Source organism: Tasmannia lanceolata, unplaced genomic scaffold (assembly GCF_043159265.1).
Source record: "Tasmannia lanceolata isolate RefF3 unplaced genomic scaffold, GAP_Taslan_0.1 ptg000020l, whole genome shotgun sequence".
Classification (NCBI taxonomy): Eukaryota; Viridiplantae; Streptophyta; class Magnoliopsida; order Canellales; family Winteraceae; genus Tasmannia; species Tasmannia lanceolata.
The window spans coordinates 16,405,441-16,477,529 of NW_027518697.1; the positions used below are offsets into that span (position 1 = coordinate 16,405,441).

The following is a 72,089-nucleotide window of genomic DNA, read 5'->3' on the forward strand; positions in this document are numbered from 1 at the left end:
ATTATTTTAAATTTCGACCGACGTAACGAAACTGAAATTCCCGAAATTCACCAAATTTTGGTTGAAATTTCGGGAATTTCGGCCTAAATTTCAAAAAAAAAAAATGCACGTTTTTATTTCTTTACAGAATTTCGGCCAAAATTATCAAAACATGGGGACTTTCTACCAAATTTCGGTTTCGCCCGGGACCGAAATTTTACCGAAATCAAAATTTAAAACCATGCTGGTAAGTGGGAAAATGAATGGCTGCTGTGTAAAGCTTCCCGGAAAGTGCTTAAGAGAGAGTCATTCCTCTTGATTTGAACCTCTAGGAGGTCAAGGCAATCAACTTCTGTCTCCAGTCTCTCCTTTTCTTTCGTGGCCAAAAAAATTAGGCAGGTAACACCTAAATTAATGGCAACATGGTTACCAAACAAGTGCCTGCCCTAACATAGAAACTCCAAAAACATTAACAAAATCCGACTGTCCGGATCGTTTCTCTAAATTTCATCAAAAAAATGCAGGGCTCTTATAGTAATTTCAAGTTAATGTGCCCAACAGCAACTGCCGGCTGCGTCAAGGTCGTACCAGTTGATAGAAAAAGGTAAAAAGAGATGATAAATTCGCACTCCGTATAGGATAATTCGCACCCTTGCAACGTAAAGGGTGATGATAAAATAAGAAAAACAACACCCTCTCTCATTTTAATTTCTTCCATCATTTCTCTCACAAAGGCCATAGCAGATCCAATCTTCTTCTTCTTCTTAGATCGATCTCTAGGGTTTCAGTTTTTCCTCTTCAGAGCTTCTAACATGGCGAAAGGCGCTCGGCATTCTAGAATCCTCCCAAACAGGAGATCCTCTTCTCTAACCCTAGTTCTTACAATGCTCCTCATTTTCTCACTCGTTCTCCTCATTCTCCTCACACTCGGAATCCTCTCCCTCCCGATCATCTCTCACAACGATTCTCCAAAGGCGATCGATCTCAACTCTGTCCTGAAATCGACTACAGAAAGGCACGTGGATTCGAATCTGCTGTTTTTTTTCTCCTTTTTTTGAATCTAGTTTGCGTAATTTTTTTGGATCTGGCATGTATTAGCGGTTCTTTTGTAATCGGTTCGGATTTAGAGATTGATCTGTTATTCTGCTTGTTGGAATTGAGAATTTTGTGTTGGAAGAGTTGATGGATTCGAATCTTTTTTTCTTTTCTTTTTCTATTTTGAATCTGGATTGTGTGATTTTTTTTGGATTTGGTGTGGTGTTGGAGGTTTTTTTTTTTTAAATCGGATGTGATTTTCAGATTGATCTGTTATTCTGCGCATAGGAATTGAGAATTTTGTGTTTGCAGAGTTGATGGATTAGGGCACAGAAGGGAGCAGTGGACGGAAATTATTTCGTGGGATCCGAGAGTGTTCGTCTATCACAATTTCCTGGTGTGCTTCTCCTTGTATTCTCTTTATGTTATGGCTGGATGGATTTTCTGTAGCAGTGATGCAATCTAGGTTCTTGATTTTGTGTTGATCTTCTTTATTTGGTAGCTGATTGATCTGCTGCTATGTGCGACTTTTTCCCCAATTGTATGCAATAGTTTTAGGAAACTCGATGTTGATTTATCTGTCTTTATCATAGTGTTTGCCTCGATCGCCATCGTGATTGCCCTAGTCGGTCGGTGCAAGTGGTGTATGTAGTCAGTGATGAATGTGCGGATGTGCCAATTTTTGTGAACAGTCAAAAATTCAATTCTAGGTGTAGTTGGCCGATTTTTTGTCCAACGGGATTGGATTTCAGGTGATTGAGAAGAAGAGGGAGCCCTACTTCTTCCTTGGGCTCGAATACCTTTCTAAACAAAAGGACTTTTCTAGAACGATGCGATGCGATGCGATAGTGGAATGCCGACACACATAGAATGCGAATGCAAGTCAACACACGCAGACTATGAACGAATCGAGTTACATGTCGATCCGCAGATCAGCCCAGAATGCAAACGACTTAGGGTAGACAAGCATTTGACCAACTCTTTAACAAAACAACACAAACAAACGCTGGCGTAAGGGTAGGGAATTAAAGAGATGCTCGCCGGAGAAGATGAATCCATTCCGTCGTGTATTTAATTTAGGAGATAAGCTACAACTATTGAAAAGTAAAGATACTGCGCGGAAAAATGAAGATAAACGTAAAGATAAATGCTAAGACATGTTTGATGTTTGGTTTTGGGGCCCCTTCTCCTGAGGCACTCGTTCATTTTTATAGCCTTCGTTTGTAACTGCTTACTACCGTTCCACGTTCGTTCGAGAGGGAACTTACAATTACCATGATTGATTTCAAATTCAAAAATGGGTGTAAACATTGTCCACAACCCCCCCTCCCCCCCACACATTCCTTCCATTGACGAAGGAAATCGATGGAATGTCCCTTGGATCGAATATCTGTCGTACAAATGAATAGATGCTAATTTCCGCCTAGCCTCCTAGACGTCTATCCATATAGACCGAATTAATTTTGTCCTAGTATTCGCGTCGGTCTTTCACATTTTAAAATTTTCAGAATGCGGGGAGACCTCAAGTAATGTACTATTTCATTCCCCAGATTTCGGCACCATCCTTGACACGTGTTAATACCTGATTCAACATGTCTTTCCAAAGCAAATTGAAGATGCTGCCTTGGCGGTGAATCATCATTGCATCCATTTCCGGGCTTTTGCTCCTTTGTCTTTGGCTCTTCTGCTTCTGTATCTTCACCGGTATCATTCTCAAAGTGCTCAGTTAACAAGTCGTCGTCTTCGATTAAGCTTTGATTTATTCCTTATCTTTTCAATGTTTTAATGGCGATGAGTTCTTCTTCAAAATATCCCGTGGATACCTCCATTTCTGACCCCAGTGGATCCCTCAAACAGTTTAAACAGTTTCAATGACCTCAAACTTGCAGATACTATCTCCGCTTTCCTATTATTCCTCTTCAATCTTTGTTTTGGGTCCCTGGTGTCACTTAGATTTTCCCCAAAAGCTCAAGAGAATTTTTTGCCAAAAATCAAAGTAAGCAGCTTCCCCTCGAACAAGCTAAATCTGATATCCCTCTTTTGACAAATGTTAAATCGATTCGGTCGTGGCCTACTTGTGATCTTAAGTGGAATCAGTGGTTCAACCGAATTGTTGTATCCAAATCAAAGATTTGGAAAGAGATGGGGATCTACGAGGCCATTCAGTTTTCAAAATTATCTGTACCTTGTAATATGTTGCTACTGCCCTCCACCCTATGCTTTTGGTCCTATTCGCCGAACTATTTTCATTTCAAAGTCGGGCCCATGGGGCCAACCGTCTTTGACTTTGCTGGGCTTGTAGGTCTTCCTCCTCACAATGAGGAATTTTCAGCGTCTTTTGGTATTCCTGAAAGCACTCATGGTCTCGAATTCGACAAGAAAGCTTTATATTCAAAATATATTTCCACATATATGAATCGGTTGGGATTTATAACCTATCAAGAATATGTAGCTTTTCTTTTAACTTGGATATATATGCATCTTCTTTGTACCAGATCTTACAAGATTGTGAAAGCCAACCTTAAATTGGCATTGGCTTTCACACAAGACCGAAAATTAGCTCTTGGCCCGCTCATTATTTCCTCTTTAGTATACCGTGGTTGTTATGATTCCGTCTCTTATGAATTCAAATCTGCTGGGGTCCGCTTTGGATTCTTGAGCTCTGACTACATTTGTATTTCCCAGTCATTAGCCCTAGCTTTCCTCCAAAATCGGTCCTGATCTTCGGACTCCAATTCGCGTCTTATGACAATTTAGAAGCACATCAATTCTTCTTTCGGCACTGTTTATCCTATTTTTACAACATGCCCTATGAGATGAATTTTCCCCCTGTATTTTCCACCCAAATTGGCACTTTGTGGTTACAAAAATCTCTCTGATTATCCCCATATATGGATCATAATCTATTGACCGAGATCTGGTCTTCATATCTAATTCTGCGTGATTTGAATTTGATTCTAGTGTGGTCTTAGAATTGTCTGTAACCAACAATCGTGCAGTATAAGTTTATTTTCCGCAAGTGCTCTCCCATCAACGATCTAATTCCGCGGGATTTGAATTTTATTTTAGTGTGGTCTTAGAATCCTCTGTAAACAACAAGTATGTAGTAGAAATTTATTCTCCGCAATTGCTCGGCCGTCAATTTGGTCTCGTCTAGGCAATTCCTTACCTAACTATGTATACCTCCAACAGAGGTTTTTAAAAGACACCTCTCTTTCACGAAATCTCTGAAGTTTAGTATTGTTTTGACCATCTATTCAGAACTGAAGGAAGCGTTTCATTTGGAAACATTTGAGATTAGTCCGGGTACAACTTGGTGTTTTGAGGGCAACGTATTTCAAAGGGTTACAGTTCTTACCACCACCAGAAATCCTGGAACTCTTTACCGTAGAAGAAAGTTATGCTGATTCCTCTAGCTCCAACACTCTTGACCATATTCCTTCTGTACAGGCCCCATCTCAGAAGCACGAAAGGCCATAGCTAAATTTCTGTAGACTGAATATGAATCAATTATTGTATTTGAGAAATTTTACGGCTTCAAATTCATCCCAACAACACCGACCCAGATGCTGATTGAAGTACAAAGAAAGCGAAGAAACTTGAATAAGAGAAAATTGAGGAGTTTCGAATGGGCCAACACGAGGAAAAAAAAATCCTAATTGGGAAGTTTTCAAAAGGGTTATTGCGAAGTTGGCTTGAGAGAAAACTTCTTGTGATCTCAGTGGCCGATTTTGCGATAGTTGATTCTGTGACCGCTTAAAGTAATTCGATCAATATATGCTGAAGTGTCGTTACACCGAACACAATTACTTTCACCGTCGATATGCCACTTCATGTGCTATCATTAATAAAACCTGGGTATTAGAAGGTATCGCTTTTGATTCTTCTCTATCCTCACAAAGTTCGGCTAACCTCTGTTGCTCTTTTTTTGCAGAAAATGAGCATCCAAAGAAAAAAACTTTACCGAAGGAAACCAAACCTCACTGATTTGATAAGTGCTTTCTCAAAGTGCCGAGGAAGAATGCCACAACACCAAACGGAAGGAAAAAGGGATAGTAGTAATTGAAACCAGGAAGAATGAGTCCCTCATTCCCCTAGGAAAAGGAATAGGCATACCAGTAGATGAAACAAGTACTTCCCATTTCCTGACAAACATGACGCTGGCCTATTCTTATTAAATTCTTTTAAATATGAACAATCCGAAGGCTAATATTCGGCCAGGTTGGAAGTCGAAGACCAAGGTGCTGAAGAAGGCGACCGAGGCAGTATTCTCTGGTTTTTCCAAAATGTCTCAATCCGCCATCGATCCCCCCCGGCGCGCGTCGCCAAGTTCAATAGATCAGCCTCCTGTATTCACCCCCTCTTTCTCGCCAACATCCACTAGATCTCCTGACCACAATGTCGAAAATCAGCCTCAAGATCATGTTCTAACTTCTCAGTCAATACCAACAAAACTTCGAGCAGACCAAATTCTAGATGAAACAGGAGAGGTTTCATTTGGACAAGGACTAGTGACCAAAGCTGAATGTATTCGGACAGAATCTAGAGACCATTCTCCGTCTCCCCAACCATATTATATTAGTGTTTTTGCATATTTTATTGTTTATTTAATAATTTATGTAGTTTTATTTTTTATCAATAATAATTTATGTAGTTAAAACAATTGTTTCTATACATTTTCTTGAAGTAGTTACAAAAAAACTTGACATGAAATAGACATACGACCAACACACTCCTCGACACAGTATAAATTTAATAAGTCACGTTGAAGATGTCAAATTATAGTTTTTATTTGAAGTAAATATACCAAAAATGAAAATTCATTAAGAATAATTGTAAACATAAATATATGTTTGAAAGTTTGTATATTGCTTTGTTTATGTGACCATGGGAATCTATATTTGTATCACCCAGGAGCTTTGACAGTCTTTCTTTTTTTCCTCCTTCGATGGATAAGCTTGGATTGGACTGACGAACTCAAGGTTGTAGTGTTGAGCTCCTTCTAGTTGAGCTATGAGCTCAAGCCTTTCATCAACATGAGCTCTTATCATCTTATGAAATGATTTCTAATCAGATGCCCTCTTCCTCAGAACACGTAAGATGGAGATAGGAAGTTATATTTGATCAGACATTTTTTTGCTTCAAAACGTTTCCCGTTTCTATAGCCAATACCTCCAATAAATATGATGACTGCTTGTGATCACATTAAAAAATTGTTGCAGTTCTTTTGCTCAGTTCATTTTACTTTTTTTAGTTTAATTTGCAGAAAGTTTATTTCCATCATATTGCTTCCAGTAGTTACTTAGTTCAATGTCAGAATTCAACAGAACAATACACTATTTCTTAATTTGTAGATTGTTAATACGTGTGCTCCATTTCAATCCATTCAAAGACTATCTTTTCTCCTTCTGAAGTTGCTGATTGTTTGTTTGTGGAGAAGGGATATTGGTTTTTTAATATCTTAAAGAGTCACAGATACTGATATTGGATTTTTCTTGGGCAGTCAAAGGATGAATGCAATTATTTAATTGAACTTGCCAAGCCTCACATGGAAAAGTCAACTGTTGTTGATAGTGCAACAGGTCGGAGTAAAGACAGCAGGTTTGCATTTCCCACATCTCTATTTTTTCAGTTCAAGTCAAGCATAGAAAATGTATTGTTTTTCATTGAATGTATATTGACATATACTTATGGTACGAAGGGTACGTACAAGCTCGGGAATGTTTCTCAATAGAGGACGCGATAAGATCATCAGGGACATTGAGAAAAGGATATCAGATTTCACCTTCATACCTGTAGGTATGCAGCTGGGGTGGTATACCCATATTGAATCTTCATTTTATTTTCTTCTCCTTTTATATGAAGGCTACAGGCAAAAATAGTTTGGTGGAACCACTGAACTTTCAGATATTGGTAGTGGTAGCCAACACATTTCGTTTCGGGATTTGCTAGGCAATTTCGCAGAAAGACATTTCCCGGCTCGCTTTTGCATGTAAGAACAGCCACCTAAGATGAATTTAATGAATACGACAAAAGCTGCCAAAAAGTCAACCTGTGTGGCTGTTTTCACATGCAGAAGCCAGACACAAAATGGCTTTCTGCAAAATTGGCTAGCAAATCCCTTTCGTTTCTTCTTAGTTTTTAGCTGTAGCATAAAGTTGGCATTATTTTATGGTTTTGAAGATAATGAAAGCCACGTACATTTGGAGAATGAATTCTGGTGTGTATATACAAGGAGAAGCTTTATGGATAAACTTTTGATTTTTTGCTTGTGACAAACTGTTGTGAATTGTGAATGATGCCAAGTCATGACGCTGGCAACCATTGCACGTTAAGTCCGAAAATGTTACGGCTTTCGACCAAATTGAGAAGTGAGTGTTATGGCTGGGAGATTTCTAGGTTTGCAAATGCCAGAAATTTGTCAGATAGACTCTATCTCGCTAGAACAATCTTGCGACTTTTTTGTGAAGCCTACCACAAGGATTGTTGAGTGGCAGAGGCATGCCGGAACTTCTGAACTGTCAGGGCACAGAGATATTTTATGAAAATTGATTACTTGATACCACAAATATAACCAAGGTTGCCATTTCAAAAGCTTTTTAAACACGACGGTTTCAGAATCATTTCAAAAGCATTTTTAAACACGTTGGTTTCAGAATCATTGATTTTGTTGAATTGAGTTTCATGATATGTGCACTATGGCTCAAAGATACATCAACATGCAATTAAGAACAAAACACATAACAGTTCTCTCTTGGATGCTTTATACTTAGGTCCATTACATCAGAATGTAAGCCTTTGCAATATACTTGGGGTTTTACCTCATTGTCTGTCACTTTTCCCTGGGGAGGAAAGGCTTGGCAAACCAAACCATATACTGCTTAAATGGTGACCTCACTGCTGTAACTCTCTAAGCCAAAACTGAATTTCCAGATCTATATTCTCAAATTTCTGTTTTGAATGAAAAGATCTGGCGGTATTTATACTACCCCCACTGAAATGAAATGGCAAAAATGGCCTTCTAATGGAAATGACTAAAATATCCCTCTTACCGAACATACTGTTGAAGTAGAATGTACAACAGTTTTTCAGTCTAAGGCGAGTGTGTTATGGAACAAGTGTACTTCAATCTACAGGTTTCTATTTCTGCTTACTCTGCTCAATGGATGCTTATTTGTTTTATTGGTTGAAACATTTGCTGGCGTTCCATTTACTATGATCTTGTAGGAAACCGACCTAATGCTCTTGATCTTTACAATGTTCCTTATTTTGACATGCATCGATCTAGGGCTAGGCCATATACTCCCACATTCTTACACATGCTTTAATTCACACTCCCACCTTAATGATGATAGTCACGGTTTCTTCCAAGATAACCCTTACAGGATCCACTGTTGAAAGAATTTTTGTTCTGCAAGGTTTTCACTGAGGATCGGTATAACAGTGCCAACGACATCCAAACTTAGCGTAATATCTGTTTGTGTGACAGTGTGAGCATGCTGTGATTTCTCTGAATAAAAAAAGAAAGAAACTATCTGGTAGATTCTGTAGTTTATCTTATTCGGAGGGACTTTGGTAGAGGGAAATATTTGTTGTACAACTACTGTGGATGGTGTTAGATTTTATGTTCATAGATGATTGATGATACTTAAGAGTTTGCTTTTGTTACTTGAGTCTCAGACTCCTTTTACATTCAACTTTCATGCATAATTTTCAATTGGGTTGCTCCATTAATTCGTATTTCTACTTATATTGCTTTTAAAGCCAATGCTGCAATTTGCAGAGCACGGGGAGGGGCTTCAGATTCTCCACTATGAAGTTGGACAGAAATATGAGCCTCACTTCGATTATTTCAATGATGAATTTAATACTAAGAATGGGGGTCAGCGGATAGCTACTGTTCTCATGTACTTGTATGAATTATATTCCTTCCTCATATTTCTTTGAAACACTTAGTTCCGTGATCCTCAATTTACGTCCCGCTACATCATACAGAGCAAGGTTTTAAATTTCGGCCAAAATACCGAAATTTCGGCTAAAATTTTGGATGTCAGTTGGGACTGAAACCGGAATCACAAGAACCCGAAATTTCAGTGGCCGATATTTCCAAATTTTTTGGGAAATGAAGTTTTTTTCACAAATTTACTATTTTTTCGAAATTTCAGCAGAATCTCGCCAGAAATTTCTATAATTTCACCCGAGATTTTGGCATAATAATGTAATGCCTTTTTTTCCTGAATATCGGCCGAAATTTTAGTTTCGGCCTTCGTCGAAACCGAAACCAAAATTTAAAACCTTGATAGAGTCCTCTCTGATTCTTCCTTTAACTTTGATACAGAGTCCTCTCTGATTCTTCCTTTCCTTCTGTCTTTGTTTTTGCTATTGATGCAGATCTGATGTGGAAGAAGGTGGTGAGACAGTGTTTCCCTCTACCAAAGTAAATAGCAGTTCTGTTCCAGGTTGGAATGAGTTATCTGAATGTGCAAAAAGTGGCATTTCTGTCAAACCAAGGATGGGGGATGCATTGCTTTTCTGGAGCATGAGGCCCGATGCCTCTTTAGATCTTTTGAGTTTGCATGGTCAGTTATTCCTTAATTATCTAGTCAATGGTAGCTCCAAATTCAGGTCTTTGGTCACTACTCATTTCTGATTTTATGAGTTAATTTCTCTTTTCTGAATTTCTTCCAGGTGGTTGCCCAGTGATTAGAGGTAATAAGTGGTCATCTACGAAGTGGCTGCGTGTCAATGAGTACAAGGTTTAATCTTATAGCTCTCAAGGTATTTCCTTTAACCTAACACCTCTCAAGGTTTAATCTAATACCTCTCATGTTGCATTGGATCATGCAACATGGTTGATGCGCCAGCGTAGAATTTCTCCACTGATACATATATATTTTTGTTTTCCCCCTTTTTCCTTTTGAACAATAAAAAAAAATGTTAGCCGTCTTCGAGAAATATTATTCTCTGCCATTTCTTCTGGGCTTCTGAAGTTCTATTTGTAATCTTTGTTCCTGGTCATTCCTTCCAGCTCTTAATTTCATCTATCAAACATCACTCCCGTCTAAGAAATTTCATCAGAGATTGAAATTTTGATATTTTTTCCTTCTCAGGATATTATCTGGAAAGTCTCGCAGAAAATAAACTAACCAAAAATTGCAAGAGAGAGAGAGAGAGAGAGAGTAAAATAAACAAATAAACAAAGAGAATTTAAGAGAATTTAAGAGATAACTGATAACATTAGTGATGGGGGAATCTCATGAAATTATTGGGATAATATCATGATATTGTTGCAAAACATATCATTTTTTTAAAAATACCTTGTAGATATGGGGAACATCCTCATGATGTATATAATGTCATATTGACATTTTGTCTTTTCTTCTTTAGGATTTTAAAACTTTTTGACATATTTCTGTGTGGCAGCTTTTTCTTTTTCCATATCTCGCGTCACACATATCTACCGGAATTGTAAAGCAGTGTTTTGGCATTAAGCAGAGAGATATTGGATCCAGTAATAACCAAGAGGTATTACCTCTACGTTAAGGACATAGATTCATGACCTCTTCAAGCTTGGAAAACATGTTATGTAGCTCTTGTAGGACCTCCTTGGTCCATGCTCTGTGTCTTCTTTTCCTTTCTCTTTGGAATATATATTCCATTACTCAAAAAAAAATGTAGCTGATAGTCTTAGTAAATAAGGTGTCGCCTAGCTGGTCACCTCTTCACGAAGTTTTTCCTAAGCTCAGCTTTGATGCTAGCGGATAGCCTTACTAAATAAGGTAATCCAGGGCTGGTTGGTTTGGGGTATGTTATCAGTAAATATAATCATATGGGGGATGCCTTTTGGCCTATTCAAGAGATCTTGGTATTTGTGGCTCTTATGAGCAGATAGAAGGGATATTCTTGAAGATCTGAGAACTTTTCATAAGTAACCTCATGGGAGGCTTGTAGTGAAGGAGGTTCTTGTAATTTAAATTCTTGGGCTTCCAAAGCCAACTTGGATCCTTGGAGCAAAATTCCTTGCTTAAATTTGTGATTTGTCTTCCGGAGGTCCCCAACTAGTTTGGGACAAAGGCTTAGTTGAGTTGAGTTGAGTCTTCCGGAGGTCCCGTTGGAGCATGTTTTGAGGGAAGCCATTTTGGCAGTGGATTCTTTAGCTCGGAATGGATTGCTCTGTACTGATCTTGGTATTTGTTGGTCCCATGAGGCATAGAGACAAGGGCTATTCTTTAAAGTCCAAAACTTCACGGGTGGCTTATGGTTAAATGGGATTCTTGTAGAGCGAATGCTTGGGCTTCCAAGGCCAGCATGGATCCTTGGAGTGAAATTCCTTGATTTGTCTTCCGGTCTGGTGGTCCTGTTGGACCATGCTTTAAGGGAAGCCAATTTGGTGGCAGAATATAGCTAGGAATGGATTGCTCTGGACTGATGTACATTTGTCCTTATCTTTCTATGTAGATTATATTGCACAATATATACTTAGTATTTGAATGCTTATTATACATTTGGACACTCCTGGTCTATATGTACATTTGGTATAAATATTTCTATCTATATTATATGCACAATATATATTGGGAGATGATATTTTCACCCCCTCTGCAGTACACATTCGCCCCCCTTATAACGTGAACAGTGGGCAACTTTAACACTTTTTGACGTCAAATCACGTTAAAAGGGGAGTGAATGCGTACTGCAGGGGGAGTGAAAATACCGCCGCCCTATATATTTAGTATTTGAGTGCTTTTTATGCATTTAGAGGAGGAGAGAAAGCGAAGCTGGATTTTGTTAAAAATCAAGGTGGAGTTAATTTCCTGGGTCAAAGAAAGGCTAAGCATTCGATATAGCATGGGGGAGATGCGAAGGAATTGGAGTACAATTATATGGGAAAGAAAGCTGAAGATTAAGATGACACCAAAATGGAATCCACCTTTGGATGAATGTCACAAATTGAATTTTGACGGGAGTTCAATTGGCAATCCTGGTAAGGCTGGGATTGGTGGTGTGATATGTGACTCCAGTGAGGGGATACGGATGTCCTATTCCGGGCCGGGGGAGTGTATGTGATGCAAACGAGGCCGAAGTAAGAGCATTGTTTTTTGGACTCAAGTGGTATTCAGAGCACAACTTGGGACCCCTCTTTGTTGAAGGCAATTCAGCAAACACAATCTCATGGGCGTCTACTGACACTAAAGGACCATGGCGCATCCAAAACCTCATCTCGGAGATCAGGGATTTGATGAGCGTTATCAAGCCCACTATCGAGCACAGAAGGACGTCGGCTAACGAGATGGAAGATCGATTGGCGAAAGACGACGTTATGCTGGATTCTATGGTTGTCTATATCGCATCAGACTAGACCGTCTTTTTGGTGCACATTACTCAAGGGTTTATATTTTTCAATGATGTACACCGTATGGTTTTTCTATAGGATTCATTTCATACAAGAGTGGCAAAGTTTACGGCCGGCTGCCAACCTGAAGCCAACCCTCCTCCTTTATCTTGGCTTGGGACAGGCCGTGAAAAACATAGGCGGAGAGAATGGTAGAAAATGATCCATGTAGACAAACTCAACTAGTGTCAGGATAAGACTTAGTCAATTTGAGCCGGATAGAGTCTTTCAACTTCTTCATGAAAATTTTCTAAAGGATTCATTAGCAGACCCCAACTAGCTTGGGACAAAGGCTTAGTTGAGTTGAGTTGAGTTGAGTTGTACAGCGTATGGTTTTTGTAATCACAGGGGTTGGGAACGTGTTGTTCCCCTCCCTGTCTTTCATTGCTGGGTAATTAAAGTCATCTTTTTTATAAAAAACAAACATTTAGAGACTCCATTTTTGTACCTCTCCACATTTATATTGTAAGTAAAGTTTTTAATGGTATAGTATGTGTCAGATCACATGTTGGAGAATAGAGAAGAAGAACAGGTCACACAATCGTGTGACATTATCGGCACCAGAATACAAGGTGGCAGCATACTCCCAAACTTCCTTGGAGGAGTCAAGAAACATCATATTAGCGGCCACAAGAGAATCCATACAACTCCAAAGAAAAGACCTGACCACAGCATCTTCCTGTTCCCATTTCTCAAAGGTGGGATCCTTGGGAGCCGGAGGTGCATGCTCAAGAAATCAGACTTTACCACGACCAAGTAGGTAAGTACGAACGGCTCTCCTCCAAGGAGGATAATTCTTCACATCCAGTCGAATCGAGGTCATCTGTAGAGGGACCTCCGCATGAGAATAGCCAAGAGTCAAATAAGACGAAGCCCCAACAATTTTCACGGAAGCCATTGGGGGCAAAGATGTATCAGTGGGTTCCATAAACAAGTACTAAATGGAAATCAACCAACTCACCAACAACCACCTAACAGGCCACCACAAATATAGCCGAATCACAAGACCAATAAACTACAACGAACAACATGGAGGAACTGCCACCACCGAGCAGGAAAAACAAACCCAATCCACCATGAAACTACCACAATCAAGAAGCACTCCAACCATTGAAGCGACAATACCACCACTAGGCACCCCACGAACTATCAATCATAAATACGACCAATCAACCAAAGCTTCGTTCATAGAAACCAGCAAGATCGTCAAAACAACAACAGCACCAATCACCACCCCACGAACTATCAATCATAAATACGACCAATCAATTCGTGCGAACAATCAACCAAAGCTTCGTTCATAGAAACCAGCAAGATCGTCGAAACAACAACAGCACCAATCACCACTCCGATCACCAACCATTAATGCGACCAACACAACCAACAATCAACCATCAACGCTTCAATAGAAGTCAAGCATGAAAAATACCTTATGTAGAGCAAGCCCCGACACGCGTAGGGATGAATAGAAGGTCCTCGACAACAAAGAAGGATGCGGGGTGTGGTTGGGTGGCTGGTGGGGATCGCGGCCACCAAAAAGAGAGGAGAAGGGGGGTCACGGCAAGCAACACAGAGAAGAGGTTTGTCGGCAACACTGGGAAGGAGGGGGGCTGTTGTCTCACAGCAACACAGGGAGGGGGCTGGGGCTCACGGCAACACAGGGGATGGCTAGGGTTAGGTTAGGGTTAAATCAGATTAGGGTGAGGTTTAGGGTTAGGACTATTATGAAAGGGGAAAAAAAGAGAAAAACATGTGTTAATCTGACATTGCTCTGATACCATGTCAGATCACATGTTGGAGAATAGAGAAGAAGAAAATATTCTGAAGGAGAGAAGAGAGTCGTACAATACTCTCACCCCCACGAATATATATATATATATATATATATGAGGAAATGGTTTGTGTGTAGCTGCACAGATAGCTTATCTGTGCATGGCTGCCACAAACCATGGGGGGCCCACATTTTTGGAGGGATCCAAAGCATTCATTTGGAAGGCCCTTCCATGGATAGGGTGTGTACCAAAAATCAGCCCTATAGGATCATCCTAACCCAATCAAAGTTGGAGGGGAAAATGGACAGACATAACATTTCCTACATGGTTTTTTGGTCCCCCCCACATCTTTTATGACGACAGAACCAATCTTTAGAGATCTAAACCTCATTTTTTAGTGACACAGAAAATATATACCAGGAAAAAAATGAAATAACCGAAAAAAAAGAAGAAAAGTCGATCGTGAATGATCGAGGGAAACATCTTTCTTGTAGTTCTAGACACTTCTTTTCCGCCTTACTGTGGAAAGTACATTAAAAAATAGAAAAAAATGAACGTAATGCGCGCACTGAAAAGTAGTTACAGAAACTACATGAATATAGAGTTGTCGAATTTACAACATTGGGAATAAGCAAAGGGATGAGCATAAAAAGTGATTCTCTGTTTCTTTGGTAGGTAACCTGGGATTGAACCTCCAAAGCGAGAATTTAAAGTGATTCTCTGGTTTTCTTATTCTCTCATCAGAAAAACAACTCATTTGTTGAAATCTGATATTTATTTCTCGTTACAACATTTTCTTTGCCTTCATGGTTTATAACATTTCATATTTTTCTTCACACTGTCCAGGTTACAAAGATGACTTCTCACGCGGGTTATTATAGTGTGTACTACTGTGTACAACCTTCTTATTATTGCATTTCAACCTGAGCTTATACATTCGATGCTGTCCAAATCAAATGCACGGTGTATTTTTTACGACTTCCAGGTTCCTTCATACCTTCAATTTTGGTAAAATTACATCTGCAAACTACCATCAAGTACGGACGTTCGCTCCTCTGCTAAAAGAATAAAAAATCAGGGTTTTCTTGCCCTGATTATTCTCCACTGGAAATATCGATGGAAGAAAAAACACTTGGTGGTGTCAAAAGTGGTTCTCAGATACACACTGTACAACAGAGAATTGATGTGTAGAGAAAGAAACATAAGATGAAATGTAATCCAGACATTCCTTTCAATAGGACTCTCTTCTCTCTCACTCTCTCTCTCTCTTTTAGTATAATTACTGTTGTGTTCATAACGGAAATTGCATTTTTTATTTCCGTCCCTTTTTTCTTTTTTTTTTCTTAGATTTATACTCTCCTTATTCTGGAAATGCCTCTGTATTCACATAGATATAGATAGATCTATGTGCTGTGGTCTCATCTAAAGGCAATCCGGACCGTTCATTTGATGACCCAGTGGGGTCCAGCCCCAAGACGAGCAGAGATCTCATTCAAGAGATTGAGATGTGCAAAAAACAAACAGTGATTTCTTTTTTCATCATGCTTCATCAAAGCTCTATAATTATCTCTTCAGAGTAGAACCCAAGGGGCAATAGGCCGAATTTGTGATGAGACACGTAGCAGCAGAATGTGCTAATTTTCATTGATTCTTTTGCAGTTTTCAAGTTTTAGATTGAAAAGTTTTTAATTGTCACTCATATTTTCAAATTTTAGTATGGGTTTTAAATTTAGCTCAGATCTTGAATATTAGATAGAATTTAATTTTTCCATAATGAGTAATATGATTTCAAAGTTGAATAATCAGATAATGAACTGAAAATCATAATTCGATTATTTGTTCGAGAGAGATGGGAGAGGCATCGTCGATTTTCTGCTCACAGGAAGATGGAAACTGAAGGAGAGGTTTTGAGATTTTGGCTACCACTCCAGCTTAAGCCCCATTTGGTTGCAGGTATTTTACCTTGTAGATTAGAGGTGTAAGCATCAACAGGGAGGAGAAGAGCATTAGATTTGCTTGGAACTTAGCTCGTAGAATAGTGGTAAATAGAGTTCGGTTGTCGACCTCGTAGTTGTAGATCAACATACACAAAAACACAGAGAGAGTCGTTGCCAAGAAATCAAAGCAAAATTCCACCTTATTTGTGGGTTCTGCCTTGGATATAATAGGGACGGGTCAAGGGTGACGCATTCACAGATATGCAATGATTAGCCAAGAGACATTCAATGTAATCTCGGGAATTTCAATGCTATATTGGCAACCAAACAACGTTTAGCTGGCACCCAAAAGCCAAGCAAAACCCCTAACCCATCCTGGCTTTTATGCAACCAAACTAGGAAAATCAGTTGGATTCCACTGGATGACAGCTGAATGCTCAGTCAAGGGAGGCTTTGTTATTTTCAGGGTGGGGTCAAAAGGTGGAACAACCGAATAGGGCCTAAGAGTTTCAGAATCCACTTTATAAATTGTAAGGATCAAGGTGGCGTCAACAACAACAACAATCAATCAATCGCAACCGCAATTAGTTTGCGGGCCAGATCACAGTCCAAATGTGGCTGTTAAAAAAAGAGCCCAAGAGCCACCTTCACTTTGGCATTTTGTGTAGTTCACTTGTGTAAATAAGGCTGTGTTCTCCAACCATTCTCTGCTCTTTTCTCTCTCAATGAATATATACATATATATCGAAAAGCAGGGAATCCCAACCTAACAAGAAGTCTCTTCTCAATTTCACCAATCAAAAGCTATTTAAACGAATAGAGAATACATTTTAATCCTTGATCTGAAATTTTTAAAAAAAATGAACATAACAATTTAAAGGAAACTGGATTGGTTTACTGTTGCCGCAGCATCATGCCACAAAAAATCATCATCACATACACACAAATACCGATCTTCATATGCCAAAATCTACTCTCCATCCCCTATCTTATTCATGCACTTATATTTTGTGGGATGTTTTAAACCAGCGCCAAGGCCGAAAAAAAATACAAGCTATATGTTCACAGACACCGCCCATGAATCCAATTATTTGGACAGGAAAATATGTCATACAAAAAGCTACGACAGAACTCACCTCGCCGGAACCAGAATCCAGTTGATCTAGTGCTCGGCATTGATGAGATTTCTGATGACATACGGTAATATGCCGCCATGGTCGAAATATGCCAACTCCACCTGCAGTGAGAGCAATATGTTATAAATCTATATTGCATGATTACAAATATGTCATATGGATTCTTCTAAATGGGCAAAGTATTCATGTTGGAAGCGTATAGGATTCTAATACTTAGGATTCTCTGCGACATTTCTATATATCTATTTTTTTCTGAATAATACTAACACAACTTTACATTTACTCCATGTTTTGAGTTTTATCTATCCCAGTGGTGGTTTTTTTTTTTTATATGCAAATAAAATAGTATATTTTCTTAACCAAATTTCAATATGTTACTTGCTATGACCATATTATTATGTAAAAAAATTAAAATTTGAGAATTATTAAAATATTTTGGCAAATCCACCAATCTTTCTTTTTTGAGGTTTGATGAATCTGACACTCTATATCCATGTCGGATTCCGACATTCATACCTGGACTGATGCAACATAGGGATACAGATGAACTATCCGAATCCTACCAATGTCAAATTCGGGAAACCATCAAAAAATGGGAAAAAGGAAGGGTTTGTGGATTCAGCAATATGTTAAATCAATTTTAAAATTTTAATACTTTTACACAACAACAACAACAACAATAGGGAGATGATCCTCCTCCCCCCCCCCCGCAGTAGGACTATGCGCCCCCTTTTTAACGTGAACTGTGGGCAGACCTTAATGTTTTTTGACGTCAAATCATGCTAAAAGGGGGGCACATAATCCTTAGGGGGGGAGTGGCGGGGTGGCAGCGGCGAAAAAATCATCGCTGGTATGTCGCCCGTTCAGAAGAATCCAAGTAACAAAGTTATAAATAAGCTCAAATGTGTACAGAAATAACCAAAATGTGTATTTCATTTCTTTTACCTCAGTGTCGAAGCGAGCAGTACATGTAAATGATTTGCCGCTGTCAGTCACAACAGTGACATCCTGACCTGGTCTGATTTCACTCACACTTGTTGGGAGATCAATAGTATAACGTTCGTGGCCAGTCAACCCAAGAGTCTCCGCATCTTCCCCGGGCTTGAAGCACAGTGGAATAATGCCCATGCCCACTAGATTACTCCGGTGAATCCGCTCAAAGCTCTTAGAAATCACTGCCTTAACACCCTGAACTCAACCATTGCAAAATAGGCATAAAAAAGAAGGCAAAATGAATACAAGAAGAGAACCAAATCAGATAGAAGTTTGAAATTATGATTTATATTTCAAAAAAAATAAATCCAAATCAGATAGAAAGATAGGGCATACCTGCAACATTGGCCCCTTGGCAGCCCAGTCGCGAGAGCTTCCACTTCCATACTCAGCACCAGCCAAGATAATGGTATCATGCCCCTCACTCTTGTACCTCTGTTTTGAGAAATAAAATAAAAGCAAAAGATCTTATAGCAACAACAAATGAGAATCTATTCCCGGCAATTCGACTACTTTCATCAAAGTGGGGTCGTAATATTTTTAAAAAAATAAACAGTATCCAAACTGAAGGGTAGTCATTGAAAACCTCGAGGTCAGCTATCATTGTAATACCCGGCCCTACCTTAGGTCGGTGATGTAGGCACATCTTAGATGATCAATGGCTAGATGTTCCAACCGAAATAGAGGGCTGGGTATTAAAATCATTTCCTTGTTTTATGAAAAGAGAAGAGAAGGTTTGACCAAGTGTTTTGACCGGAATAGAGGGCTGGGTATTAAAATCATTTCCTTGTTTTATGAAAAGAGAAGAGAAGGTTTGACCAAGTGTTTTGACCGGAACTGCAATGGAAGGACCACCTTGGAGTTTTCAGCAGGGGAGAAAGGTAAATCCTAAGGGTAAAAGAGTCGATTGGATTTGTTCCAAATGCAGCTATTTCAACTTTAGGTGGCGAAGACTCTGTCGGTGTTGCAAGAATGGAAGGTTCATGGACAGATTGTGGAGGTCCTCGCCGTTAGGTAACCTCGATACTGCTCCACCAGATAACCGATGCGAGGGAGCGTGGCCTGACTCAGGGGATATTCTAGAGGGGTTGGAAGATGGAATTCCAACTCTAATCATCTCTGGGAAGGAGGTAGAGGTTCGAAGTCATCTTCTGACGTCTTGCCTGGTCGGTAGACTTAAATGGAGAAACTGGAATCTCATTGAGATATGGAACCGTGCCAAGATCTTATGGAACATTCCGTCTCGATCTAAGCCTGGCATTTATGGCCCTAACGAGATTTTATTCATGTCTGACAGTGAGGAAATAGCATCCAGAATTCTGAGCTTGAAACAAAAGGCCTGCGGTAATTTCCTCCATTCCCTACTTGCGTGGAAGCCGGTAAAACCACAAGAGGAAAAGGCAATCTGGGCTAATTTCATTGGGATCCCTCTACATGTTTGGGCAACATCAACAGTGGAGGCTTTGCGAAGGCTCTTCGGGAAAGTCTTGGATATTATAATGGAAGAAAAAAATGGCCACTGCATGACGTATGCGTCGGCCCTTATTCTCATTTCAGATTGGTGTAAACTTAGACCCTTCGTTCAGATCCGAGTACAGGACAATTGTTTCAAAATAGATATAGAAATTTGTAAGTAATCGTTCAAAGCACCATTTGACTGGGTCGATCCCAGAGATCTACGTCCTTTGCACCATCCTCCGGTAAGGCCGGAGGAGTTTCAGGTTGCTCCTCAAGCTCTAGAAGATAGGTACCTGGGAGTGAGGATTCAGAAAATTGTCAAGCCAGGAGAAAAGGAAAGCTCTCTCTCAGGGCCGGCCATGGCTACTCTGGATGGTCCTGGTGGTTTAGGCCTGAGTGCCTCAAATGGTTCGTTTTTGAAATTCAAATCCAAATCCAACAAATCAAAAGCGGGAAAAACTTTAGGCGACCCAAGATCAACTGCTGAGCCTTCTGGACATGTGGCCCCATGTATGCAGAACCGATTTGACAAACCTAAGGTTTGGCGCCGAACCTCAACTATTCCGAACCTCGATAAAGCAAATAAAAAGGACAAGTTGATTTTAGATATCTTAATGTCTAGTTTTTCGGGTCGCTCAAGGAAAGATATGCGCTGCCTGGCCTCTCTCTTTAAAAATGGAGGGCCTAGATTGAGAAATTCTCTACAGCAAATGATGGGATGTAAAATTGCGAGGAGAGGGTTTTGACTCTCATCTATTATACTCTTTTTGATAAAGAAGGGTTGTCGTATTGGGAGGAGAGGGCCTCCGATCGACTTGTGTGTCAAAATCCTTTTGGAACTGACCATCGATTCTTCTACGTGGCAGATAGTAGTAATAGTGTGCCTTAAGATCTAAAGAAATCCTAGCTAATCTTTCTGGGGAATCGAGCCTAGGTTGACTCCCTAGTATGACAAAGGCTAGTTACTTGGTATATGTCTGTCAATCCCTACTTAAAAAAGAGGGGAGGTGGCGACCTCCTCGTTCCCAATGTCATCATGAACAGATTTGCTGGGGAATAAAGAAAGTATCTATCTTCGTCTCTTACGAAGCATTTTCACTGTGGAAGCCAGTCTATAGGAAGCAAGGGGCGTTTATATTATTCATATAAATAAATAGAAAAAGGGGTAAGCAACAGAAAAAGGAGAGTGTTGTATCTAGAAAAGGTCTTCTTCCTCCTCCTTTTTGGTGGTTCGTACGTTCAAATGGAAGAAATTGGAATTTCCGGATGTATCAAGCTGGATCGAAACCCTAACCTGGGCTAGAAGTTTGAAGCATATTGAAGAGAAAGCCTCCGTCTTTGCAGGATCCAATGGATGAGATTCCATACCGGAGTTCCCCCTGTTCCAAAGAAGAGGAGCTGGAGTATTAGATTGGCTTTCTTACGAGGGATCTGAAGAAATGCTCTTGATTCTACTACGAGTTTTTGTTTGAGTCCCTAGACTGTGTAGTTTTCTTGACAATTTGGTTTTTGGATGATTTGCTGAAGTAGGGTGGATTGAAGAAGTTGGAGGTTTCAAGATCCTTGATGAAGATTGCAAAGATGTCTAGTAGTTTTTATTAAAAGTCTTGTTAAATTTGAACATTTAGATAGTTAGTCACATGAAGGTATAGGAGTTGTTATAGGATGATTAGTTTTTGGATGTGTTCTGCCGCCCTGGAGTTCATCTCCAGGGTATTCATACGATGTAACTTATGGGGGACCCCTGGTCCTTTCCACATGTAATCTTCGTATGACTTATCAATATATTACTGTCAATTTTCAAAAAGAAAAAAGAAAAAAAGAGAAGAGAAGGTCAGCAGATGTATGCATATTACCAAGGCAGCATCAAACACAGATAGTTTCTCTCCAGTTGGAATGTGAATTGTTTTAGGCCCAACTTCTCCCTTCAACAGCTTGTTGACGATACGAATATTGGCGAAAGTGCCCCTACCCATCACTTCATCATTACCACGACGGCTCCCGTAAGTGTTGAAGTCTTTCCTATCAACATCATGTTCCATGAGGAATTTGGCCGCAGGACTGTCCTTGTGGATGCTACCAGCAGGGGAGATGTGATCAGTTGTAATACTATCCCCAAAGTTGAGAAGGCAGTATGCATCCTTCACTCCATGTGGACCAGGAGGGGTCATTGTCATGTCCTTAAAATAGGGAGGCTCATGTATGTAAGTCGAAGTTGGGTCCCATGTGTAGAGAGTGCCAGATGGCACAGGTAATTGATTCCACATCGGATTTCCTTTTGTAATAGCTTGGTATGTAGCCTTAAACATATCTGGCAGAACACTAGACTGCACGACCTGAGAAAAATCCAAGAGAAAAGATGTGAAGGTTCAATAAATATATTCAGAACAATAATAAACTTGGATGAAAATTAGTGTTGGAATGACTCACATCGGCTATTTCTTCATTCGTTGGCCAGATATCCCTGAAAAATATCTTTTTTCCATCCTTTCCAGTGCCTATTGGTTCTGTGTTAAAATCAATGTCAACCTGCAGGATGCCTACCCATGTGAGCTTATACCTAAGAGAAGCCTCACAAAGAGCAAACTCAAAGAGCTATATTCAAAACTCTTGTATTTTGAGTTTTCATGAAATAAGAATTAGGATGATTCAAAAGTATACTAATTTGTTTAACACAACTCACGATAATGGAAATAAAATTAGGGAAATGATCCCCCCCCAACGCACCCCTCAAGTGAGAATGGTTCACTGCTTGACGATAAATTCACCCCCTTTAACGTCTTTCTTTGCCTTTAAAGCTTAACGAATAAAGTCAAAGGGGGAAGATGGGTGGATTTTACCCGTCAGAGAGGGGGGGGGGGGATATCATTTCCCTAAAATTAAAGTAGGGAGTGGTAAGTGGCAACTAGTAAGAGTAGTTAGGAGTTGCATTTGCAAAGGAGGATTGCATGCTAATGTTCATAATCTATTCCTATCACCTTGCTGAATTTGAGAAGAATGGGGCGCTTTCCTTTGAGAAGTATATTGTTTGCACATATTCTATTCTTGTTCTTTTAAAAATGAAGGGATTCTCACTGGGTCAACAAGGGTAAACTAGCTGGACTATGGTTATCGGATATTTTCCTGGAGATTTTCATAGCCCTAATGGTTGTTTTTCTCAGCAGCTCATGTTCATAGAAAGGCTAACACAGTTGCTGAAGAATTTTCCAATATTGGCACATCTACAGTGATTTTTGAACTTGGGGTCACATCCCTCTGGCTATAGTACCTCAGGAAACATTACTCTTTATCAATCAAAGGGTAGTAAAAATTGTTCTCTGAGAATTCAAATAGTTCTTATTTACATCTGTTTCTACTAAATTTATCAAGATCTGCCAAACACAACAATGCCAAATCGTAATTCCAATAAAAATAGGTTCCTTTTGTATCAGATCTGATTCCAAATCAAATAACCAGCACACAAAATATAATAAATACTACGTACCGTGCCAGCAAGAGCATATGCAACCACAAGGGGAGGGGATGCAAGATAATTTGCTCTTGTTAAGGGATGAACACGTCCTTCAAAATTCCGATTACCAGACAACACAGCCGCAGCAACTATATCTGAAAAATAAATTTTTTTTTTTCAGAATTACTTACACGAGAGAATATGTAAAGTGCGCGGACCATCAAGAAAAAAAGATTAAATTGGAAAATTACCATTATCAGAAATTGCTGAAGCTACTGATTCATCAAGATCTCCAGAATTTCCAATGCATGTGGTGCACCCATATCCAACAATATTAAAGCCAAGCTGATTCAAATACTTCTGCATGCCACTGCAATGGAAACACCCAAGTCAGACATTAGAACTACATTATAAAAAAAAATACTTAAAAGTCCAACTACATGTCTAGTGTGTCATAGGCCTCTCGAAAGTACCTCTTCTCCAAATATTTGGTAACGACTCCGGAACCTGGAGCGAGACTTGTCTTAATCCATGGCTTTACCTGATAAAAGATGAGCTAAAACTATAAATAGAAGGGCATAGAGACAATCGCTTTGCTCCGTTTTTTTTTCACTACCATACTCATGTTACTTTGTGAAACAGTCTGCAAGCTTACCAAAGGATTTTTCCCTAGTTCACAATCTAAGCTATGAAGCTTCCTAGCCATTTAAAAGAAAATTTTGACACTATACAACCAACTAGAAGAAAATAGGGTGATATTTCCTACAGATGGACGCTTACCATTATCAACGGGTCCACGTTTGTATAGATGAGTTTGTGCATTTCAGTACAAATGAAGTGTGAAATGGAAAAGCAGGTGGGACTGATTTTGAATAGTGAGTCCAAAAGAAAAAAGCCCCATGCATTCTGGTTCTTGGGGCTAAAAGAAATAAGTCTAGGGCCCCCTATGCGTCCAAAACCCCATTGATCACAAGTTAGTTTAGTATAAATCTAGTTTAAGAAAACATTATCAATTCACAAACCCAGAAAAATAAAGGATGCACTTTTCCCACGGGTGTGCACTTAGCGATTCCAGTATTTCAGACTTCAGACATATGATGAAACGCCTGCCATTGTTTTTAACCAGAGCTGCAAAATGTATACATGGCGGTGCATTTCCAGATTTGGAACCGGAAAATACCAAGGATTCATCCCATCTAGAGAAAGTTTACGGAGACAAATATTTGGATCTTCAACTAGGTCAGCTGAATTCGAGGTGTTTGCGCAACTAAAGAAAAATATTTTCTTACCTCCAGACCCAGTTCACAGGCCTTCTTTGCAACCAGAGCAGCTCCAAGCATCACACTAGGATTCGAGGTGTTTGTGCAACTAGTGATTGCTGCTATGACGATGTCACCATGTTTGATTTGTGCTGATTTCCCATGGAATGAGAACTCCGCAACTTTACTTTGAGATTCTTTTGGTACAGCAAATCCCTGTAATATCAAGGAGGAAGCACACACACACATATCATCAATGTGTAACACAACAACAATATTTGCTTTGCCACATATTTATTTACATTAATCAGCGGTTTAATTCAGGGTTAGGGTTGTAATATCATGATGGAAGCATACAAACATACCATCAATGTGCTACATAACAACAATATTTGCAATGCAGCATATTTACTAACATAAAATCAACTGGTTTAATTCGGGGCCAGGGCTGTAAATCAGTTTGTAACGCAACAGAGTTGAAGTTGATAATGAGTACAAAGGGCAACTGAAGCCAAATAAAATGCACTCTTGTGAAAATGTATCCTTTCTCTATCCCTATAAAGCCATAAAGTAAACTCATTTTCTATGGACATTTTTTTTTTCAATATAAAAGATTTCCCTTGTTTTTCAAGGAAGATCGCAAATCTACTAGACCCTGGAATTTTATTTTCAATGGAAAATATTATTTTCCCTAATTTTCTTGTCCTGAGATGTGAACACCCCCTTAGTGGTTTCCAGTTTCCACTACCCACTTTTTCTATTCCTTAGAGCCCTTACTTCCTACATCGCTTCTTGCATTCGCTTCCCACTCTGGCAACTGATGAAACTACATATAATCTTAAACATCTGGTGCAAGAACCTGTAGCATTGACCTAATGGTGAAAGCTAAGAAGGTTAGGATAAACTATCTATCTATGCATAAAAATAAATCAGACTAGCATGCCAGTTAGCAGTTATGAAATAATTAAAACTGCTAACTGGCTAACTAAGCAAGAATGGAGATATTTGATACTAACCTCATCTTATCTCATAGGTACTACTACAACATCCAATGACAATATGGAGATATTTGATACTAACCCCGCCAAAATATAACAAAACTGGACATATGCAGCTCACCTTGAATCCAACTTTGTTATCTAAGCAAGAATGCCAGTCCACTTTCATTTCTTTCAAGGTAACACGATCATGTGGCCTGCAGGACATAGGATTCTCAAAGAGTGCAACAGATATGGAAAAGCTAGACAGGGACCAGGTACATAAAATGAACTCTCACAGTCACACCTGAAGGAACCGAATGCAAACTCAAACATATTGTGAGAACTATTTACCTCTTAGGCCCGGAGACACAAGGGTCCACATCTACAAGATTCAATTGTAGATAAGATGAGTACGCTCGCTCTATCTGGGGCTGAGTTCAAGCATCAAAGTCTCAGTCAGAAACTCACACCATGAATGCATTCATTGAAAACATATGAAGTGTTGATTGAACATGACAAAATAGTGTAATTTTACCTCACTGTAGTCCACAAACATCTTATTGGCTCGAAGATATGACTCTATCATAGCCACCTATATATTGATAAAATAATTAGTGAATATGAAAAATATAATTGCATTAAACAGAATATATTTTGAATCAATGATTCACCGTGTCATCACTTCTGCCAGTCAGTTTCAAGTATTGGAGAGTAACATGATCCACGGGAAAGAAACCCATGGTTGCTCCATATTCGGGAGACATGTTTGCAATAGTCGCACGGTCAGCCAATGAAAGTTCACTCATCCCTTCACCTGTATCCAAAGATAAACCATAAGTCTGACTCTTGGTAGAAGAGCAGAATAACAGCAGTAAATACAAAAAATGAAAAAAACAAATGTTTCCATTAGCCTCAAGTAGGATACAGATTTGAGCACAAAGAGAACAGATATATCTTCAACTAAGGTCATACCATAGAACTCCACAAATTTTCCAACGACCCCATGCTTCCGAAGCATTTGGGTTACTGTCAAAACCAGATCCGTAGCTGTCACCCCATTCTTCAGTTTTCCCAACAATTTGAACCCAACCACTCCAGGCAGCACCATACTCATTGGCTGTATACAAATTACAGAAGAATAACTCCATTTCCAAAAAAAAGAAAAAGAAATCATAACTCTAGTATCTTGACAAGTGAAAGAAAAGCATACAGAAACAAACAAACATGAAGCATTCTCCAGACTCCAGAGCACTCGAAAATAATTATATCCAACTTGCTGCATAATTCATAGTTAGCAGCATGCACTTATGAAGCTGAAATTTGCAAAATAATAATAATAAAATAAAATAAAATAGAAAAAACAGAAAATAAGTTCAAATGTTTGCACTGACAAGGAATGCATCTTTTTGTGGTTAGACAAGGAATGCATCTTGCCACACAAAAACAACAGGAAGCATGTGCACAGACTGTCACATTATCAAGACAATAGTTAGAAAATGTCGGTCAATAAAAAATTTTGGTTTTTTTTTAATAATCAAAACTGCTTGGTTATTAACCTTTTTTTAATATCAACATATAGTAATTATATAAAATGACTATAGGTTACAAACCGTCACATTCTCAGACAAGCATTTTAACCAGAATTCAGCCTAAATTAAAAGGAAGGATTTAAACGGTGATGAATTGTTAAAGTTTCACATGCAAACCTATTTACCTGTCCAAGCATTGCAGCTTCTGCTTCTATTCCACCAACTCCCCACCCAGCAACACCCAATCCGTCTATCATAGTTGTGTGTGAATCAGTGCCGACCACACTATCAGGGTACAGCAAGCCCTCAGTGTTAAAAACAACACGGCCAAGGTATTCTAGGTTCACCTGGAAATTAAAAGATTTCATAATCACTTTCCCACACTATCAATTACAAAAAAAGAAAAGAACAGCAGATTGAGGCTATGCAATCGATTCAAAAATTACTAACCACAATCTAGCCAAATAAAGAACTCAAAGTATCATAGATCCATTCTTCTCGAAAGTAAAGAATCATATTACCTGGTGGACAATCCCAGAGCCAGGAGGAACAACAAGCATGTTACGGAATGCATTGGAACCCCACTTCAGAAAGCCAAATCTTTCCTTGTTCCTATGGAACTCAATTTCCATATTTGCCTGCACCGCATTTTCTGATCTTGCCACATCAACCTGCACTGAATGATCAATGACAAGATCCACGGGGACCTGCATCCACAACAGTTGTAGCCTCAATTTTTAACTAAAAGAAAGAAAAGTCTTAAAAAAAAAAAGGAGAGAGAAATTGTTCACAAAATATATTATTTTTCACAAAAAAAAGAAGAGAGAACCCCAAAAATTAGGTCGTAGATGAAATTATATTGAACACAATGTCAGCTTCCAGTTTATGGACGTAAGCACACACTGCATTTTTTATTGCCTTCTAGGCTTCTACAGATGCAGGTTAGAAGCTAGAGCACACACAAAAAAACGGATTCCAATTCCCAGAAGGTGCAATCAGATCACAATTGTTTAAATCGGACCACAACAGTTGCTAAAAACTTTACAACTGGCATTTGGAGTTAAAAGTCCTTTCAATAGCTAACCATCTGTTGTGTTTTTTATAGGATATGAAAGATCTTACTTGCATATTGTTCAAGACAAGATGAGACATCTAGCATCCGTTGAGATTCTGTGCATAGTGCGAATGACAGCATATCTTTGCTTAGAGGAGTATTCCTTCCTTCTCACTTAATCAAACAGGAATCACATTCCAGAGACTACTTCCCCATATAGGCCTCCTAATAGGTGAAACCTCCGTCTAAGCACTAAAGTGAATTTTGATGGGGACAATAAAGATATCCAAAGGCAGCTGATTGTAATTATCAAACCATGTGTGTGTTTGATAGTTGGACATCAAAGTGGTAACATCCGTGCTTTTTTTAAAAAAAAATCCCCACCCAAAGCTGGAGGTGTGAATGTGTTCAGATGTGATCTTCAACAAGGAATTTTACCGGCTGAAGGTTGTTACTGAATAAAAAGCAGAACAGATGATGCAGCAGACGTCTACTTTTGTATTCTTTTATACACAGGTTAAGTAGTGGGAAATGAGACTGTTTCTCAGATACTTAGGCTTGGGGAGGAAGCTGGACATTCAAGGTAGAAACCAACAAAGGTAGGGGATTTGAGAGGCTTTGTCATACAACATTTGAGGGCCCACAGAACCCCCAGCATCCACATCCAAAATTCTAATCCCCATGAAAGTTTACGGCAGAAAGGAGAAGAAAAACAGTCACCTGCATTAATGATGCATGCTGACATTTAAGACCTACTCGGTAAAACTGTTCAAAAAAATTATGTATGCTGGCATCAGGATGGGCCTTAAGAAGAGACTACTGGCAACCAAAATGGGTACCTTGTCATTTTATTTATCATGATTTGAAGAAAAGTTTAACATAAATTTGAGCATGTGTTAGCTTCAAGTTTTTCCAACTTCTTTTATGCGGCGCAAAACCTAAGTCCTTCAAGCATGAAATTGAAGACAATAAGGGTCTAGAAACTTCTTCTGATCTAAAGTTTCAGGGTTTTGATCATTCTTATTTATGGGGATTTATTGTAAAATCTTAATTGATTTTTGTTATCAGTTTATGTGGGGCTCATTTGAAAAGCCTGAATAATTTTTTTTTCTAAATTTACTTGGTAGACATCATTCGGTCTTTGTCGAGGGTGAAACTTTTCAGTGGATATTATGATAATTTTAGGGAAAATTTTCTATTTCTTAATTGAAATTAGGAGAGAGAAAAAGTTGATTTTGCCTAAGATGATAGAGAGGGCATCTGTTTGGAACTAGATGAAATAAGGATGAGAGCATTCAGTGAATTAACTTGAGAACAAGTTCTCCCCAAACCAGAGAGATTGATACAAGTTGAATGGGCACACAAGTTCCTACAAGCATCCAATTGAAGAGAAAATTCATAAGTGGGATGGATTGGTTTGTGTTGCAGTCAAAATCCGGTTGATGTTGAGCTGGAGGCAAAGAGAGAGCCATTGAGCTTAAATTTGGCCTGCGTACACCGACAAACGGTTAGCAGACCAGCCTAGAGATGATTCTCCAGGAAGGCCCTCCGATGCTTAAGTTAGTGACAGCAACAGATAAGGAAAACTCAATGAGAATAGTAAATTTAGGGATTTGTGTCATGTACCTTTGGTTCTTTACCTGCTATTGATGGTGGAAGCGTAGGCAGGAAGCTAATGGTAACTTACATGTAGTGATATTAGCATACTACCCCTTACTTGTGGCAGTGTCTGATTAGATGTGGCCCTTCTTTAGGTCCTTCTTTCTTTTAGGAAAATTACTTGGGTATCCCTACGCCACGTGGCAGCTACGCATTGGGCTGTTATTTGCACCCATATGATTTGCCCCCCACTCCCTCACACCGTTTTAGGGGTGAGGAAGTATAGTAAGTCTCTTCGTCACTGATAGGCTTGCGGCGATCTCCCTTTGCTATGGGCGAGAGTATGCTCCCACCAGGTGTGCGGTTGTGCTTTGCCTTGGTCGGCCGGACTTTAAGATAGCGTAGGCTTTGGCCGAGCTGCCAACTGTGTTCTTCAAGCAGATGTTTTTTGGATCCCAGGTCGGTTGATCTTGGACGATCTGGGATTTTGGCCAGACTACCAATTGTGCTCTTTAGGCAGATGTGTGTTGGATCCCTGGTCGGCTGATCTTGGACGACCTGGGTTTTTTGCCCAATTGCCAATTGTGCTCTTTAGGCAAATGTGTGCTGGATCTCATGTCGGCTGATCTTAGACGACCTGGGATTTTGGTGCTGGATCCAGGTCGGCTGATCTTGGACGACCTGGGTGATTTTGGCGGAACTGCCAATTGTGCTCTTCTTGAAGTCCAAACTTTGCATTATATCCAGGTCGGCTGCTTTTTGGACGACCTCGATTTCTCACCGAGCCACTACTTGGGCTTTTCTTAAAGGCTCCAAACTTTGCATTATATCCAGGTCGGCTAATTTTTGGACGACCTAGATTTCTCATTGAGCTACTACTTGGGCTTTTCTTGAAGGCTCCAAACTTTGCGTTATATATCCAGGTCGACTGATTTTTGGATGACCTGGACTTCTAGCCGAGCTACTACTTGAGCTTTCCTTGAAGGCCCCTAACTTTGTGTTACATCCAGGTCGGCTGATTTTTGGGCGACCAGGACTTCTCGCGTAGCTACTATGGCTTTCTTGAAGGCCCCAAACTTTGTGTTATATCCAGGTCAGCTGATTTTTGGACGACATGGACTTCTTGACGAGCTACTACTTGAGCTTTTCTAGAAGGCCCCAAAACTATGCGTTATATCCAGGTCGGCTGATTTTTGGATGATTTGGACTTCTCGCCGAGCTACTACTTAGGACTTTTCTTGAAGGCCCCAAACTTTGCGTTATATCCAGGTTGGCTGATTTTTAGACGACCTGGACTTCTCGTCGAACTACTACTTGGACTTTTCTTGAAGGCCCCAAACTTTGCGTTATATCCAGGTCGACTAATTTTTAGACGGCCTGGACTTCTCACCGAGCTACTACTTGGATTTTCTTGAAGCTTCCAAACTTTGCGTTATATCCAGGTCAGCTGATTTTTGGATGGCTGGACTTCTCGTCGAGCTACTACTTGGGCTTTTCTTGAAGGCCCCAAACTTTGTGCTATATCTAAGTTGGTTGATTTTTGGACGACCTAGACTTCTCACCGAGTTAACGGGGCTGCGCTTTCGAGGGCCTTAATGCAGGAGTCGAAACGACGTGACTGTTGCCCCCTCTTTTTATGAGTGCTGCGCCTTTTTTTGTGACTATTGCGCCTTTGAAGGCCTTAATGTGGGAGCTGAAGCGACGTGACCGCTGCCAGTTAGGCATCCCAATCCCTTTGTGACACGTGGTGTGACCGCGGGGGTTGGAGCTGAACGGTCACGATCTTGGCCCTTCGTTGCTTTCCTAGAGGTTATAAAGGGTCCCTCTCCCTTCTATTTTTTTATTTTTCACTTTTATCTTTACTGAGAGAGCCTCTGTTGGGAATTCAGCTACCATTCCGAGTTCGGTTTTGAAAACTTCCGTTTCCTATTCTAAGTAGGTATTTTTTCTGGTTTGGTTCGTCCGTTTTTGTTTTCCCCACGCATATTTCTTTTTTTCTTGAGTAATGTCTTCCGACCCTAGAGAGGCAACGCCCTCTAATGAAGTGGAGGCAACCTTGGGGGGACCTCTGGGGTCCGCCCATTTGGGGGAGAGAGAGAGAGAGAGAGAGAGAGAGAGAGAGAGATGGACGATGTGCGGACCTCTGGGGTCCGCACATCAGATATCTGGTTGAGTGGTTTTGGGTTCCTAGTTTGTAGGCAATGATTTATGCTGGCGCGATGATGGACCAATCCTTCTTGGTCTGCGACACCATCACCGACCTGAATTCTAACATAGCGGCCTTAGAGCGTACTAAAGGTCGCTTGGATAGCAAGGTTCAGCAGCTTGCCGAGGAGAACAGGAAGCTTAAAACGGACTTGGAAGGCGTAAAGGCGCCATGTAGGAAGCTAATGAGAGGATAGCTGAGCTCCTCCAGCGCTGAGGCTGCCGAGAAAAAGCTCAGAGATCGCGAGGCCCAGGTCGGGCTCATCGTAGTGGAGTACAAGAAGTCCAAGTCATTCAAGGAGGCAATGTACGAATCCGGGTCAACCTCTTACGAGGAGGGATTCGTTGACGGGAAGAGGAAGGTCAAGGAGAAATACCACGACCTGAACCTAGATGTCGGGGATGTTGATGTGTCTGGAGCTGACGAAGGTGAGGGCAACGATGACCAAAGGGATGGCGTTGATCCCGCCTACGCCACTTCACAGCTTGTGGATATCGACCCGTGAGCCGTGTTGCTAGGCCTTTTGATTATGTGTCTTTTGGTTTAAGTTCCTTTTTGTACTTCCGCCATAAGGCCCACCGATGTACTCTTCCGACGTTTAATGAAATGCAAACTTTTTGAACATTTTTGCAAGCATCAGCTAGTCCTTTATTCTTTGTAGCTCCTTTGCATTTCACTAGTTCGCTTGTCATCTGAGAGGTTCTTCCAGGCCATATTTGGGTTGGCCTTAGGTCGAGTAACGTGCACCGGACGAGCTACTTTAAGTTGAACCCGAAGTGTACCCATGTTGTTGTAACCGAGCATGTCAGTCTTATGTCCAACCCGAGGTGGTCCCCAAGTCTTAAGCACGTCCAATTCGAGGAGCTCAAATTTTTTGACTCAAGTTACTTAAACCGAGCAGGTCGGTCTTATGCCCAACCCGAGGTGATCCTCAGGCATTAGGCAGGTCCAACCCAAGTTAGGACTTGGGTTTTTGGACTCAAGTTATTTTAAAAGTTAGTTATACATAGTCAAATGGAATACCACAAAGGGTTTGAGAATCTTAATTTCATTCATAAGCAAGTGGTGAAGCTGAATACAATAGAGTTGCTACATCTACGTTTTCCCTCTGCGTGGGATGGCGACACTACTAATTTTACTGATAAAACTTCCTGAGGTTCCGAGAGTTCCACGTGTGAGGCAATGGGTGGCTTTCCATAGTCTCCAGCCAGTATGTTCCGGGCCTCACACAGTACGTGGTACAACTCATCAGCCCACCGTCCTTCGTGGTCATCTAGCCTTTTTCTGATACCTTGCAGCAATATTCGGTTGGTCACCTCAATTTGCCCGTTAGTTTGGGGATGGGACACTGAGGTGAAGCGCTACGGGCATTATCGAATTGCCTCCCATTATCTGTGACGACGACCCTGGGAAAGCCGAATCAGTAGAAAACGGATTTTCAGAAGAAAGCCATAATGTTATGTTAGGTGATTTTGGCGAGGAGTTCTGCCACCACCTATTTCGTGGAGTAATCGATTGCCACGATCACAAACTTTCTCTGTCTGCTGGCCGGCGAGAAAGGCCCCAGAATGTCCATCCCCTTTACTGTGGAGAATCGGGCTTAGGATCGGAACGAGCGCAATTGCAAGTGTGTGGTCTACCAAGGTGAATCTTTGACATTTCTCACATCTTTTTACATGTTCCAGATCGCCCTTCAATGTCGTCTAGTAGTAACCTCGGCGGAGCACTTTGTGGGCCGTTTCCTCCAGGTGATCTCTGCATATTCCTTCGTGTACCTCTCTGAGTGAACACTCCGCTTCTGTAGGTTGAAGGCACTTCAAATAAGGCCAGCCAGGTGTACGATTCTTGCACAGGTTGTCGCCATGCACAATGAAACGGGCATAGAGCTAGACAATTTTGCGGCCTTCCTTTCTATCATCAGGGAGCGTCCCATGCCTCAAGTATTTTTCAAAGTCATCCATCCAGCTCGGTTCTAGATCCACCTACAGGACCACGACTCCTTTGGAGTCGATGCTTGGTTGTTTGAGTACTTCCGTATAAATAGTCCCCAGGTTCGTGAACCCTGATGCGGCTAGTAGAGATAGAGCATCAGCCTTCGTGTTCTCGGTCCGAGATATCCTAACGATCTCGAACTTTACAAACTTCTCGGCCAGTGCCAATGCCTTGTCGAGATACTTCTTCATTATGGGTTCTTTGGCCTCATATTCGCCTTTAATCTGATTCACAATCAACTGTGAGTCACTGTGGGCTCTAAGGTTTTCTGCCCGTACCTCGAGCCCCAGGCTCATCCCCGCAATAAGGGCTTCGTACTCTGCTTCATTGTTGGAGGCTCTGAATCAAAAGCACAATGCGTATTCTACTGTGAATCCATCCGGGCCGGTCAGTATTAGGCCAACATCGCTTCCATGGGTGCTGGAGGAGCCATCGACAAAGAGGTCCCATCTGGGCTTGCCCGGCTAGTCACCCGGTTCCTGCCTCCAGCTATGTGGCGTATCTCATCCACCGATCCCATTTCGGGGCCTAGTTCTAGTGCTTCAGTCTCCATCTCTTGGTTGTCAGATGTGACCAATTCTGAGTTTGGTTCCTCCCCCCAGTCAGTTCTTCAGAAATGATGCATTATGCTAAGAAGTCCGCTAATGTTTGAGCCTTGATCGCGGGTCGTGGTTTATAACGGATGTCAAACTCTCCCAAGTTAACCCGTCTGCCCGAACTATCTAGCTTGTGCAATATCTGTCTCAAGGGTTGATCTATCAAAACGTTGATGGTGTGGGCCTGAAAGTATGAGTTCAGCTTCCGAGTTGCTATCACGAGGGCGTAGGCCAGCTTCCCTACCTTCTGATACCTGGTTTCCGCATCGTGCAACACGAGGCTGACGTAATAGATTGGTTTTTGTTGTCCGCTTTTTTCTCGAACGAGCACTGCTGCCAAGGCCGCGAGGCTAACTGCTAAGTAGAGAATGAGTTCCTCCCCCAGCTCTGGAATCGTAAGGAGGGGAGGTGAGATGAGGTACTCCTTTAATTTGTCAAACGCGGTCTAGAATTCCTCCGTCCACGGAGAGCTCTTAATCCCTTTTAATGCTCTAAAAAGGGGGAGACATTTTTTGCAGATTTGGAGACAAATCTTCCCAATGCGGCGATCCGTCCTGTCAGTAGTTGAATTTCTTGAATGGTGGTTGGAGCGATATCTAGCACGGCTTTGATCTTCTCAGGATTCGCCTCTATCCTCCTTTGGCTGACCATGAATCCCAAAAATTTACCCGTTGCCACTCTGAAGGTGCACTTGGACGGATTCAGTTTCATATTGTTTTTCCTCCGGGCATCATATGTCTCTTCCAGGTCAGCTATGTGCTGGTTGGTTTTCAAGCTCTTTACCAGCATATAATCCACATAGACTTCCATGTTGTGCCCGATCTGATTCTGGAAGAGCTTGTTGACGAGCCTCTGGTAAGTCGCCCCAGCATTCTTCAGACCGAAGGGCATGACTCTGTAATAGGACAAGCCTTGGTCCATTATAAACGCCGTTTTGGGCACGTCGTCCTTATACATTCAAATCTGGTTATATCCTTAAAAGGTGTCTATAAAGCTCAGTATTTCATGTCCTGACGTCACGTCGATGAGCTGATCAACCTTCGGGAGGGGATAGCATTGGCTTTTTTCACCATTACTACATTAGTGAGCCATTCACGATAACGTATTTCTTTGATGAACCCTGCTTGAAGAAGTTTCTCGACCTCCTCCCTTATCGCCTGCTGTCTTTCAGGTGCGAAACTCCTCCTTTTCTGCTTGACAAGTTTGTGTGAGGGGTCGACGTTGAGTTTATGAACGCCAAGCTCTGGATCTAATCCTGGCATATCTGCTTGACAGGTTTGTGTGAGGGGTCGATGTTGAGTTTATGAACGCTAAGCTCTGGATCTATTCCTGGCATATCTAATGACGACCATGCAAACACGTCCGAATTCTGTCAGAGGAACTGGGTTAGATCTACCAGAATGTCATCCGAGAGGAGGGCCCCAATCTGGACGACCTTATTTGAGTCTTCTTCTGAAAGTGGGATGTGGTTTAGATCTTCGGCTGATTCGTTCCTCGTGATGTGGGTTTCATCCCTCAGGTCAAACATTTCAATTGGGAGTGTTTCTACTCCCGATTTTCCTTTGAGTAGTGACACATAATAGTCCCCGGAGTCTGTCTGATCTCCTCGAACTTCGCCAATACCGTTTGGAGTAATGAATTTCATTTTTTGATGGTAAGCTGAGGTGACGGCTCTCATGAGATTTTGCCCGGGTCTACCAAGTATGGCATGGTAGGCCGAGGGTGCCTTGACCACAAGAAAATTTACCATAGCAGAGGCTTGGTGAGGTGGAGATCTCACCAGCACAGGTAACTCTATGGACCCTTCTACTCAAACGGCGTTCCCAAAGAACCCATACATGTCTGAGTTAACTGGCTGGAGACGACCTTCCGGTATGGACATTTGCTTGAAGGCGTGGTAGTACAGCATGTCAACAGAACTGCCGTTGTCCACTGTGTACTTTGAAATTAGCGATGAGCATGGTGATTACCATGGCATCGTCATGGGGGAGACGTACTCCCTCCAAATCTTGTCGGAGAAGGAGATGACTTCATTTGTCTTCCGCTTCTTAACCGAGCTAACCTGTCTTGCGTAAGCTTATCGCGCAAAGGACGATGTTCCGCCCCCCGTTAGGCCACCAGCTTTGGTTTTAATGACCCTACTAGGTTGTTGGTGGCGTTCGTCTCTCCTCGAGTTGTCCTGTCCCTGTGGTCTTCAGGGGCTTCTTGGGCTTGGAGATCGGTTTGGGCTTTTGCGTTCCAGCGTCCTGCAAGGACGGGCTCCTCTTTCTACGAAGTCTCGGAGATGCCCTCTCCTGATCAAATTCTCTATCTCCTCTTTCAAGTGTCAGTACTCGTCAGTGTCGTGCCCGTGATCTTTATGGTATTGACAGTACTTTGACTTATCTCTTTTACTTCCTTTTGTCAGCGACTTCGGTGGCCATTTGAGGTACTGCTCGTCCCAGATGGTCATGAGTATCTGACTTCTAGGAACATTGAGCGGAGTATAGTCCCCTTCTCTTCTTCGTGGGCTACTATCTCGCCTCTAAGCTCCGCCTTCGCGGCATTGTTTTTGGCTTGAGCCGAATACGCCCCTCTCGTCCTCCCAAACCTTGCGTTTAAGATGGTTTCCGGTTTGCAGAGCGAGATTGAGCGCAACCAAAGTTTCTTCGGCCATTATGTACTTCTTAGCTCGGGCTATAAGATCGGGAAGGGAGGAGTATGTATTTTTGGCAACGGAGAGTCTGAAGTCAGCAGATCTAACCCTGTCAAAAGAGCGTTCATGGCCGCCAATGGATCCAGATTTGGTACTTATAGTGCTTCCCAATTGAACCGGCTAATGTAGTCCTTAAGGGATTCGTCTTTGTGATGTTTTACAGTCATCAACGTTGCCGCTGTTCTACGGGCCCTTCGACTGCTCAAGAAGTGTTTAACCAGCTAGTCTATGAATCCCTCGAAGGACTTGACTGACCCGGGCTGGAGGCTCAAATACTAGTCACGAGCTGCACCTCCAAACAAGGGTGGCTGGGAATGCGGGACACAAGAACCCGTCGGATGCAAGAACCCGTCGGATGCCCCATGCAGCAACATCATCATTTTGAATGTCTCCAAGTGGTCAATCGAGTCGGTTGTGCTGTCGTATTGAGGGAATTGAGGCATCTTGAATCCTTGTGGTAGCTGTGCGCAGAGGACTTCTTTGCTGAAAGGCGGTTTACTATTGAATGGATGTGGATCTGCAGGGTTGTTTCCTTTGGCGAGCTCGTGCAGACAGTGGTCCATTTCTTCCAGCTTTTGTTGTACATGAGTGGCTCGATGGTCAATTTTGTTGGCTCTTCCTGGCGAGTCTGTCTGGGGCGGACTGGAGGCAGAGTCTGACTGGCTACTAGGGCTCCGCTCACAACCTTGTCGGCGGTGGTGTTCTGTCTGATCTTAGGAGCTCCTCCGCCCTACTACGTCGATCTGTAGATCTGGATCGCTCTCTTCGATGTCGAGGCTAGTGATCTGCTGATATAGAGTGGTGCCTTGGTCTGCGAATGTGCCCGTCTGGAGAGACCGATCGGAGATTGTGACGAGGTGATTCATCTGCCGGTTCGGCAGTGATTTCTCCTCTTCGCGCCGACTGGCTTTGAGGTCATGCCCAAGCCGTCAGATGTTTTGTCAGATTTATGCAAATGTTTGCCAGTGCCTCGACTTGTTGAACACGGGTGTTGAACTGTTCGCCTGTTGGAGGTGGCAGGTGTGGTGGTAGCTGCTGGTTCTCATGTCAGTTTTCACCAGGTAGTACGACGATCTGAGATGCGAGCTGTTGTCTGGTAGTTCTGCTTCTAAGGGTAGATCATGCCCCCCGAGCCGAACTTGCGTGAGCGCCTCTCTTTGCTCCTCTAGACCGGTATAGGCTTTTTGTCGGGTGCCACAGATGGCACTAATCTGTTGCGGTCAAACAATGGTTGATGCTGAGCTGGAGGCAAAGAGAGGGCGACTGAGCTTAACTTTGGGTTGTGTACACAGACAAAGGGTTAGAAGACCGACCTGGAGATGGTTCTCCAGGAAGGCCCTCCAATGCTTAAGTCAGTGGCAGCAACAGATGAGGAAAACTCAATTCCTGTACCTCTGGGCCTTTACCTACTATTTATAAAGGAAGGTTAGGCAGGGAGCTAACGGTAATTTACATGTAGTGATATTACCATATTACCCATTACTTGTGGCAGTGTCTGGGTGTCTGATTAGATGTGGCTTTCTTTAGGTCCTTCTTTCTTTTAGGGAAATTACTTGGGTATCCTATGCCACGTGGTAGCTACCCATTTGGGATGTTATTTTCACCCCTATCAGTTTGCATTAATTTGGATTTTTTTATAATTTTCAGAAAATTTAAGAGTAATAGAAAATTCAAGTTTAAACAAGTTTGTGTTTCTTAAATAGCAAGTTAATGTAATTAGCCTATGTTAGTTGAATGTGGGTGCATATATTAGATAGTGCAAGGATCTGGTGATCCTCCAAGTTATAAAATCTTAGGATACAGATACATCAAGGATTTGATATGTGAGTGGGAGATATGGGTAAGGAACCTTTAAGAAAATATTAAAATAGTTTAAACCAAATGCAGTTTGAATTTTGAGAAGCACACGCATCTCTCGTACAACAAATCAGCACCTCCTTTCCTAAAGAGTGCTCTCTCTCTCTCTCTCTCTCTCTCTCTCTCTCTCTCTATATATATATATATATATATATATATATATATATATAGCTTAGGATTTTCATTTCCTTTATGATGAGGATTATGAAACGAATAAAGAATCATTCACAACTTGGGATTCCCATTTTCTTTGCAATGAGGAATGTACTCAAGTCAACTCAACTAAGCCTTTGTCCCAAACTAGTTGGGGTCGGCTAATGAATCCTTTAGAAAAAAATTCATGAAGAAGGTGAAAGGATCTACCCGGCTCAAATACCCTTTTTCTTTGCAATGAGGAATATAAAAGGAATAAATAAGATTTATGCTCAAAAGTTCATCTCTATCTTTTGTCCATAGATGAATAATCAAGCACCTAAGCAATAGCAAAAATGAGGATACATATCAGCCATATCCAACACGTATTCCTCATCCTTATCCTTATAGTATCCTGTTGAGTTGGGTACTCCACCCATTTTGAAGGATCCTAGTTTTCATAGATTACTCTTCTTTAGTTGCTGGGATTTAAAGCGTTATTGGGATGGGAATTTGGCCTAAAGTTAATATGAGTTTATAATTATTAGTCCTATCATTATGAACTTAGTATATACAAAGTTTTATGCTTGGAAAGGGGGAGGTTAGTATTCAAATTACTATTCATTGAGGGACCTTTTTTTAATGATAAAGAATTAAATTAATAAAATGAAAGAGGGGGTCCACCCAGTGACCGAGATGGTCAATACAAGAAATAAAAAGAAAGGAAAAGATAAAGCAATGAAATCCTCAAGAGGGAAGGAAGTCAATAGTCTCTAAAGCATCCGTCACAAACTCACAACTCCTTCCCTAATTAGCCTATCAGCATCATTGTTTGCTGATCTTTTTACATGATGGAACTAGCCTATCGGCTTCATTGTTTGCCGATCTTTTTACATGGTGGAAGGAGATGGACGATCCCATGACTCAGTCCACGATTTCGTCAATCCACTGGGCGAACCGCCAAGGTTGAGAAAGGCATCCCTCTAACCATTTTATAACATTGAGGGAATTGCCCTCCACTATCACTCAATCAAGGATGTTGCACTCAATTAACCTAATTCCTTGGACAGCCAGTCTAATCTCCATCTCATTGGAATTTGAAATCCCAATGGGGACCTAAGAAAGCCCATTTTGTAGCTCCACCATCATCTCTACGAAGGTTGCCTGCTCCAGCAGGCTCAGGATTCCCCAGGCTTGAGCCGTCAAAATTTAGCTTTAAATAACTTTGACTAGGAGGGTCCAAACGTTGAAACCTAAGCTCTCTCTGCTCGTCACTTGTGCAAACCTCATCGTGCCAAAGATCATAGGCTAAACGAACTTTAAGCTGAGAAGGGCCCTAACCGAAGAAATGGTTAGCGCAGTCACCTTTGTGAAGATGAATTGAGGACTTTTAACTAAGCCCCTAAAGACCCTTGCGTTTCTCTCTTTGCACAATACCCAAATGGTGGTTAACAATATCGCGTTCCGGAGATTTTTTCCTTCCTTGCACCATCGAACAAAGGACGAACTGTCCAGAATATCGGACAGCGTAGATGGGAGGTACCCATATCATACCAAATCTGCTGAAAATTCTGCTCCACACAAACCAGGCTATTTTGCAAAGTAGGAACATGTGATCTACTACCTCTTCCTCTTCCAAGCAATCCTTCTCTTTTATTGTCTTTTTTGAATGAAGAGATATTTTACTACGCACAAAAAATGAGAGTTATAATAACAAGACCGAGCTGGTCTCGAGAACCAAACAAAGAAAGCAAATATAGAATTGAATAACTAAAAGGAAAGGGGGAGCACGCAAGCAAAAAAGGAGCATGGGAGCAAAAAGATAGAAGAACATCAAAAAGCAACTTCTATGATATGTTTATGTTTACAACTTTTTTTTTGTTTGGAATGTTATGTTTAGGTAGACAATATGCCATGCTTAAGAGATTTGGAATTGCTTATTTCCTACTATGATACAAAAATCTCCAAAATATATATATATATATATATATATATATATATATATATGAGGAAAATGATTGTGAGCTTGAAGCTCATATAGCTTATATGAGCTTGAGGGCCCAAACACATGGGTCCCACATTTTTTGTGGTGATCCAAACCATTCATTTACAAGGCCCCATCATAGATAGGGTGTGTACCAAAAATCAGCTCCATTGGATCATCCTAACAACTCCAAAAGCGAAGGGCAAAAATGGGCAGATTTGTGGCAAACGGTGTCTGTCCATTTTGCCCTCCACTTTTGGATGGGTTAGGATGATCCTATGAAGCTGATTTTTTGTACACACCCTATCTATGTAAGGGCCTTTCAAATGAATGTTTTGGATCATCCTAACAATGTGGGCTCACATGTGTTTGGGCCCTCAAGCTCATATAAGCTATATGAGCTTCAAGCTCACAATCATTTTCCTCTCTCTCTCTCTCTCTCTCTCTCTCTCTCTATATATATATATATATATATATATATATATATATATATATATATATATATCATGTGAAAAAGATTGCATATTTGCATTACAGGGAGCAAGAATATTGATATCAAACCAGAAAACTCGAGATAAAAAGAACAACATGAGTTCATGTTAAGCCCTGATGCAGCAAGCATACAGTGCTCGACATACAATGTTGGTTGTGTTTGTTAGATCCTTCAACTGACAATGAGAAGCAATTTACTCTAAAAGCTTGAGCAGAACGAACACTTGGTTCCCATTAATTTCACCTTGATAAACCCTAGGACATTGAGAGTTAATGAAATCCTTCAATTATGATTCTTAAATTGATCTTTTAAATTCCTGAGTGTGGATTATATAATTCTTTTTGCAGTTGCAGGAAATGGAAAAACACCAACTAAACTAACACAGGGAACACATGTAGAGCTCATGAAATATCTGTTAAGAAAAGGCATTCTTTGCAGGTATTACGGTACCCCTAGACGATTTCAAGGTCGTCTTAGGGATAGAGTTCTTGGAACCAACCAAAGCCGTCCCTGTGCCATACTTTTGCACCTTCGGCATCATGGATGAAGGAACACTATGCATGATCCCAACTGTTAATTTGAAGACTAGTGTGCAGATATCTACATAGAATTGTAGCTGTAGATCATAAAGGATGCTCTAGGCATAGCAAGGAATGCAATGTAGAACAAATGAAAGCATGATTATATAGATGAGAAAACGGTTCCCACACACTTGTGTAGATAAGTTATCTACACACTAGCTTAAAATACAGTGGGGGCCCACATTGTTTGGGTGATCCAAACCATTCATTTGAGAGGCCCTACTTATCTACACACTAGCTTAAAATACAGTGGGGGCCCACATTGTTTGGGTGATCCAAACCATTCATTTGAGAGGCCCTCACATAGATAGGGTGTCGACAAAAAATCAGATCCAAAGGATCATCCCAACCCTACGATTTGTGGAGGTAAAATGGACGTGTATAAACCTTCACAAATCAGTCCATTTTTTGCCTCCACAGTTCGAATGGTTAGGATGATCCTATGGATCTGATTTTTTGTGGATACCCTATCTATGTGAGGGCCTTTCAAATGAATGGTTTGGATCACCCAAACAATGTGGACCCCCAATGTATTTTAAGCTAGTGTGTAGATAACTTATCTACACAAATGTGTAGGAACCCTCTCCTCTCTCTCTCTCTCTCTCTCTCTCTCTCTCTCTACATATATATATATATAGCAGAAGAGAAGGAAACATTTATTTGAATTTCTACCAAAATTCTATAAGGTTTACACATCACTTTTTTTTGCTTTTGTTAACAAAGGCCCCCATTAAAGCCCCATATTTTCAATCCTACCCCCTTTGCAATACCTATTTTACCCTTCTTTATGAATTTTTTATTATACATTTTGTCCACAAAGTCAACATGGTGCCGTTTTTTCTTTGCAAAATTACGGATTGGGTGCATATGTTACATAATAGTACGGATTTTTGTGAACATATTACATAATACTACGGGTTCAGGACACCTGTAAAAATATTGACGAATTCCGGGCACCTGAGAGGAACAACAATTATGAGGACCTCTATAGATTGGAGGGCTAGCATCAGCCTATGGAAATGATTTTATGGGCACAACCTATTTATGTTGTGTTCCATCACATGGACGGTTTGGATCAACCTATGATGTGGTCCGTACAATTCTTTGTCTTCCTGGCATCGCACGGGGTTTTTACTTGTGTGTGTGTGTGTGTGTCTATATACTATATAGCATAAGAGAAAAGGAGAGAATTATTTGAATTTCTCCCAAAATTCTATGAGAATTACACATCACTTTTTTTGACTTTTTTTAACAAAGGCACCCATTCAACCCACATATTTTCAATCCTACCCCCTCCTTTATGCTTTTTAACAAAGGCACCCATTAAAGCCACATAATTTCAATCCTACCCCCTTCCTTTATGCTTTTTTAAATTATGGAAACCTCTATAGATTGGAGGGCTAGGATCAGCCTATGGAAATGATTTTACGGGCACAACCTATTGATGTTGTGTTCCATCACATGGACGGTTTGGATCAACCTATGATGTGGTCCGTACAGTTCTTCGTCGGCCCGTGCATCGCACGGGGTTTTTTTACTAGTGTGTGTGTGTGTGTGTGTGTGTGTGTGTGTCTATATATATATATATATATATATATATATATATATATATATATATATATATATATATATATATATATATCTGCGCCAAGGTGTTTCGATAAACAAGCGCTCCACTTATTTGTCATGTAGTATTTAAAGGGATTTCAGAGGATATTACGGTTCTCAAAAAGCTCTTTAAACCCTTTAAATACTACACGACAAACAAGTGGAACGCTTGTTTATTGAAACACCTTGGCACAGATATCATTTCCCTATATGTGTGTGTGTGTGTGTGGGTGTGCGCGCGTGTGTGTGCGCGCAATATATATGTGAATAACTGTAATTATACATATCTATCTATATCTACAAAGCTGAATGTGGTAAGGTGGGGTGTCGCCATGTGGCACCCCCACTGCATCCCGAAATTTAAAAAACACTAGATAATTATAATAACTAAAATTGGAATTACAAAAGAGATTTGCAACGCTATTATTCTAAACACTGTTTTATCTGTTTGGCTTCCCCATTTACCTCCTTAAATAACGTATCTCACTCCAAACAACGTTTTAGCCATTTCATTTCCACAATAACCTTCGTTAAAATCTCTAAAAATTAGGAATATAGCATGTTGTTGTCTATATCACCTACCGTTTTTATATGAATCGAATTTAATAGAGACTCCTGATTGCGGCTAAAATTTTGGCAACCCCTCTGTTCTGCCGTTTAGTATGTTAGTTTCACCATACGATTCATAAATTGGATTCGAAAAAACTCCTAAAATCACGGAATGAAAGAAACGCCTAAAATCAAGGATTGATAAAAACTCTCTCTATAAAACAAGTAATTTATATTTAATGGAAAAACGCCTAAAATCAAGGATTGATTAAAATAATCTCTCTCTACATATTAATCACGGAATGAAAAAAAACGCCTAAAATCAAGAATTGATTAAAATGTGGTACATGAAAGAAACGCCTAAAATCAAGGATTGATTAAAACTCGCTCTCTATAAAACAAGTAATTTCTATTTAATGGAAAAAAGCCTAAAATCAACGATTGATTAAAATAATCTCTCTCTACAGATTAATCACGAAATGAAAAGAACGCCAAAAATCAAGAATTGATTAAAATGTGCTACATGGCACACTCTCTGTATCCACAGAATTCCAAAAGATTTTTACTTTCATATGTATCTATCTTACAAAGTATGGGGTCCACTAACTTTTCACATTCTTATCATCCTTATCTCAGCACGTCTAATACCACGTCAACCTTCCCTATACCGTTTTCTTTGCAAAAAACTCTCCGACCTTTATGTATTCCATAATTTATCGCCAACCTTTCACTTTCAGCCACCTCCAGGAATTAAAAAAAGGCCCAAAATCCAATTGTTTTTCCTAACTTTTCACGTTCCCGTCCTAGCTTCCCTCAAACATCAACTCTCCATGACATTCTTCACCTAACCGATCTCTGAATTGCTTTCTGAGTACACGATTGTAATCCTCTTTTCCTTCTTTTTTTCTCTCAATTAATATTTTGCTTTGCAAGAAAATAGATAAAATGGTTTGTCATGTTTGTCTTTTTTTACCACAGAAGTGCAAATATAATAAATTGGAAATTGGTTATTCATAGTTGTGATGTGCAAGAATTAATTTCTAGCTTTTGATTTCATAGTACTAAAAACATAGACCTTAGCCAAGCCACTTCTTTCTTTTTATTCCTATGTCTATTTTTTATTGTACTTCTTTCAATTTTATAGTGACTGAACAAATTTGGTTGTAGCTTCCTCTTACATTTTTCCTTGCATTCCACTGATGGGATCATTATGTTAGGGTGAGGGTTTTCTGTTATTGGAATATTTAGCATTTTAGGGTTTAAAATTAGCCTTTTTTGGCTATTTGAATATCTTAGGATTAGTTCTTTGATTTCCAAATTGCATCTTTTAAAATAAAATTTAAACCATAATATTTGCCGTCCCCCATGCATCGCACGGGTCTGCAACTAGTATGTAATATATATGTGAATAACTGTAATTATACTGTAGAAAAGAACAAGTGTATATCGATGTACCAAAGTCTCTGAAATATCTATATACATGTGTAGGTATTCCTTATGAATGAATAAGTGAATGGAATAGACATGTACAAGTGAAAATTTTAAATGAAATGAAACAAACACAAGCCTAGAATTCTGCTTACCAATGGATTAATCTTGTTTGAATCGCTACCAAGTCTGTTCATAGCATCTCGCATACATGCGAGATCGACAACAGCCGGAACACCAGTGAAATCCTGATAAGAGAAAACACCAGCGCAAAGTTACAACATAATTAATAATAATAATAATAATAGTAATAATAATAATAGTAATAATAATAACAACAATAATAGTGAAATCATCTAAGAATATAAAAACAACAAACTGTCCATAATAAAAATACCATCTAAGAATTAAAAAACAACAAATTGTCCATTAGTTCATTACCTGGAGGAGCACGCGAGCTGGCTTGAACGGGATCTCGACTTGATTCGGAGAAGTATTCTCCCAATCGATGATCTTCTCCACGTCTTTTGCCGTGACTTGGAACTCATCACAGTTACGGATTGCAGATTCAAGCAGAATCTTAATCGAGTAAGGAAGCTTGTCTACGAATAATCACACATAAAAAATTTAAAAAAAAAAAAAAAAACAGAGCTTCCAAATTCCAGAAATTCGTCAAACTACTCCAAATCAACAACAAAAATCCCCTACCGATCCTTGGATCGTTGAGAGCGGGCAAGCTGTAGTACTTTCCGAATTCGCCACCGCCAGGCTTCGAAAGAGGCGTCAAGATACTCTCGTAAGCATTACGAGTAGCTAAAATCCAGCAAAAATGAAGAAAAAAGATCAGATCTATGATCAGATAAATCAATGAAAGAACACAGAGAGAGATACTCTCGTAAGCATTCCGAGTCGCTAGAATCAAGCAAAAAATGAAGAAAAAAAGATCATATCTATGATCAGATAAATCAATGAAAGAGCACAGAGAGAGATACTCTCGTAAGCATTCCAAGTAGCTAGAATCCAGTAAAAATGAAGAAAAAGGATCAGATCTATGATCAGATAAATCAATGAAAGAACACACACGGAGAGAGAGAGAGAGAGAGAGAGAGAGAGAGAGAGAGAGAATCCAGTAAACATGAAGAAAAAGGGATCAGATCTATTATCAGATGAATAAAACAAAGATCAGAGAGAAAGAGAACAGATTCTTACCCATGGTGGCCATCCGCCTTTCAAAACGTTCGATCACGGCAGCAGATGATCTAATAAGAGCACGGTGGCTGAGAGGCGATCTCCAGTCAGAGAAATGGCGAGAAGACGATGGAGGAGAAAGAGGTGAAGATCTAGGGTTAGGGTTAGAAGGAGGAGGAGAAGAAGAAGAAGAAGAAGAGAGTGGGTAGGGTTTAGGAGAAGCAGAAACAGATAAAAGAGAAAGATGAGAAGAGAGACGTGAGGCTCTAGTAATCCCCCCAAATGCCATAAACATCCTCCCTCTTTTTGCTTATTTTTTGTATTTTGTCAGATTTTCAGGGTTTGTTTTTTGGCAAAAAATAAATGCAGGTTAGATATGAGAGGGCCGTGCTCTGTCTTTTCTCTTTTTTTTTTGAGAGAGAGGGAGGAGGGCGCGTGGCAGAGGCGCGACTCCGTAGCGTTTTGTAATGGAAATGATATGTTCTCACCCCTTTTATTCCCTGGTACACCCCCTTCTAGTGTCGCACCCCCTTTATTCTCTGGTACACCCTCTTCTAGTGTAAAAAGGTAATCATGAATACACTAAAACGGGGTCGTCTCGGGAGGAAAAGGGGGGTGATATATAACGCCCCTTTTGTAGCTATTCTTCGAATAAAGTCAGCGCCGCCGGGGTTCGCGTGGCGTTTTTGGCCTTCGATTCTGGGGAAAAATCTAAAATGCGACGGTAAGGTGTGACCTCATTTTAATATATAGTACGGTCCGGTCGGTGTTTCTTTTGTTCAATCTGGACCGTTCAATTGATGGGCCCTACGTATAGGATTCTCAATGAGTACAGAGGATGCTAATCGGATGATCGAAATTACTCACATTCAAATTAAAAGGTAAAAAGTACATGAGCAAAGAAAAATAATTGCAAATAAAAATAGAGGTGGGGACCACTTTTTAAATGGTCCGTGGCACAAAAATCTTCTGAGGATCTTTGGCCGTTAAATCTTCTCCCCCAGTACGTGCTCTCCCCGGTTATCACCTTCTCAAATCCCTCTCTCACCACCCTTCTCTACCTTGGTTAAAGAAATATTCCATTAATATTTTTTTTCATTGTTGCCAAACATGGTGTCAGTCGAAAGTTCTATTAGCTTTCAGGAAAAGTGAGAGCTTTTGTTGGTGGTCATGGGCCTCATGACCCTTGGAAAGTTAACAAGTTTTACTTTTAATGGTAAGCAATGCACCAACCTAAAGCCTGGACAGGCCATTCTAGATTGCGGTTTTACGCGCAAATTGGAATCTAGAATAGCCAAACTGCAATTGCATTCTTGAACTGCCTTTTTTGCACGATGGGAGCTCTCGATTGGAGGGATCGAGCCTCTTGCTCAATGGTCAAGGCTTTGTTTCAATCCCAGCTTATCTACCCAAAAAAACAATGCTTCAATTGGGCGTGGATCCAATGGGGCGCCTAAAGGGGTGTCAATTTTGGCTCGGGCTCGGAAGCTCGCTCGAGTTCGGCTCGAAAAAAGCTCGGCTCGAGCTCGGCTCGAATCCTTAACGAGCCGAGCCGAGCCGGCTCGTTAAGCTTAAAAAGCCGAGCCCGAGTTAGGCCAGGGCTCGGCTCGGCTCGTCTCGTTAAGGCTCGTATGAAAAAATAAATACTGAAATACGTAATGATATGGTATGATGGTACGTATGTAATGTCAACGCAAAAATGAACCGCCGTGAAAAATCGAAAACCGTAATTGTCATAACTTTGAAAATTGTTTGGTAATTTTTTATTAATTGTCATAACTTAGTACATTTTATTCGTAATTTTCCATTTCAAATTTTATAAAACCAGCTGTTTACTTGTTGACTGTAATCATTACGGTTTTTTTCTTTTATTTGGTTTTGCCAGTGAGGAGAGGTGCGAAACTTTATAAAATCAGTTAATTTTACTTTTTATTTGTAATCATTACTTTTTTTTGAAATTTGCTTTTGCTAGTGACAGAGGCGAAACTTTATAACCGGCTCGTTAAAGCTCACGAGCGGCTCACGAGCCTTGCCGAGCCTGACCGAGCCGAGCCGAGCCCGAGCCTGGTCCGAGCCCGAGCCAAGCTTTTGAACTTAACGAGCCGAGCCGAGCCTGGGCAAGCTCGGCTCGGCTCGGCTGTGCTCGGCTCGTTTACACCCTGCGCCTTTGTGGATGGGTTTTTCGAGGCGCCATTCTGCTTAGCATTCCACTTATTAGTTATTCCAAGATTATGGGTGTCCAGAGAGGATAATACATAAATATGAAAGCCAACAAGATATCCCATACATTAATAGTACCTTAGAAAGGGAGCTTGTGCATAAATTAGGATGTTAACCTGTTGAATCAAAAACCTGAAAGGGCTATTTAGGCAAAAATTAGGGCAAATAGTCTGCCAGATTGAAAACATAGAAAGGTAATCTGATCAATTGGCAATGACTTTCCACAAGGGCACCTCAAGTGAAGGCTTTCAAAAATATGGGAGGGACTCTCGATCAGGGCGATATTCTACAGTCCGATTAGGTCAAGAAAGCTTGCTTTGATACTCTCGATCAGGGTGAAATTCTATTGTCCGAGTAGGTCAAGAAACCTTACTTCGATACTCTCGTAAGGCTGGCAATTTCACCCGTGAAAACGGGGATCCGCCTAGCCCCTCGCCACGCTGGGCGCGGATTTCCTGATTTGGGCAGGGACGGGGATTTAAAAAATTCCCCGATGAGGGGATGGGGATGGAACTGGGCTTGCCCTGCCTTGGTCACCCCATTTCAATACGCAAGCCATTATTAGAATGTGGACCCCGATCCGAGGAGCGGTGAGGGAACGAGTCCTTAACACCCTCTGGATCATCCACGTGAATGAGAGTTCTGCCAAGGAACTCTCGAAACGGATGCCAACCTCATAGCATAGCACGAGTGGCGATATAAAAAAAAGAGATACATCCTGATCGGGAGCCAAGGCTCGAAACCGAGATGTACCTAAAAATAACTCAGAGTCACCATCCATGGATATGCCATGGAACCCCAAAATCAAATCCTCTGTGCAATGGATAACCAGAAATATATATGGGTCCGTGCCTGGTTACGAATGGAGAAGGTCTGAGAGCACCCCCAATTCGTCCGAGTGCAAGTACTTGGTCTCTTATGCCATTTATTATTAACTCCAAAAAAGTTTGGGTAAAAATCATGTGAAATGGGAACAATCCTCATGAGTCGTCTACCTAAACATGCATTTCCTGAGGATAAAGTAATAAGCATACACAAAATAAAGTAAAAGATGTGTCACCTAATCTCAAATATGTTATGAGTGACATGCCTAACTGGTGTCTAAGTTCTGGTGGACATACACATGCAAGCTATAGCTAAAGGTATAGGATCAGTACAAGAAAATAAGAAAACACAACAAAACATACAATAACAACACAACAAATCCTAAGACTCTAAACGATTAGCCAGAGTCCTCGGATGGTCTGATATTCATCCAAAGAAGCATACGTATCCCCGCCTCCACGAGAATCAAGACAACGTTGTTCTTCGCGCCTATTCTAAGTTATGATGCCTAAGACACCTAGCCCCCTATCCTAGACTCGATCTAAAAGACCGGACCAATTATTAAAGTTCATTGTACGATTATTTAAATTCTAGTGAATTGTGGATTTTAGGACACCCTATATGTCCTAACTAAATGCAGATTAGTCCTAAGCTAATGCAGGTGGTTCCTACAACCTGTGTGTAACTGGGCTGTGCTTCCTAAGGAAAACAAAGGGTGGACTAACGCATCCTACTCTAGTCATCATTCGGCGATGTGGATCGCCAACTAACCGGACGGAGGCGCTCCTATAACTCTAGGACAGACCCCTAACTCTAAAACAAGCACACGACAAACAAACAAACAAACAACCTATCAAAATAAACTCCTAACTCTAAAACTCTCTATCTAGGAGAAACTCATAACTGTAGAGGAAGATCTTTTGAAAACAGGATTTTAAAGGTTGCTTATTCAAAAAGATTTAAAATGTTATTTATAAAAGTTTGGCTGGACTTGGGATATAAATCACAAGCTGCACTACGTACCTTGTGGAAGAGGATCAAGCCAACGTAGTTCAAATGGCGAACTCTCCTAATTACTACTTCTAAAACACTTCACACCTTAGGCTTTCTTAGGGTTTTTCAAATATTTTTGATGTTTTGAATTTCTAATATTTTTGAGTTGTAAAATATTCAATGTTTTTTGGATTTTAAAACTTTTCCAATGTTTTTTAAGTTTTTAAAGAGTTTTCACCATTTTGGTCAAAGACCTAAGAGAATATACAAAGCAAAATCCTAGGACCAAACCCTAGGGCAAATAGGGGAAACCCCTAAACAAGGCAAACTAACGTCAAAGACGAGGGAATGATCTAAGATCACAAATAAGAAAAGCTCTAATGAGACTGTGTTAGCCTCTAACAAAGAAAAATGACAACAACTCTAAAGGAGAAACTCCTAAAAACAACTAAAGAAATGGGAAAAATAAGTCAAAGACTCTCTAATACCGCTATCAAAAGACGAGTGAGTCGAAGACTCTCTAATGATACCAACGATGAATGAGTCAAAGACTCTCTAATAAAGACCAAATGAGTCAAAGACTCTCTAACAAGAACGAACGAATCAAAGACTATAATAAAACTACTAAAAATGATAAATTAGTCAAAGACTCTCTAACACTCTATAAAGGGGGACAAATAAGACATAGCATGTCTTTTAGCTCAAAAGAGAGATAAACCAGTGAGGCTCTATAAATGAGGCAGTGTATGCCTCCAATGGGAAAAGTCGGGCTCTAAACAACGAAGCTTGCTCCCAGAGGAGAGCTGCCTAACAAGACAAAGCGTGTCTCCTAGAATGGAACTCGCTAATAAGATCACATGGTCTCCTAAATAAGGAAGAGAAATTACCATCTAATGGTTTCTAAAAAAAAAACTAGAGAAGCCTACTAAAATAGAGAGGGGAACACTACTTGGACTAAGCAAGTCTCCTGAGGCTAAGCTAGCTCTATAGAGACACAAATTGTCTCTCTAAAGGGGAGGCTCCGACTATCGTCATCATAGCCCTGCAGTGAGAATGAATACCTAAACTAAGAGACAAAAATCCCCAAACTAAATAACAAAATTCCCATTTGAAGGACAAAACTCCTATACTTGAAAGAAACTGCACCTTGAATATTAAGGCTAGTCCTGTAAAGGAATATGAAGACTGAAAACCCATAACATGTCAATAAAATTGAGATCACAAACCTCTATAGCCTTACAACCTCTTAATACACATTTTCAAGGTCATAACGCTAAAATGTACTCAATATAACGACAAGCAGCAAGTCTATATATGGATAAAAGAGAGACATTACCTTTATTTATTGCAATAGCATTTTACCATTATACTTTGCCAGTTATCAAGGCCACCTTGCTTCAAATTTTTCAACAATAATAAAATTATGAGGGTGATTCCTAAGGCATCCTATTTTTCTTTAAAACTGGCTTTATCACCGTACAATTACAATTTCCAAAGAAAACCTTTGCAAAACAATATAATACTTTGACTAACTCTAACATAAAGTCTAAGTACTTTGATAAGAGAATACAAAGATAATATCACAGCTACACAACTAAATCAAATGATCAATCAAACTCATCTACTTTCTAGTTCAGCTACAATCATACAAAGCAAGACAAATTTGCGAGACATGTAGTTAATTTTTAATTCCCAAAGACATGCTATTTCAACAGAACTTGGCTATAATATACGATGCTACAAAGCTTGTATTACTTTAAAACATAATGATAAATTTACTCTTTGACTGGAATATTAAACTAGGGAACATAAAAACAAATGATGCCAATTACTTCAGCGTATCAATTAATGCTACATGTACAGCCAAGGTTGTATAAACTTCACCACTTCTTTTTTTCAAATATAAGGTAGGATTAAACCTATGACCTTTTCATTATCCGTGAAACCCAAGTAAAACAGGATTATCAAAAATTGATTTTCAAATAAACTGCTGTTCAAGAAGATACTCATAAGTGCACTAGTTTCAGCCACTCATAAGGAGCATGATCAATTAACACTTCATATGACGAAAAACATTTAGATGATTCATGCTAAATGACAATATGAATAATTTTTTATTTGACACTAAAACCTTTAAAGAATAACTATTATGGCAGGGCCTTTATCAATTTTACAAAAGGCAACCTGCAATCAATTTTAAACGGCACACACCCAATAATTTTAGGAGTAATTCTTCGGTTAGTGAGCAAACCTACCCAAAACTAATCCAGCCTTTCATTTCATATTCTTCTTTAACCCATTTAAGACGACCACCATATTTCCCTCAATAAGAAGAATACATGCCCAACATAACCAATGGCCTCGGGGCCAAAGCCTGACTTTCATCCAATACCCCATCCAATGGTCTCATTAAAACTGGAATACTCACTCAGTCAAAAATAAAACTCACAATTGTACCTGTAGCACAATTCTCATGATATAAAACTGAAGGGGAATCAATTCTAGATCATCCTTAATATTTGGAAATGAAAGACTTCAGAATACGCTACAAGGCCTCATGGAGAAATTATATTCCAATGAGTGAAGGTAATTGGCCATAATAGCTTCAAAATTTAAGTGCAACAAAAGCAATATGCTCAGCATATATGACAGAATCAAAGAGACTAGTAGAGTGGTATCTTTCTATGCTGTTCAAATATGTAACTTAAAGGACCAAAACAAAATTTTGGATTCCATTCCATTTCCATTTACCTTCCATCATCACAATACATTCTTAAACATTTACATATACATAAACACATACTGTCCCTTGGAAGATCCTCATATATATATTCAAGTGTGATCGAAAACCAAAAGATAACCCTATCAAAGAGTAAATTATCTCAATACACAAATAGATACTCAGATCTTGATTGAAACATAAGCATAATTTGATCACACATAATCAACGACCTCAATTGAAATTTAAACTTAGTTCAAGGCCTCTGAAATTTGAGTAGCAATAGATTCATAATAGAGTTCCAAACAAATCACTCATCAGTACAAAGAAATTCAAACATAAAAACTATTAAAATCACAGATAATGAAAAGGCTACTTCTTATGCTCATTAGCTACTCAAGTGGAAAATTAATCTGATGAAAAGAAAGAAATAAAACTGATATATTTACCTTTTCTTCTACTTCTATTTCTTCTATTTTCTTCGGAAATGCTCGGATCTTAATGAATTGAAGGCTGATGATGATTGAGATTTGCTGAAGCATCAGATCCGAGGCTCTAGGGTTTAGATCTATCAACGGACAATAAGGATCTAGGATTTTGGATAAAAAATGAAAGCTAGGCCGGATTTAAGATCGCAATGGTCAGATCTAGGGTTTCACAACTCAGCTCTGGGGGTTCGAAGGTAGAAAATGGGGTTTAGGTGAGAGAGATGATGACAGATCTTGAAGTGAATGGCCAGATCTACGGGGTAGATTATCTGATCTAAGCTTGGATGCGGCAAATGATCGGCCGGAGCTCGTTCGGAGAAGAAAATTAGAAATTACCTGCAAATTTCTCTCAAGCTTCAAGAAGAGAAATTTTCTGATCTGAGATCTATAATACGATCGGAATACGGCCGAAGGATGACCGGAGAAGAAAAATTCGATAGAAAAGGGTTATGGCTTGAGATCTAGGGATTTTTAGTGTTTCCAAGGCTAGATCTAGGTTTTAAAGAAAATTGAGGGAAATAGATTTAGAAAGGGAGAAATAATGGAGGGGAAAGACGGCCGATCGGAATTTGGTCGGAGCTCCGGTCCAATGAATTGGAGAAGAGGACCAGCAATCTCTCTCTCTCTCTCTCTCTCTCCGTGATTTTCCACGAAAATGAACAGTTCCCTTTCTTTTGATTTTTTTTAATATATTAAAGTAAACGCGTTTATATCCGCACCCCCACTTGATGAGGCGAGCGGAAAATGGTAGGGCGCGCCCACCACTTTTGTCCTATTCGGCCCGGGCGCGCCCATCGCAGGATAATTCACTCCCTTCTCACTCGGACATTCCCTTCCACAGATAATTCACCCCCCCTTATGCACTTCTACTACGCCTCCTTCTCGGCTCGTCCTATTTGCCATTTCTCGGCAGAGTTTGCCAAAACTTTACGGGGACCTCGGTGGGACCCCAACCTAACTTGTGATGCAATTTGGGATCCTAGCTTGGTAATGGGATGGGGTTTCGCATAAACACAGCGAACTCGGGTCCGGTCAAAATGGGGTGTCTACATAGCACAGTCAAAATTCAATTCTATTTTAGGGTTTTTATGTGAGAAATTGGGAACATTAAACATTTCTTCTATATTTGGTTCTTTTTAACAAGTTAGGGATTCTAGAGCTCTCTTTTTTTAACGAGAAAACAGATATATATATATATATATATATATATATATATATATATATATATATATAAGTGTGCAGGGCGGGGGTTGGGATTAGATATTTCCCACGGGTTGGGGACGGGGATTCCCTGCCATCCCTGAAGCGGGGATGAGGAATGCAACATTCCGCCCCACCCCGTCCCGTTGCTAGATCTGATTGAGATTGTACATTGTCAATATATAATGCGTTGAGATTGTGAAGGAAATAGAATGTTTATCTCTTAGTTCTCAGGGTTGAAATACAAAAAGGAATTAATGTTCCTTTTGTATATTTTCACTGATAGCTCGTGTGTACATTTAGGGCCTGTTTGGATGACGAGAAGATTTTGATTTGCATTTCTCACATTTGTAGCCCATTTTGCGTTGTGATTTGGATCCACATCAAATCCTTGGATTTCCAAATCAATGATTGATAGTGAAAAAAAAATCAAATTTCCAAATATGCTGTAGAAATAAGTAATTGGAAATCCATAGATCTGGCAGTTTCCTTGACCCTCTTTGCTCCTCAACCTCTCCCCTCCAGTAGGAAGTTCCCCCTCGCATCTTTGTCTCCATCAACATGAGCTGGCGGGATCTATTCATTTTGTATATAAAACTCAATTCCAAATCCAAATACAGAATATGAGGTATCCAAACGGGCCGTTATAGAATTATAAAGGATTCCTAAGTAGGAAAGAGCATAAAAAATATATAATAAATACAATTTAGATCCCATGATTATGGGCTGTACATGGTAGGGTTTGATATACTCAAAATAAGCTTGCTGATATTGGTGTTGCCTAATACTCCCCCTCAAATGGGGAATGTACATTGTTAATTCTCAACTTGGGAATGAGATAATGAAACTTGGATGCATTGAGGGGTTTAGTAAACACATTTGCAGGTTGGTGAGCTGTGGAGATGTTGGCAATATGGATCAAGCCTTGCTAGATTTTCTCACAACTAATATGACAGCCAATTTCGACATGTTTTGTTTGTTCATGACAAACAAGATTGACCGCTATGTGTAAGGTTGCTTTACTATCACAAAAAAGAACAACTGCTTTGTGGGTGAGTGGTTTGAAGATCACGTGGTAAATGGAGTAACCATGTAATCTCGTAGAAAGTGCTGGCCACGAGTAGTTGGCCATTGATTGCTTGTAACCAGCATCAAGAAAGGCAATTGAAATTTTGAAGTGGGTATGAAGAAATTTTTTAAAAGCAATAATGGAACTTAAATCATTTCCAGCAAGAATGATATCATCTACATAGACAAGAACTGCAGTGAAGGATGTCCTAACAGATCGAGTGAACAACGAGTAGTTGGTCATTAATTGCTTGTAACCTGCATCAAGAAGGGCAGTTGAAAATTTGGCAAACCATTTTCGAGATGCTTGTTTCCATTAGATTATATGCCCCAAAAGCCGGTACATTTTGTATATCTTGTCTTTTGTGTATCAATAAAAGTTTCATCTCATGACATTTATTTGGTATTATTTATTCGAATGTGTGTAATGTGTAGGGTTGCAAGACCCGACCTGAAAATAACCCGGGTTGGGTTTAGAAATCGTGGGTCATGGGTTGGGCAGGGTTTTAGGTTGAAAAACCCGACTCAATCTTGGGTCGGGTTGGGTTTAAAGAAAAAAATCCCGAAACCCGACCAGACTCTCGCAGGACTTTCTTAAATATTTCCTGAATAGTATGCAAAATTATTTTCTAATATATCTGTTTTCATTGGGCTGATCATGCTTGTGATGTTAACAAATAGTTTCCTTCTTAAATATATGCAATTGATGATATGAAATACAGTTATTTACCAGACGAGAGTGATATATCCGCCCTTTTTAACTTGGGACAGTGAGTTACCGTGTACTTCAAAGGGGCCGATGCATTCACGCGGGAAGGATTCAACGGGCCTAATTGTCACGTACACTGGAGCTGGTGTCCCGTGTAAAGATAAGGGGCGAATTTATGATTCTTTGTTGAGTCCCTGATCTTGTGGGCCACAGCCAAGTTGCATATTGGGCCATGGAGCTATGGTCTACTGGATCAAGGCTCTCAGATCAAAGGGTCAGGATCATTTATTATGGGATGTTAGATGGATCTTGTGAAATTTGATGGTGGCCCCACCAGATCAATTACCCAATATATGGGCAATTAGCAAGACAATGTCCCAAACTAATTCTGCATTGCATATTTGCCATTATCGGAGTTTTTAATACGGTGTAAGCCCTAATAGTCCCTTATTTGTCAAAAAGTACTGTACGGACCACACTATAGGATGATCTAAACGGTCCATATGATGGGCCGCAACGTAAATAGGTTGTGCCCAAAAAAATCATTTCTACAGGATGATCCTAAGCCTCCGATCTATAGTAAAACTGGATATTATGGAATGGAAACCTCTATAGATCGGAGGGCTAGGATCATCCTATGGAAATGATTTTTGGGGAACAACCTATTTACGTTGTGTTCCATCACATGGACGGTTTGGATCATCCTATGATGTGGTCCCTACGGTACTTTGTGATAAATAAGGGATCTCGCATTATAGAGTTAGTATTTATTTCAAACGGATGGACGGTGATGGGTGTAGGACTCGATCCGAGAGGGGCGGGGGGACGTGCCCCCACGCAAGTCTCAGGATCATCCACGTGAAGGAGAGCTCCGCCAAGGAACTCTCGAAAGAGTGCCCCTCACAGCATGAGCGGCGATGTGAAGTGAGATACCTCTCGATTCGGGGACTAGCCCGGATTCGAGACGCACCTTAAACAAAGAAAGAGTCGCCATCCAAGGAAGTGGGCCCTGGATCCCATGCTGTGCTCTGTCGCAACAGATAACCAGAGATACAAAGGGTCCGTGCCTGATGACGAATGGGGAAGGGGTTAGGCGCCCCCAATTCGCCCAAGTGCAAGCACCTGGTCTCTTATGCCATTTATTATTAACTTTGAAGAGTTTTGGGCAAAAATCATGTGAAATGGGAACCATCATCCCCGAGATAACGTCTATCTAAGCATGCATGACCCGGGGATGGGCAAAGAAAGTGAACATCCAAATCCTAACTCATCGCATCTAATCCTAACTCATCACATCTAAGAAAGCAATAAACAATCGCATGCATAGCTACAGCTAAACAGATAATGACAGATATAATGAGATAAGGAAAGCAAATATCTAAGTTTAGACAGATAATCAAGCTAAGACGAATGGATAAACGCTATAGCTAAGCAATCAAAGCAGTAAGGTAAACACACTAGCATGCGAGCCTATGCAAGAGATAAGACTAAGAAAATGGCAATCGATCGCACGCTAGAAGAACAAACAAACTAGAATGCATAAGAAATATAAGATAAGCGCACAGCAAGCTAAAAGGTGTAAGAAAAGAAAGAAATCGAAAAATCAACGGCACGTGAGAACCAAAATGCCAGGGGAAAGAAGATGGAACACACGATAGGCTCAGAGGGCGATTCAAAAGGAATCAAGCCCAGCGATCCTAATCTGCTGAAGATCGGACAAGTCTCGCGATCGTCATAACCTATCGTTGGGCTCAGCGAGGGCAATCCCTGTAAAGGGGCCACGCTACGTCATCGCCCGTCCCAAAACCCGATAAAACATCAGAAAACCGATGGAAACCGAAAATCACGATGAAAACCGAAAATGGAATGAAAAGAGGGCTCCGAGTGACCGGGCAATCACCATCCTTGCCCATTTTTACTTTTGTTTTGAAATGTTTGAAAATATTTATTAAAAATGTTTGACTGAACTTGGGTGGACGAAAAGATGAGAAATATTTGTAAAATGGTGATTTAAAAAAATGGTGACTGGACTCAGGATGCCAGCAGCACGCCTGAGCTGCCTACGTACCCCTCAGCTAGGGATCAAGCCATCCGTAGTTCGGACAAGATTTTCCTAACTACACTCTAATGACTCGAGATTTTTGAGATTTTTGATTTTTCAGATGTTTTTGATTTTTTCGACACAAGAGGACAGAATCCTATCATCACAAGGGGAGGACAGACTCCTGACATCCCGCAAAGGTTGGACAGCATCCTATGCTTTGCGGGGGGAATGAACAGAATCACGACTCTGCAAGGGTTGGACAGCATCCTATACCTTGCAGGAGTGGATAGAAAAAACGCACGTCTTGATGAGAGGGTGGACAGAATCCTAACCCCTATGATGATAGGACAGACCCCTGAAAGACTGAAGGACTGACTCCTATGCTGAAGACTGACTCTGAAAGATTGGAGGACGAAATCCTAAATTTTATGAAGGGATAGGACAGAATCCTAAACTCTACAGGGGTAGGACAGACACCTAAACCCTAGGATGGTAAGACTGACTCCTAAACTCTCTAGGACTGACTCTAAAGAGGAAGAAATCCCTTAACCTGCGAAGACTCTAAGGCAGGAAGGGAAGGGGTTGGCTCAAGATACATTCCGTCATAGCCTGGATCTATGAAAAGATTTTTTTAACGCCGACCATAATGCCAAACACCAATGGCTATCTGGGATTCCAACCAAGATGTCGACAGCAAGAGAAGCTCTAATAGTATTCAGGCACTTAGGATATAGCGTGGCCCAATCTTTTGTGCTCCAAGTAGCCAGATCATGCAATTGGGTGCTCTTGCTTATGTTCTGCCGAGTAGGCTCTTTTGGTATGTAATTGGAGAACAGAACAACAGTTAATAACATGGAAAAAATGGAGGAGGCTTTGAGATGCGAATCTCATCAAAGTATAAAAGAATTTCAAATACAGGAACCTTTCACCAGTAGTGTATCCAAATCTTGGCCAACACAATGGAGTTATTTAGGAAACTAAGAAAAGGTCATGGAGGCAATTCAATATTTTGACAAATTGATGGTGGGCCTCAACTAAAAGCAAATTCTCAGAATTAGTTGACCTTTCACTTGACAAAAGATTATACCTCCTCGGTATATGCTTTCCACCAAACATGAAGCAATAGGGACCCCAATACTTATGGAGATATCCTACAGCCAACACTGATTTTCCAGATAATGTCACGGACAGGGATTCAATTTGTACTAGTTTCAATTGCAAGAAAAAGGACTTGTGTAAAACATGAATGGAGGTCCAACAATTGGTTTCCGGCACCAACAATAACTGACCCAAATAACCATGAATTGCACAAGTGAAAATCTCTACCACAACACATATTAGCCATAACCATTACAATTAACTAGAACATGGCTGCTGATATCAGTCCCCTAAAGAAATAGAGAAGGATTTATATGCTAATCATAAATTGAAGGATGGGAAAGAAAGATTACCTGGACTTTGAAGCAAGGAGATGCAAGATTCCCCTAGTGTTGACCTTCAACGGAATTGCGATGGGTGATAGCAGATCGGCGGCCGAAATTGACGGGGGATGATTACGAATTGAAATATCTATCTCTCCTTCCCTCTATCTCTGCAAGTCTCACCTCTCCCTCCTCTTTTTCTCTTACAAAAACAGGGACCCTCTGCCTTTTTTTCTTTTTCTAGAATGAGATGGGATGGGAAGAAGAAGAAGTTGGAGGAGGAAGAAATAAAAAATAAAAAAGGGTTCAACAAAGATGGGGACTCGGTGGAGGAGATAGGGAAAGTGGCTGAGAAGGGGGTTTGATGTGGAGGAGGAGAATGGAGGTGCGACTGGAGTTGGGGTCGATCGGGGCTCCGGTGGGCAAAAATGGTGGATGGATGTGGGTGGTGCTGCTGTTGCTCTCTCTCTCTCTCTCATTTTAATGGTGGTGATAGCAAAGGGGAAGTTGGGGAAAACCAGTTAGGATTTGGGATGGTGATGGTGGAGAGGCTGGCCGGAGATGGGGCCGGAGGTCGGAAAAGGGTAGAATGTCGGAGGTGGGTTTGGGTGTTTGAAGAGGGTTTGATGGATGGGGTTGTGAAGAAGGTGGTGTGGAGGTGGGTTTTCGAAAAATGGGTTTGGGTAGAATGGTGGCTGTGATGGTGGGAGAAAAAACGAATGGGTTTTGTGCAGATTGGGTTTTAATGGAGGTTTGGGTTTGATCGATGGAAATGGGTGTGGCCGTTAATGGTGTAGGCACGGCCGGAGTTGGGAGGGTTTGGTTTTTTTTTTTTTTTTGAAAATGGGTTTTGGGGTGGCTGCAATGGTGGAGGTGGTCGGGAATGGTGGCGACGATGGCCGATGGAGATGAGGGTTTAGATAATGGTGGAGGTTGGGGTTTAGAGAAGAAGAAGAAGGTGGAAATGGGGTTTGCAAGATGGAAATGGGTAGAGAGGGAGGTGGGGGTTGCAGCCGATGGAGGTTTAGGGATCTAAAAAATGGAAAATGGTGGTGGTGCCGACGGTGGTGGAGGGTTGGATTGGAGAAGATGGAGAAGCGGCTGGTTTGGGTTTGAAGAGGGTGGTGGTTCGGTGGAGGAGAGATGGCGGCGGTGTCTCGGCTCCCTCTCCTCTCTTCCTCCGGATTTTCCTTGCGGCTCCCCTCCTTTCTATGCAAGACTAGGTTTTTTTTTCTTTTTCTTCAAGTCCATCCTCACCCTCCATACCTATACTCTTTTCTTTTTTTTTACCGTTGATCCCTTTTTTTTTTTTTTTTTTTTTACTGGTGATTCACCCGTGGGTTGACATAGGCACTCTCTAGCCTCTATAATGCACCCCCCCCCTTTCGTATCAAACGAGGAAAATAATACGAGCACAGCTAGTTTTGATAACTGCACAAACTCGACTTGACTTTTTGTCCATTTTTCGCCCATTTCTTGTGTAGTTTTGCGAGAGGATTCTGGGGAACACTAACAATATTTTGGGTAACAATCTGCGCTCAAGCAGACAAGGTGGGTTAGTGAAAATATCAAAATAAGGTTGTACAAATTAAGCCTCAGGACTCGGGAACTCAAACAGGGCGGGGGGTTAATGCCAAAATTTTGGGATATTACTCGACCTCGGGGATTTATTTGAATTTGGGGAAAATTGGAGGTCAGGTCAAAATGGGGTGTCTACAATGGGGTCCGAACTCAGCAACCAATTGGTTGTTGACACGTGGCCCTCACAGGGACCGCTGCAAAGCCAACACCTGTCCCTGCTAGGTGTGACACCTGGACCAATCAGGGACTTCCACCTGCCCCTCTTAGGTATGGGACCTGGTCCATACAGAGGCCACCACCTGTCCTGGACAGGTGGCTCAGAACTACCACCTGTCCTGGACAGGTGGCTAAGAATCACTATAAATAGCCTTCACTTGTGCTAAGGTGAGGGATCTGAAAATCAAAACCCTAAGCTTTTGCTCTGACATTGCTCTGCACTCCTGCTCATACTGACTTGAGTGTCGAAGCGCCCGTCCGGAGCACCACTCCGGGTTGGTCCTCTGACCCTTTATCTTCTTGTCTGTGCCCTTGTGCAGCGCAGGACTCCACCAGCCCTTCAGTTGTGGTGTGTCAAATCAGCCTTTCCGGCCCTACCATAACCTGTTACCGATTTTAGCCCTAACAGATTTGGCTCCATCCGTGGGACCCCGTAACAAAAAGCTGTTCGGAACCTCACTTAAGCAATGGTAGGAAAAAACGGAAAGCATGTGCCAACCTCCCGGACGACCCGGGCTACAACCCCCCGCGAAGGAAGAAGCGAGCGATTGGCCTCGGAGATAGAGGTCGGGGCGCCAGGGGAGCGCAGTCCGACTCGCTCCGACTGTTCAGACCCTACCCCGACCCCGAGGGAGATGCGGGCCCTTTTCCAAGAAATGACTACTCTGATAGCGCAGTTCAGGAATCCGGCCACCGCACTCCAGCAGCACCCAGCCGAGGCCTCTCAGCCCGCCCAGGGGAGGGGAAGCCCCCGCAGAGAGCACACGCCTCCGCCCCGGGAGCAGACTCGTCACTCCACAAGACGAGATCACCTCTCACGGGCCAAGCATGTGCGCCCCGAGCCTCGCCTACATCACCGGTCACGATCTCCCTCCGTACAAAGGCATGGCAGCAAAAGAGACGCCACGCACGGAGAGGGATCGCGGCACCGGCGAAGGAGTCCGGCCAGTCAGTCCGGATCGGCTATGAGCCCACCAGCAAGGAGAGAGAGGCCCGTCCGCCGGGCTGAGGAAAGAGAAGACTCGGTGCTGCGAAGGATCCAGCAGATCGACCACCGGATCGAAGAGCTCGCCAGAGAGCAGGGCCGACCTGCCTCCCGGATCTTCACAAACACTCAACCATTTTCGGAGAGAGTGCTCAGCGCAGAGGCCCCTGCAGGCTGGAAGATGCCGCAGATTCCGCAGTATGACGGGACCACCGACCCCGTGGACCACCTGGAGACTTTCAGGACCACAATGCTCCTCCACGGGGCGTCGGATGGATTCCTTTGCCGGGCATTCCCCACCACGTTGACCGGAGCGGCGCGGGACTGGTACTCGCGGCTTAAGCCCAGGTCAGTGGATAATTTTGAGGATTTTGGGGATGACCTGGCCCGCCATTTCATGAGCAGCAGGAGACCCAGGAAGACGACCGCTTCGCTGATGGCCCTCAGGCAGAGAGATGATGAGGCCTTGAAAGTGTTCGTCGGTCGCTTTAACAGGGAAGCTCTTCAGGTTCCCAACCTGGATCCCTCCGCGGCCACGAACGCCCTTCTGGCCGGTGTCCGATCAACTGACTTCAGGCGAGCAGTGGCCCGGCGCAACCCGCAGTCCCTCGCAGACCTGATGGCCGGGGCGGAGGAATACATCTTGGTGGAGGAAACTCTCGCCGCCCTAGACTCCGCTGGCAGGAGAAGGCCCGAGGAGAAGAACCCTACCAAGCAGCGTAGGGATGATAAGTCTCAGAAGAATGAGAGAAGCCCTTCCCGCAGGGAGAGAAGCCCTTCTCGAAAGGGGAGAAGCCCCCAAGCGAGAGAGCATTACACGCGGCTGACCGCGTCCAGAGCACAAATCCTGGCAGCCATTCGGGAAGAGGACTTCATCCGGTGGCCGGAGAGGCAGAACTCGTCGACAAAGAGAAACATGTCCCAGTACTGCAGGTTCCACAAGGACCACGGCCACGACACCAACGCGTGCCTTCATCTGAAGGAGGAGATCGAGCAGTTGATCAGCCGAGGGTACCTCGAGAGGTACTTGAAAAATGATGACAACAAAAGAGAGCGCAGGGACAAGCCGAAGCCTAGAGCCAGAAGCCCCCGGGGCGCTCAACCTCTAGGCGACCGCATTCAATCTCCGGCCCCGGCCAGCCCTCCTCCTCAGGTACCTCAACCTCAACCTCATGGTGTTATTGGAACCATTTCAGGAGGGCCGACCGCAGGAGGAACCTCTTCATCAGCCCGCAGGACTTATGCCCGGCAGGTCAACGCCGTCCATACCTGCAGCAAGAAGGTCAGGCTAGAGAACGAGATATCCTTTTCAGATGCAGATCTCGACGGCCTGATCCTTCCGCATGATGATGCCCTGGTCATCACCATGCTGGTGGCGAACTAGGAAATGAAGAAGATCTTGGTCGACAACGGGAGCTCCGCAGACATCCTCTATTATCACGCCTTCGAGCGGATACTGATCGGAGCCGACCGTCTGAAGCCGGCCAACTCCGATCTGTTCGGGTTCTTCGGAGAAGTTGTTAAAGTCGAAGGGCAGATCGAGCTTCCAGTTCTTATCGGGGAGCCGCCCTGCCAGTCCGTCGCCATGGTGAACTTCTTGGTGGTAAGGGCCAAGTCGGCCTATAATGCTATCCTGGGCCGCCCCGGCCAGAATCTCCTCCGAGCCGTTCCCTCCGCCTATCATCAGAAGATGAAGTTCAGTACACCAGGGGGCGTAGGGGAGGTCAGAGGGGACCAACCCCAGTCGAGGCAGTGCTATGCAGCGGCGCTGAAAGGAAAGAATGCGTCCGAGTCTCTGCCGATCGAGCTGTTTGATCTAAGGGACGAAGCCCAGATCACAGTAAACGAGCCGGCCGAGGACGTCATATCTGTCCCGTTGTATAGCGATGACGACCAGAGGGTTGTTCAGATCGGCTCTGCCCTGTCAGAGGCCGCGCAGCAGGATCTTGCTCAGTTCCTCAGAGCCAATGCAGATGTCTTTGCCTGGGCTCCTTCAGACATGCCCGGTATCGACCCTGCAATCAGCACCCATGAGCTCGGGGTTGATCAGACCTGCAAGCCCGTAAAGCAGAAGATGAGGCACTTTGCTCCGGAGAGGCGAAGGGCCATTAGAGAAGAGGTGGAAAGGCTTCTGAAGGCCGACTTCATCCGCGAGATCCAGTACCCGGACTGGCTCGCGAATGTTGTGATGGTAAAGAAGTCTAATGGGAAGTGGAGGACCTGCATAGATTTTACAGACCTGAATAAGGCCTGCCCGAAGGACAGCTACCCGCTCCCAAAGATTGATCAGCTCATCGACGCTACTGCAGGTCACGAGCTGCTAAGCTTCATGGACGCCTTCTCAGGATATAATCAGATCAGAATGCATGAGTCCGACATTCCGAAGACATCCTTTGTAACCGATCAGGGGACTTATTGCTATCGAGTTATGCCTTTTGGACTAAAGAACGCAGGAGCCACCTACCAGCGGCTCGTCAACAGGTTGTTCAAAGAGCAGATCGGCCGCAATATGGAAGTGTATGTGGACGATATGCTGGTCAAGAGCAGAGCTGCCTGCAATCATGTTGCCGACCTCGAAGAAGCGTTTCAAGTCTTGAGGGAGCACAACATGAAGCTCAATCCGACCAAGTGTACATTCGGCGTCGGAGCAGGCAAGTTTCTGGGCTTCATGGTAAGCCAGAGAGGGATAGAGGCAAATCCTGAGAAAATCAAGGCGGTGATGGAGCTGACTCCGCCTAGAACTATCAGAGAAGTACAGCGCCTGACCGGATTAGTAGCTGCCCTGGGGCGGTTCATCTCTAAGTCCGCAGAAAGATGTCTTCCCTTCTTCAACGCAATCAAGGGTATAAAAAACCGTGCCCTGGACTCCGGAGTGCCAAGCGGCATTTGAAGAGCTGAAGCAGTACTTGTCCTCTCCACCGTTGCTGTCGAAGCCAGAACCAGGAGAAGAGCTGATTCTGTATCTCTCAGCGGGACCTTTGGCAGTTGCAGCAGTACTGATCAGAGAGGAGTACCACCAGCAAAAGCCGATCTACTATGTCAGTAAGGTCCTCCATGATGCAGAGACAAGATATCAGCGAGTCGAGAAGCTCGTACACGCCCTCGTTATGGCGGCCAGAAAATTAAGGCCGTATTTCCAGGCGCATACGATCAAAGTCCTGACAGGACAGCCCCTCAGGCAGATCCTCCACCGTCCAGACACTTCAGGTCGACTTGTGAAGTGGGCCGTGGAGCTCAGGGAGTTTGACATCAAATATCTGCTCAGGCCAGCAATCAAAGCTCAGGTTCTTGCAGATTTCATAGCTGAATGTACCATGCCAGATTCAGACCCCGGGTCAGAAGCAGAACCGGTTATATCCGAGCAGCAGATCGAAGCCGAAGCGGTTCCGCTTCCCGGGCTCGAGGGTGCAGCTCCTCCGACCAGTCCGCTTCCGTGTTCTGAAGAGCCGCTCTGGGAGGTATATGTTGACGGGTCTTCAAATAAAAGTGGCAGCGGTGCCGGGCTAGTTCTCACAGGACCAGATGATTTCGTCCTGAATTATGCCCTGAGGTTTGGATTCCGTGCGTCAAACAATGAGGCAGAATACGAAGCGCTCATCGCCGGAATGAACCTCGCCACTCAGGCCCGCGCTCAGAAACTGAAGGCGTACTGCGATTCACAGCTAGTCGTATGTCAGATCCAAGGAGTATATGAGGCCCGTGAAGAGCGAATGATAAAATATCTGCAAAGGGTCCGTGTCCTGGCCTGCAAGTTCGGAAGTTTTGAGGTCATCAGAGTCCCCCGAACTGAAAATACAAAGGCTGATGTGCTCTCAAAGCTAGCGGCATCAGGCTACACCGCTCTCAAAGAAATCTGTATGGAGTTCCTAAAGACCTCCAGTATTGATGACCAGCCCGTCGTAGTAATGCAGATTGACGATGAGCCGTGCTGGATGGATGAGATCATCAGATATCTGCGCAGCGGAGAACTCCCCGGGGAGAAAAAAGAGGCCCGTAAAGTCGTACAGTGGGCAGCAAGGTTTTCATTTGACGGCGAGACTCTGTACAAGAGATCTTACACCCTCCCGTACTTGAAGTGTCTCCGGCCAACCGATGCCCTGTATGCCATGCGAGAGACCCATGAAGGGATTTGCGGAGAACATCTTGGGGGCAAGGCCCTTGCCATCAAAGTCCTTCTAAGAGGCCTGTACTGGCCTACATTGAGACAAGATGCACTGAGCCTTGTGAAGAAGTGCGAGAAGTGTCAGAAATTTTCTCCCGCCGTTCACCAGCCTGCCGTGCCAATGGCTCCGATCATCAGCCCTCTCCCTTTTGCTATCTGGGGAATGGACATCTTAGGTCCTTTTCCGCCGGCCTCCGGAGGCCGCGAGTTCGTCGTTGTCGCCATCGACTACTTTACGAAGTGGGTAGAAGCTGAACCCCTGGCCAAGATCACCGAGCAGAACGTCCAGAACTTTTTCTGGAAATCAGTGGTGTGCAGATTCGGGATACCCCGGGTCCTCATAACGAACAATGGCAAACAGTTCGACTCGAGGAACTTTAGAAAGTTTTGTGCAGATCTGAAGATTGAGCAAAGGTTCATTTCCGTGGCACACCCTCAGACAAATGGGCAGACCGAAGTGACGAACAGGACTCTGTTGCAGGGGATAAAGAAGAGACTGGATGATAAGGCCGAACGCTGGGCTGACGAGCTGTACCATGTGCCCTGGGCGTATCGGACTACCCCACGCACTGCAACGGGTGAGTCGCCTTTCAATCTCTCCTTCGGAACAGAGGCTGTGATCCCGGTTGACATCGGCATTCCTTCCCCAAGAATTGTTCACTTCAATGAACAGCTTAATGGGGACGGGCTCCGTGTCAACCTCGACTTGCTTGTCTCTGGAATTCCAGAAATCTTCGAATATACTATCAATAGTCTTTTCCTTTGCCTTTGAAGACCTGTAAAGAATCTCTGTAATTAAATTTCAAAGAGAAATAAAGTGGAGTTGTCTCTGAACTGTGTCCCCCACTTTTGAGTCCCTAGTATATGCCAGCTCTCCCCTAAAAAGACTCTAAGTGTCTGCAGACTTAGCTCTCATTCTAAGTGTTTGCAGACTTAGAGAACAGCAGTGGAGCACTTCGGCGCGTCCAATTTGGTGTGGAGATCAGTTCCGACCACATGGACCCGCCCTAGTGGAAACCTCCTCAAAGACCTGCCCGGCCTGGCCGTCCATAGCCGAAGCCGGACAGGATATGGCGCAATCGCTAAACGCCAAAACACCTGCCCGGCCTGGCCGTCCATAGCCGAAGCCGGACAGGATATGGCGCAATCGCTAGACGCCAAAAAGACTCTAAGTGTTTGCAGACTTAGCTCTCATTCTAAGTGTTTGCAGACTTAGAGAACAGCAGTGGAGCACTCCGGCGCGTCCAATTTGGTGTGGAGATCAGTTCCGACCACATGGACCCGCCCTAGTGGAAACCTCCTCAAAGACTTGCCCGGCCTGGCCGTCCATAGCCGAAGCCGGACAGGATATGGCGCAATCGCTACGCGACAAAACACCTGCCCGGCCTAGCCGCCCAGAAGGCTTAGCCGGACAGGATATGACGCGTTCGCTAGAAGACAGAAGATCTGTCCAGCCTAGCCGCCCAGAAGGCTTAGTCGAAGCCGGACAGGATATGGTGCAATCGCTACGCGACAAAACACCTGCCCGGCCTAGCCGCCCAGAAGGCTTAGCCGGACAGGATATGACGCATTCGCTAGAAGACAGAAGATCTGTCCGGCCTAGCCGCCCAGAAGGTTTGGCCGGCCAGACTTCTGGTTCAAATTTTGGCCGGACTGGATTGCACAGGGGCTCCTGCCCGGCCGTGCTCCTTCAGGCCAAGTCTCAAGGCCAGACCAGGCCGCCCAGAGGCGCCTGGCCACCGCGGTTTTTTCTGGCCCCTGCCTGAGGCCGGCCTCAGCTGCCCAGAGGCCTTAAGGCTGGCCAGCTGCTGTTTTACCCTCTTTTTGCTTCCCCTAGCCGCTGTCACGACTCGGAGAACCAGGGGGCAACTGATGGGGTCCGAACTAAGCACTGATGAGGTCCGAACTCAGCAACCAATTGGCTGTTGACACATGGCCCTCACAGGGACCGCTGCAAAGCCAACACCTGTCCCTGCTAGGTGTGACACCTGGACCAATCAGGGACTTCCACCTGCCCCTCCTAGGTATGGGACCTGGTCCATACAGAGGCCACCACCTGTCCTGGACAGGTGGCTCAGAATCACTATAAATAGCCTTCACTTGTGCTAAGGTGAGGGATCTGAAAATCAAAACCCTAAGCTTTTGCTCTGACATTGCTCTGCACTCCTGCTCATACTGACTTGAGTGTCGAAACGCCCGTCCGGAGCACCACTCCGGGTTGGTCCTCTGACCCTTTATCTTCTTGTCTGTGCCCTTGTGCAGCGCAGGACTCCACCAGCCCTTCAGTTGTGGTGTGTCAAATCAGCCTTTCCGGCCCTACCATAACCTGTTACCAATTTTAGCCCTAAAAGACGGCAAGGACAGGACCATCTGGTTGATGTGATTATGCACCCCCCTGAACGTGAAAGGAGGGTGGATAATCCTACAGCTGGTGAAAAAATCATCTCCCTTCTTTGTTTCATAGACTCGGTCGGTGTATATAGAGTGATAAATCTGTAGCCCTGAAACGAAAGTTTCGCCCCCAACATGTACTCCTCTTCCCTCTTCTCCTTTTATTTTATTTCACGATCTACTAAATTGATAATGACACACCTCTATCTCTCTTCTGAAAAGTATTATTTTCACTACATCTTTCTACTCATTTTCTACCTGTTTTGAAACATAGGGTTTTCCATTTTCTGATTTTCCAGATCTGGATCTTTGTTTTCTCCTCAGGTTTCGAACAGATTTCCCCTAATTTTATTCCGGATTACTCTTCCAAATTTGTTTTTCTTTAATTTATATAATTTTTGCTTTTGTTCAATCCAATTTGAAGAGGTGCCCTAATTTTACGTAAAAATCAGAATAAATGAGAAAGTAATTTAATGTATTTACTCTGCAGTTTCAAGAAAAAACATTTATGAGGAAAAATTCTTTATCAAGAAAATATTTTCTTTTCATGATTTAGAGGTTAATGATGTGATTATGGTTAATTTGGAGGGATATTATAATTAATTGAAGATCACACTATTAAAAAGTTGCATGAGATTGGTTCAAGTTGTCATTTTCAGTGTGTCAAATTTAGAAAATTTTACAGTATTTTTCTTTTCCCAAAAATTCCTGCAATCCAAACAGGGCCTTAAAGAAGCAATTTTTCAGTGATCTGATCACTTCTTTTGTTGGATAGATTGAAAAGAACTGTGACAGATTGTAGTTTGTTTGGATTATGTGTAGCAATGTTGTGCTGTTGTTAATTGTTTGCTGATGTGTTTTAGGTATTTTGAGAGCATCAGTTTTTCCACAGTCTAATTTGTAAGAGTGATGCTTGTACTTTTAAAAATTCTACTGTGAATATTGATGTTATGGGTATAGAAAAAGAGTTGGTTTTATATGGTCATAATACATTATCATTTTACTTGAAAGTATTTTGAATCCAAATGTAAATTCAATTTTAGATGGGAGGAGAAAGAAAATAATGGAGACTGATGTTCATCGCTCTCTCTCGTTAAGGGTAGCATCCCGTAGAGTAGATCGAAATAATCAAGGCCAACAAACTAAAGGTATACAAACACATTATAGAGTTAACGCTCTTTTATTGTACGATTTGGAGTCTGGATCTACTCTCATGTACTCTATTGGCTATCGTGTTTTGTGGGTTTCTTAAGTAGTGGGGTGCTGTGTAAATGCAGATTTTGAGGATGGTCTATTTTCTCAAGGGAGACCCCCACAAGATGTTCCAATAAGGATTATTTGGAGAAGGGGTTTTATACGATTGTTTCTTGTAGGAGGAATCTTGTGGATGTTTCTCATTCTCGTTGCGCTATTATTTCATGTGTGGTCTTGCCAATCTTCTATAGCTTTCATTTCAGGTACTGTGGAGGAAGTCTCATCTATGAATATTTTGGTGATTGCGATTTGAAGTGTTGGCCTTTTATTTTATTTTTTGTATTATTCATGGTATTTTCTTTTATAAAGATTGTTTGGACTGGAGATATGGTACATTTTCAAATACTTGTAGAGTAGTTCTCGTGATTACATTTTTTAAATTCATGCTTTTAAGAACTTTTTTCCTTCTATGTGTGCATGTGCATTTGTTTCTAGTTTTTGTCCTATCTCTTTTTTCTATTTATATTATCATATTAGAAGCACTAAAAAGGGGAAAATGAGTTACGGACCTTGGCAGAGGGGGGGTGGGGATATCCCATTGCCTTAAATACCCCACAATGCCTCCGACCTCTAGGTTGAAGAACAAATCCTTGACCATTGAGCTAGAGGCTCAATCCCTTACGTTCCTTGTTTGGGTAGGTAAACTGGGATCGAACCTGCGACCTGAAGGTTGAGATACAAAGCCTCAACCATTGAGCTACAGGCCCAACCCTCAATACCCCACAATGTTGTCGCAACTGAGGATCCTTATATAGGAAAACATCGACCTCTTTGGTGAGGCAAAGAGGTGGGCTCTCTATGTAAATAAAAATCCTTAGCTAAGATTGTGAATGTGGGCTGCAATGTTTGGTAAGCCAAAGAAATTTGAAGGGTTATCCAGGCAGAAAGTCGGGCAAGTTTGTTCACAAGCATATAGGGGTGGATGCATGG

At 42.0% G+C, this 72,089-nt stretch overlaps 3 protein-coding genes across 7 annotated transcripts in view; 2 read left to right on the plus strand and 1 right to left on the minus strand.

Moving 5' to 3' along the window:
* The first annotated feature begins 612 nt into the window (after positions 1–612).
* LOC143855126 (putative prolyl 4-hydroxylase 3) lies at positions 613–15,413 on the plus strand. The gene is made up of 8 exons (XM_077365323.1): positions 613–994; positions 1,327–1,411; positions 6,518–6,615; positions 6,716–6,813; positions 8,798–8,927; positions 9,406–9,593; positions 9,703–9,792; positions 15,025–15,413. Exons 1-7 carry the CDS (start codon positions 792–794, stop codon positions 9,774–9,776), a joined length of 876 nt encoding a protein of 291 aa, XP_077221438.1. The 5' UTR covers positions 613–791; the 3' UTR covers positions 9,777–9,792; positions 15,025–15,413.
* A 1,575-nt stretch (positions 15,414–16,988) lies between these two features.
* LOC143855125 (aconitate hydratase, cytoplasmic-like) lies at positions 16,989–47,333 on the minus strand. Its single transcript, XM_077365322.1, has 20 exons — positions 46,905–47,333; positions 46,404–46,508; positions 46,137–46,297; positions 45,851–45,943; positions 27,443–27,628; positions 27,107–27,268; positions 26,365–26,509; positions 26,064–26,206; positions 25,928–25,984; positions 25,744–25,823; positions 25,532–25,607; positions 24,443–24,628; positions 23,627–23,694; positions 23,405–23,523; positions 23,187–23,308; positions 22,133–22,231; positions 21,559–22,038; positions 18,581–18,679; positions 18,197–18,439; positions 16,989–17,352 (listed from the first exon to the last, which is right to left on the minus strand). Exons 1-20 carry the CDS (start codon positions 47,176–47,178, stop codon positions 17,278–17,280), a joined length of 2,973 nt encoding a protein of 990 aa, XP_077221437.1. The 5' UTR covers positions 47,179–47,333; the 3' UTR covers positions 16,989–17,277.
* Positions 47,334–69,972: 22,639 nt separating this feature from the next.
* The window catches only part of LOC143854371 (putative hexosyltransferase MUCI70), a 10,786-nt gene continuing 8,669 nt past the window's right edge, over positions 69,973–72,089 (plus strand). The window contains exons 1-4 of one of the 5 annotated variants that reach the window (XM_077364279.1): positions 69,973–70,042; positions 70,769–70,805; positions 70,949–71,053; positions 71,183–71,362. In XM_077364279.1, the coding sequence (XP_077220394.1) occupies positions 70,969–71,053; positions 71,183–71,362 (265 nt within the window). In that variant the 5' untranslated portion in view covers positions 69,973–70,042; positions 70,769–70,805; positions 70,949–70,968. Of the gene's footprint in view, positions 70,230–70,768; positions 70,806–70,948; positions 71,054–71,182; positions 71,363–72,089 lie in introns of all 5 variants that reach the window. The other 4 variants (XM_077364278.1, XM_077364277.1, XM_077364281.1 and 1 more) reach the window with 4 other exon arrangements.

Coding starts and splice junctions, on each gene's coding strand:
- LOC143855125 (XM_077365322.1), bottom strand. CDS start 47,178: ATGTTTATGGCATTTGGGGGGATTACTAGAGCCTCACGTCTCTCTTCT. Junction 27,269..27,442: donor GCTCTGGGATTGTCCACCAG/GTAATATGATTC, acceptor TTTAATTTCCAG/GTGAACCTAGAATACCTTGG. Junction 23,524..23,626: donor ACCAAATATTTGGAGAAGAG/GTACTTTCGAGA, acceptor TTTCCATTGCAG/TGGCATGCAGAAGTATTTGA.
- LOC143855126 (XM_077365323.1), top strand. CDS start 792: ATGGCGAAAGGCGCTCGGCATTCTAGAATCCTCCCAAACAGGAGATCC. Junction 995..1,326: donor CTGAAATCGACTACAGAAAG/GCACGTGGATTC, acceptor TTGTGTTTGCAG/AGTTGATGGATTAGGGCACA. Junction 8,928..9,405: donor GCTACTGTTCTCATGTACTT/GTATGAATTATA, acceptor CTATTGATGCAG/ATCTGATGTGGAAGAAGGTG.